Source organism: Staurois parvus, unplaced genomic scaffold (assembly GCF_062004578.1).
Source record: "Staurois parvus isolate SC_StPar_1 unplaced genomic scaffold, SC_StPar_1.0 ptg000402l, whole genome shotgun sequence".
Lineage (NCBI taxonomy): Eukaryota > Metazoa > Chordata > Amphibia > Anura > Ranidae > Staurois > Staurois parvus.
The window spans coordinates 1,290,418-1,362,506 of record NW_028318198.1 but is presented as its reverse complement, the minus strand read 5'-3'; the positions used below and the strand labels follow the sequence as shown (position 1 = coordinate 1,362,506).

The 72,089-nt window shown below is 41.1% G+C and overlaps 1 protein-coding gene across 2 annotated transcripts; it reads right to left on the bottom strand.

Annotated features, from left to right (window-relative positions):
• Positions 1-34,870: 34,870 nt before the first annotated feature.
• On the bottom strand, positions 34,871-53,170 carry VCAM1 (vascular cell adhesion molecule 1). Of its 2 annotated transcripts, XM_089686583.1 has the most exons (13): positions 52,801-53,169; positions 51,744-52,028; positions 50,226-50,543; positions 47,841-48,110; positions 44,700-44,966; positions 43,109-43,363; positions 42,137-42,403; positions 40,057-40,323; positions 39,446-39,712; positions 38,518-38,784; positions 38,001-38,267; positions 37,547-37,639; positions 34,871-35,989 (listed from the first exon to the last, which is right to left on the bottom strand). In XM_089686583.1, the coding sequence occupies exons 1-13, from the start codon at positions 52,877-52,879 to the stop codon at positions 35,829-35,831; spliced, it is 3,063 nt and encodes a 1,020-aa protein (XP_089542709.1). In that variant the 5' UTR covers positions 52,880-53,169; the 3' UTR covers positions 34,871-35,828. The 2 variants fall into 2 exon arrangements, with proteins under 2 accessions (XP_089542709.1, XP_089542710.1); XM_089686584.1 differs by lacking the exon at positions 37,547-37,639 and having other exon boundaries at positions 52,801-53,170.
• Positions 53,171-72,089: the final 18,919 nt, after the last annotated feature.

Sequence of the window (72,089 nt, the reverse complement as noted above, 5' to 3'; positions counted from 1 at the left end):
TAAAGGTACAGTGTTCTGCACTAATATTAAGTCTCTCTGAAGCCTAGAAACACCCTTTTTTAAGTTAAATTCACAGCGAATTTATTCGACTCGAATCGAATATTGTCCACGAATTCGCCGAATCAGTCGAATCGAATTTTTCATTTCTTCGCTCATCTCTAATTATATCCCTCTGCCCCTCCCAAACATTTGTATATCGTGTCCTCACTGCTTCCCTCACCCCTCTATGGCACCCACCACCTCCTCCTATTACTCCGCTCTCCCACTGACCCCAACACCTCCACTAGAAGTTTCTCACGCTCCTGCACATCCCGCTCCCATGCCACCTTTCTCACCCTTCTCCTCCTCCTAGCCGCAGGGGACATCTCCCCCAATCCTGGCCCTCCACCTCCCTCACCCGCTCAACACCCTCCCGCCTCCACATCCTACTGCAACCCCCACAACTTAGTATCTGTCCCCCTGCTCCCTAAAATCTCCCCCCCGTTTTCATGTGCACTCCTGAACGCCCGTTCGGTGTGCAACAAGCTTACCGCCATCCACGACCTCTTTGTTTCCCGCTCCCTCAACCTCCTAGCGATCACGGAAACCTGGATCCAGCCCACTGATTCTACCTCCCCTGCTGCACTCTCCTATGGAGGTCTCACCTGGACCCACTCACCCAGGCCTAACGGTCGTAAAGGTGGTGGGGTTGGTCTGCTCCTGTCACCGCAGAGCACCTTCCGAGTCCTCCCAAACCCCCCCTCCCTATCCTTCTCCTCCTTCGAGGCCCACTGCCTCCGACTATTCTCCCCAACCCCCCTGAAGATTGCTGTGATATACCGGCCTCCTGGATCCATACCACGCTTCCTGGATGACTTCTCCTCCTGGCTACCCTTCTTCCTCTCCTCTGAGCTACCCACCATCATTCTTGGGGATTTCAACATCCCTGTCAACCTCGACAACCCGGACACAGCCCGTCTCCTCCACCTAACCTCCTCCTTTGCACTTGCACAGTGCATACAATCCACCACCCACTCCGACGGAAATATCCTGGACCTTGTCTTCTCCAACCGCTGCGCTCCCCACAACCTCACTAACACCCCCTTCCCTCTCTCTGACCACAACCTGATCACCTTCTCTATCTCCTCGTCCTCCAACGCCTACCCCTCCAAATGTCACACTACTACCAGCCGTAACCTCCGCAACCTTAACCCTGCCTCCCTCCACTCTGCAGCTGATCAACTCCACGACCGCATCCTCCCCCTGTCCTGCCCCGACTTGGCTTTGACCGCCTACAACAATGCGCTCTCAACAGCCCTTGACTCACTAGCGCCTTTAACCACACGCAACATCAGACCCCGACCGCTCCAGCCCTGGCAGACTGATCACACCAAAACCCTCAAACGACACAGTCGTGCCCTGGAGCGACTATGGCGCAAAACCAAATCCCAACAAGCCTTCACCCGCTACAAATCTGCCTTCCGCACCTACACCTCCTCCCTCCATGCTGCCAAACAGGCCTACTTCTTGACCCTCATCAAGGCCCTCTCCTCCAATCCTCGCCGACTCTTCTCTGCCTTCAACTCTCTACTCTCTCCACCCCCACCTCCACCCAGCACCTCACTCACTGCCCTTGAGATTGCCAATCACTTCAAAAACAAAATTGACACAATTCGCAAGGACATTGCCGCAACTCACACGCCCTCTCAACCCGTCCCCTCTCACACAGCTACCCCCCTATCCCCCCTCCCCCTCGACATAGCCCGCAGGGACTTCGTCGCTGCTCAAACTCTCTCCAACCCCCTTCACCCTCACTCAGCTACCCCCTCATCACCCCACTCCCACAGCCCCACCACTGCTCTGACCTCCTCTTCCACCCCACCCTACATTCCTCATACTGAAGCTCCCCCAACACTCCACACCTTTGACCTTACTACCATCGAGGAAGTCTCCAAGATCCTCTCTGATGCCCGCCTCACCACCTGCCCCCTCGACCCTATCCCCTCACAACTCCTACGACCTTCCTCCTCCTCCATCCTACGCTCCCTCACCCACATCTTCAATCTCTCCCTCTCCTCAGGCACTTTCCCCTCCCCTCTGAAACATGCACACATCACCCCCATACTTAAAAAGCCCTCCCTGGACCCCAATAACCCGAACAACCTCAGACCCATCTCCCTGCTCCCATTTACATCTAAACTCCTCGAGCGCCTAGTCTACACCCGCCTATGCTCTCACCTCAACGACAACAACCTCCTCGATCCCCTACAGTCCGGCTTTCGTCCCCTACACTCCACCGAAACTGCCTTACTCAAACTCTCCAACGACCTGCTAACCGCCAAAGCTAATGGCCACTATTCAGTGCTCCTACTCCTTGACCTCTCTGCGGCCTTCGACACAGTCGACCACCCCCTTCTCCTCAAAAAACTACACTCCCTCGGCCTCAGAGATTCTGCTCTCTCCTGGCTCTCATCCTACCTGTCACAACGCTCCTTCAGCGTTACCTATAATGCTACCACCTCCCCCTCACTCCCCCTCTCTGTTGGGGTCCCTCAAGGCTCTGTCCTCGGGCCCCTTCTCTTCTCCATCTATACCTCCTCCCTTGGCCAACTCATACACTCTCACGGCTTCAACTACCACCTCTATGCCGACGACACACAAATCTATATCTCAACCCCCCACCTCACCCCCTTGGTCTCAGTCCGAATCACACACCTACTGAGCGACATATCAGACTGGATGTCGCTCCACTTCCTTAAATTGAACCTCTCCAAAACCGAGTTTCTTGTCTTCCCCCCAGCCCGGACACCACCCCCCATTGATTTCTCCATCACATCCAACAACGCTACCATCAAACCCGCCCTGCAGGCCAGAGTACTGGGTGTCATTCTGGACTCCAACCTATCCTTCCAGCCCCAAGTCCAATCTTTAACAAACTCGTGCAGACTCCACCTCCGCAACATCGCCAAAATCCGCACGTTCCTAACCCCAGAAACCACTAAACAGCTCATCCACTCCCTCATCATATCACGACTCGACTACTGCAACTCCCTCCTCACTGGCCTGCCTCGCCGCTGGCTATCCCCTCTTCAGTCCATCCCGAACACGGCTGCCAGACTCATTCACCTTTCCAACCGCACTGTCTCCGCCACCCCCCTCTGCCAATCCCTCCACTGGCTTCCGATTGCGCAACGGATCAAATTCAAAATCCTAACGTACAAAGCTGTCCACCACACTGCCCCGAACTACATCACTGACCTAATATCCAAGTACCGCCCAGCACGCACACTCCGCTCCTCACAAGACCTCCTTCTCTCTAGTTCCCTGGTCTCCTCCTCCCATGCCCGCCTCCAGGACTTCTCCAGGGTGTCACCCATCCTCTGGAACTCCCTGCCCCAACCCATCAGATTATCACCTACTCTCCTCTCCTTTAGGCGCACCCTGAAAACCCATCTCTTCAGGGAAGCCTACCCCACCCCCTGCTAACTTGCCGACCTCCTCCACTCTTCCTACCACTCCATCCCCCACAGCTATCTCCTCCTGTGCCACCACCCCTTCCCTCCTAGATTGTAAGCTCGAAAGAGCAGGGCCCTTGATCCCCTCATGTCTTGCATTGTATTGGTATTGTTCTGTCACATGTTCTGTCTCCCTTTTGTAATGTACAGCGCTGAGCGAACTATTGGCGCTTTATAAATACTGTATAATAATAATAAAAATAATAATGTCTGGTGGACTTGTCTGGTAGCTCATCGTTTATGGACCAGAGTTTATAATTGAATCCACTCTGTCACACATATCAACCTCAGGAAGCACCCTAGTGAAGCACTGCTTCATAAAACCATCCAAGATGTGCTTTGTAAAACTTGCATACTGATTACCCTTTTTTTCATGGGGATGAAACAAACTATAGCAAACTCTGGGAAATCGCCCACTCTCCAGTTCGAGGAAGTCAAGTCTACAATCCATGGCTTCTTTATCAACGAAAAACTAACAGCGGTGTTGGAAGATAGCCATGACAGGTTTCGTTCTATCTGGCAACCCTGGCTGGACTATCACCCCATTTTCCAGTTTACCATGAGATTAACCAACCTCTAAACTACAATGTGGCGCTCCCCCTAATCCCCCTTGTGGAGTTGACAGGATCTAGCACTTCCCAAAGGTGAACTCCCTTCCTTCTCTTAGTCTACGTTCCCTGCTTTGCTTTCCTCTCCTTTTCTTTTTCATTTCTGTTCTTTTTTAACTTGGGGATATTGATGGGAGACATTCTTGCAGTTGGGTTATATGATCCTTCTGCAAACATTTGTTGTAGACTGCCAGGTTTAGTTATACCTCTATGAGCTCGATTTGTCTTCACAATGTCACTGTAGACAACCAAGCATTATGAATCATTTCTGTTCAGTGGACCCCTGTGTGGGTCAATATCGCTATTATGACACTGTACACTGTTCCTTTTTTAATGCTGTTTATAAAATTAATAAAGAAAATACAAATCTAAATAAATGTATATAGTAAATATACTGTAGATGCAGTTCAGTTTTCCATGTATTCCAATGGCCTTAGTTCACACTACTGCAGTCAGTTCCAGTCAGTTTCTGGTGCAGAAAAAAAAGTAGAACATGCTGAATTTTTTCTGCACAGAAACATACTGGAACATAGCAAACTGCATCAAAACTGCACCAGAACTGTGTGTGGTGTGCACTGTAAGAAAAAACGTATCCGGAATGCATCCGGTGTGCATTTTTGAAGTGTGAACTGGCCTTAAGAGCCACTTCACACTACAGAAACGCAGTCCAGGTGCATTCCAGATGTGTTTTTGCATGCGCATTTTTAGCGTGTTCCGGTGCTTTTTTGATGGGTTTTTGAAGCATTCCAGTGCGTTTTTTATGCATTCCAGTTCATTTTTTCCCCTCTCTTTTTCTTCAACTTAAATAGGGACATGTGCATTCCAGTACATTTTTGGTGCGTTCTGGTGCGTTTTTGATGCGTTTTACCACGTTCCAGTCAAGTTCTACTTTTTTTTCTGTATCTGGAATGCACTGGAACTATGACGTTGACAACCATATAGCCTACTTTCTGTGCATTTTGGATGCAGAAAAAATGCAACTGAAACGCGTGTAGTTTGAACTGGCCCGATAAGAGCTTGAACAGCACACCTTGAAACACCAGCATACTTGACATATGCTTGTCTACAAATATTTAATTGGTAAATACTGGGCTTCTGTTGTAGCAAGGTAAACATTTACATATGCCTAATATTTACACTTTGTGTCAGTTATGTTTCTTTTTCATAATTTACACGTAAGTTATTTACATCCATGATTAATTTACGATTTTTCTTCCTTTCTACTTGCTCATTTATTCTGACCTTTTGGCTTCACAGAATACAAATTAATCTTCTGCAATCCTAAACAATTTACTATGTCTTCTTTATATCAGTATAGTTCACAATCTGGATATTCTCAGAATGGTTTTCATTAGGTTTATGGGCAAATGGCATGGTTTCTATAGATTATAAACAATTCATGCTACGAAATGCTCACGTAAAGCTCATTATTTACAAGCATGAACATGGTATACCTTTTAGTCCTACTCTGTTCAAATGTGAAAACTCTGCATATTTCTGCAACTAATCCTACTTTAGAGGGAGAAACAATGTGAAGAATGTACTTTCTGATTGATTCATTCAACAATCGCCACATAAACACAACTGATTTATTGCACAACCTTCTGTATTTTGATTAGGACACCAATTGCAATGTTTATTTTATTTATTTATTTATGTTAGGTACTTATATAGCGCCGTCAATTTACGCAATGCTTTACATCTATATATTATACATTCACATCAGTCCCTAACCTTCAAGGGGTGTACAATCTAAGGTCCCTAAATTACATTCATACATGCACACACATACTAGGGCCAATCTAGACAGGATTCAATTAACCTACCAGCATGTCTTTTGAGTGTGGGAGGAAACCAGAGTGCCAAGAGGAAACCCATGCAGGCACAGGGAGAACATGCAAACTCCAGGCAGGTGGTGCCGTGGTTGGGATTCAAACCAATGACCCTAGTACTGCCAGACGGATGTTGCCATATTCTCTGCTGAAAAGCTACCCATAAAGCTGTTGTAAAGCTGCAAGCCAAACAAGGGAAATACCAAGATTTCCATATTCCATGCTAACTAGCATTCCAGCATGGATGGAAGCATCTGTAGTGCCAACTATTGTATTTTGACAGCTGGCACCATGGCAGTCAGAATATTGGCATAGCACTTGCATCTGATTGGATGAGGGCACTGGAGGAGAATTCACCTCCCAGCTCTTTCAAAAGTCGATTGATGGCAGATACAATGTAGCACTGAGGTCTGAATTGCAGCTATTGTGAAAATACTGTGTGAAATTAGATCATATAGGTGTTATCAGCAAAATGCAAATATATACATTCAAACCCAAAACCCCACGCTCAGGAGGAACTCAGTAAACTAAAAATGAAACTCAGAGTGAATAAAGGAAAAAACCTTTGCGCAATCACCTACAGTGTATAGAATCAACAATATTAATCCTAAATGGAAACTGGGCACACATATCATATGCTGCTGCTATGTCCAAATATGATCACACCACATATGTATTTCACTGAACAATCCAAAGCCGGGACAGCGCTACATACACAATTGCATAAACCTCATATATAAAAAATAAAACTCAGCCGTGTGCTGCCACCATAACATGCAAATTAAATCATAAACATAAAAGAGTAAAACAAAATTCACACCTTGATAGCTTTTCGCTATCCAAACATTAAACCAGGGGTGGACTGACAACTAATGAGGCCCCCGGCAATAGGGGATCATGGGGCCCCTGTGTCCTTGCCCACACTCAAAGCACACCCAAAAAAGCCTATAAAAGGTACCAGGGCAATTTCATGGGGCCCCCTAGTGACCCAGGGCCCTTGGGCAGTGCCCGAGTGCTCAAATGGTCAGTCCGCCCCTGCATTAAACTTAATCTTCCAGGCACTAGTTGCCCAGTGCTAAATGTGTAAAACAAATGTCTACCACTGTGATATCTACTAAAAGTTCATCAATAATGTCCTGTGCAATAATCCAAAACAAACATAAATAAATCCAAAAGTCTTGGTCTTCAGATCACTTTCACCACTGTGCTCCAAGTGATTTCTGTGACAAACGCAGGTGAGACCACTGCCCTTTTCACTGACTTGTGAAAAATGACTGGTCAACCTCACACCATACTGTCACTGACACTCAACAATGACACGCTCAGCCTCAACCTGCACAAAGATTTCCCAGCTTGCAGGACCACAATCTAGGTGCCAATAGACTGAGAGCGATTGTCGCTGGGTTTAGGTAACTACGCAATTAAGCTTTTAAACTCCAAACTGCCAGAAGATAACTCTGGGTCTATCAACCCTTCACAATAACAGCAATGGCAATTAGGAATCTAAATAAACGTCTGTACACACACTGTCACCCCAGACAGGAATATCCAGAGATTTACCATGTAGTAATCCTCTTCAAGAAACAGGGATCTTTAAGATTTGCGTTAGTACATTAGAGACCATTTTAACACTTTTCAAAATATTGTTTAATAATGAAAAGGTAAAAAAGATAAAAATAAAATATTTACAGGAAAGGGTATTACAAAGAAACACATAGACAACAAGGCAACAGCAAAACAAAAAGGGTTGAAAAAATAAAATACTTATCAAGTCCTGGTTCAGCAGACTTCAATCAATGAGCAAAGTGATATATTGGCTCTCACAACTTGACAGGTTTTCCTTCTTTTGATGGTACATGAGAGCTCCTAACTGGAAGGCTCTTTTCTTGTCCTGGAGGAGGATGTTGAAAGAAATGACTTGGCCAGTCTTTAGGTCTAAGGTGTGGCTGCTGGGTTGTCACTGTGTTTATGATCATGTCCCAGATGCAGATTTCTATAGGTATTAATACCTACATTTTACCATCTGTTAACTTTCATAATATTGTCCAACATTGAATTACCTTTTGAATGCATATAAATATATGGTGGGTCGGATGTCTGTTTGATCTAGTAGGGGTAATGTGTTCTGTTGGCTTTCCATATCGTCTAATATAGGGGTGTTTGGACTTAAAACATTGCTCGTTAACCGATATAAGTAAATGTGTCCTTATTCTGGATGTACTGTTATTATATCATGAGCTATGAAATACTGTACACTGAAGTTATTGATTCTATCAGGGAAGAGAGACACCAATCAATGTGTATTGCTAAAGGAGGGGGGTGGTCTGGTAGGATGTCTGGTTGTTTTTCTGACTGCTCAAGCTTGTAAGTCGGATAGTTTTACGAGGGCCCTGGAACATGTATTGGGTTTAGATTCTGCTAGTCCTATCAGAGTATTGACCAGGGGCGTTTGGCATGCAGTTGATTGTATAATCTGTTGTTGATTGTATAATCTAAAAGAGGAGAGAGGGGGAAAGTCGCTGCAGCTATGTTTCTTCTTATGACAAAATGGCATAGGGGACTTGGGACTCGAACAACATGGCCTCTGCATACAGTTTTTCATGTGCCCAATATGCACGACCATTACAATTTCCACTCTCCATAAGACTCCACACTCACCAACTGCATCAGCCTCTCATTTTACTGTTCGATAAATGCTGTTCGATAAATGCTGTCATCACGTTCCTTCACAGTGGCTCCTCCTTCATTACACTTCCATCACTTTAATTTTTGGATAGTGAAGTGCTAAACAGAGGTTCATTTTGTTTAACTCTTTTATGTTTATGCAAATACATACAACACATTTATACATTTTAGCAATAGATTAAACTGAGTGCCTACTCTTATCACCCATCCATAAAATATTAGTGAAATTAATTCAATGTATGTTAGCTACCCCTTTAACCACTTCAAGTCCAGACACTTTAGCCCCCTTCCAGCCCAGGCCAATTTTCAGCTTTCAGCACTGTCACACTTTAAGTGACAATTACTCAGTAATGCAACACTGTACTCATATGACATTTTTATCCTTTTTTTTTTAGACAGATAAAGCTTTCTTTTTGTGGTAGTTGATCTCCACTGGGTTTTTATTTTTTGCTATATAAATGAAAACATACTGAACATTTTGAAATAAAATAATTCTGCTAAATTTTGGGGGTAAAAATAACCCAAAACAGTTTATATTATTGAGTCTGTGTGAAAGCTAGAGAGTCTACAAACTATGGGATATATATTTGAAATTTGATCAGTTCTGATCCTAAAATGCTGGACACTGGTATGGCATATGGCAGTGATTAGGATGCTGGTATGGGGTATGGCGGTGATCAGGTCATTAGCATGACGTATGGCGGTGATCAGAGTGATGGTATGGCGGTTATCACAATGCTGGTATGGGGTATGGTGGTGATCAGGGTGATGGTATGGCAGTGATCAGAATGCTGGTATGGAGTATGGTGGTAATCAGGGTGATCAGGGTGATGGTATGGGGTATGGGGTATGGCAGCGATCTGGACGTTAGTATGGGGTATGGCAGTGATCATGATACTAATATGATATATGGGGTGATCGGGATGCTGGTATGGGTCATGGCGGTGATCAGGGTGATGGTATGGGGTATGGTGGTGATCCAGATGCTGGTATGGGGAAAATATTTTTGGGTGCTTTTTGATATGTGATTTGGGTCATTGTCCTACTGTAAGATCTCTGACGGAGACCCAACTTTCTGACACTGAGCCCTACATTGCACCCCAGAATTCTTTGGTCGTCTTCAGATTTCATGATGCCATGCACATGGTTAAGACATCCAGTGCCTGAAGCAGCAAAGCAACCCCAAAACATCAGTGAACCTCCACCATGTTTGACTGTAAAGACTGTATTCTTTTCTATAAAGGCCTCATTGCTTTTTTCTGAAAATAGTAGAATGATGGGCTTTACCAAATAGCTGTAAATTTGTTTTGTCTGTCCACAACACATTCTCCCAAAAAGATTTTGCCTTCCTCAGGTACATTTTGGCAAACTCCAGTATGCCTTTTTTATGTTTCTTTGTCAGCAGTGGGGTCCTCCTGGGTCTCCTACCATAGTGTCCCTTTTCATTGAGATGGCAACGTATATTGCGAGCTGACACAGTTGTACCCTGTGCCTGAAGGTCAGCTTGAATTTGTCTGGATGTTGATCAAGGTTCTTTATCCACCATACGAACAATCCTTTGCTGTAATCTTTGATCAATTTTTCTCTTTGTCCACATCCAAGGAGATTAGCTACAGTGCATGGGCTGTAAACTTCTTGACAATGTTGACACAGGAACATTAAGATCTCTGGACATGGGCTTGTAACCTTGAGATTGACCATGCTTTTCCACAATTTTTTCTCCCAAGTCCTCAGACAAATATTTGCTGCTCTTTCTCTTCTCCATGCTCCATGTGGCACACAGAGACACACAAGTGAAAGGTTGAGTATATTTTTTACTATTTTAACTGGTTGCCAGTGTGATTTCTATATTGTCATCCACCCTGTTAATTTATACAATTGAGTTTAAGTATAAATTACAGGAGCATCACAAACTTGGAATGCAATTATTTCTTACAATTTTGAGAAGGTGCAAATCATTTTGTCCATTCCATTTTTGGAGTTTTGCGTGGAATGTGTCAGATTTGGCAATTTGTTTCGCCACTTTTTTGTGTCATACCAATGCAAACAAAAGAAATAAACATGAGAACTTCTAAACATTTGTAATTGCAACAATTTTTGGGGCGAAGTGGTGCATTATCTGACAGAAATGCAGGACTGCCAATATTTGTGGCCATGGCTGAATGTATAACATTAAAAATTCACCTTATATTTAATTTGTGTGAGCAAAACAACATTTTCTGAGCTAAAAAAGTCCAATGATATTTAGTATCCTGTGCTCCAAATTACACTGCATTATTCAAAGTGCATCCAAAAACAAAGTGCCAGCATCTTCACTCACAAAATCTTCAATCCCTGAAAAACACACTGTGCACACCCTGTGACCACCATCTTTCACTCTAGCCACTCACCAGAGAGATTAATAGCAACTGCCTTATAATATCCCCGGAGCTGCTCTCATCCAGCCTACAAAGGATTTCTTCTTTTTTCTCCCCGTCTGCTATCAGCTCCTATATAATGCTTCAGCACAGTTCCCAAATAGGAAAGGTAAGACATGCTTCCAAAGCATAAACAATGTAAGTTTATTAAAATCAAATAAGATAAGTACACTTACAGATGTCTGTGTCAATCCTGACACTACGGTAAAAAAAAAGCGCATTACATATACATTTAAGCTGCACGCTCGGGCACAAATATGTGAAATGATGTCACATTCAATAGGCCCTGCCCTACGTGTTTCATCTGATGTTTTCAGGAAACTAATTCTCACACACATATGAAGTGATGAATTTATTTTTATTTGTACTCATTAATAACGCCCCCCCCTTTTTTTTTTTTTTTTTTTAACATTTGGTGACAATTTCATAGTTACACATAGTAAGTAGCTCTGTCATATTGATATTTATTTAGAAACTTCTAGGGTCTAAGACACAGAGTAGGTAGGCACCTCTGCGTTCCTCTGCCACACCACAGTTTCTGCATGTGAGAATCTGTGTTCCAGGCTGGTTGGACAATGGTTGGAGGATCTCTGCATCACTGCTGCTCTTGTCTTCAGGTCTCCATCACAAAGACAGACACTACATTGCAATCATCCTCAGGGGCCCCTGCAACTGAACTTTCCTGCAACATTCATCTGGAAGTATCTTGATTAATAACTATATATACCCCGTTATATGTGCACAATTACACCAGGACACTTTTAGGGCCCTTTGCTGATAATACAGGCGTACCTTGGTTTACGAACACCTCGGTTAACGTAATTTTCGGTTTACGAATGAAAATCCATTGAAAATAATGCCTCGGTTTACAAATTGTTTTCGCAATACAAAGTAAGTTTACCCAGGATGCATTACACCTGGGAGGTTTATAGTGCCGGGTCCGTGCCTATAAAGTGCACTTTATAAAGAAATTTGAGCAGATAAGACTTTTTTTTACTTTTTTCTGACCTCCGGAATGTATTAATTGGTTTTCAATGCTTTTACAACATTTTTTTTAATCATGTCCCTGTATAGTATTTATGCCTTTAAAGTGTACTTTGTAAAGAGTTTTGAACAGATAAGACTTTTTTGACTTTTTTCTGACCTCCGGAATGGATTAATTGGTTTTCAATGCATTTATGAATTAATTTTTCATCATGTCCCTGTACAGTATTTATGCATTTAAAGTGCACTGTATAAAGAGGTTTGAACAGATAAAAGACTTTTTTTTACTTTTTTCTGACCTCTGGAACGAATTAATTGGTTTTCAATGCATTCCTATGGGAAACCACATTTCGGTTTATGAATTTTTCGTAATACGAAACGTCCCGGAGAACGCATTAAATTCATAAACCGAGGTACGCCTGTACCTGTTTGTACATTGGATGTATATACTATTATCAATCTCTTCTTATATAAAGCTTGCATTATCTCTATACTGGTGTGCATCTAAATACTTATGTTCATGTTATATTCTGGTTGTAGTAGTACCTCTGCTCCCAATGACTTTGATCAGATTACTGGTTAATTCCCCAAGCCCTGTCCTGGGCTTTTTTTTATTATCAAACCAATGCTTTCACTTAACAAAGGTTCAGGTTATCTCATTTACCTATAGGTTTAGTGCAATATCCCGTTAGGTGAGGGCCATTTCACATAACCCCCAAAAGAGTGCTACAATGTATTACTGTTCTTTAACTTGAATAATCCGCACATACGGTTTTCATCTCTTTTTAAAACATAAATACTAGAGCAATCTACATAGCTAATTGTCTGCCTTTACCTGAAACACTTAAAATAATTTTATCTTGCTAAATTCTTATCTGTTGATCTTCATGATCCTTACCTTGTTGCATACCTCCCACATTATTTACATAGCAACAGTCTCTGTTCCTGTTTCATTACTTAGCCTGGGTACTTTTTTAAATTTCTCTTGAGCTACTTGGTTTTTCTAATCCCACATTTGGACTATATGAGATAAAACCACAAGATCTAATAAACCTTGTAGGGTTTACTCACATACTAGAGCAAGTTCTCTTTTTTACGTCATAGTATAACTTGCATACACACCTGCACCCCCTTGGGATCAATTTTGTGGTTTGTTAAATCACACTTTCCTGTATGGTTATTACTTTTAGATGACATTATTCCCACCTAGAAATTAACCTCCAGCCTGCCAAGAACACAAATGTAAGTCTAGTCAAATTCTAGAAAGCTCCATGGGCTCAGTTGCCCATTTTAGCAAGACTAGAGGAAACTAAGTTTGTTAATGGAAACCATGATGTCTGTTCAGTTAAACAGCTCACATCTAATGTACAGTATAGAATGTGGCTAATCAGTTGTAACAAAACAATACCAAAGTTTTGCAGCTGATTTCAAACACAATAGTGCAGGCTTCTGAAGCCTAATAAAGTTATACAGGAAACCTCTAATAATGTAATGACTTGGTAGAATTGAGCAGTAAGTATTCATTAAACTCTGATGGGGAAGAACATACATTAGAGTAATATGCATCACACTCCTAATACATAAATACTATTAAGAGTACAGAGGAATAGAAAAAGTGAAAGAAAAATCTTCTTTGTAGTAGTCCATCCAAAAATAGCAAGATACAAATGAATAACCCAATAAAAAAAAATAAAACCAGCTTTTGCTGAAATATTCACCTTCAGTCCAACGTTTTCTCATGTAGTCCTTTTTTCTGCTGCCTCATGTCCTTAATTTGATGTCCAGAATCATTCCACTCACGTTCTCTGAGCTCATGTGACTGGACAGTAAAAGCGGAAGTGGTTATAAACTCACCTGTCACTCTGCTTTTTATTCCTATCAGTATGTGTCTTGTCAGCACATGATCTGATTGGCATCTTGTATTGCTTCTTCATTGCACACTTTGGCCCTGCTGTACAGTCTGTAGGAGGCTGAAACAGGTAGTGAATTCAGGTTGTTACTTTGCTTGCATTAAAAAATACATGTATTGGGGCAGATATTCTTTAGCTAAACAGCGGCTCTCCATGGAACAATCCATCTACCCTATTTTACTCTCTGCACTCCTTTGGAGTTCACATATCCTGTCTCTGTGCAATTATCCAACTATTGCACCAACCTAGCATGCCTGTAACAGAGCTTTCATCATACACAGAAATTCCCCCCTTCCCCTCACTTGCCCATTCTGGGTCACCCTGACATTACTTTGGATCTACAAGACAAATTATTTAACTCTTTGATTCTCCAAAAAAAAAAAAGCCTTTCACTTTATTAAACAGTGGACATGGTTTTCGGCTGATCATATGTGAAGAGACCAGATTTTTTTTCACCTTTAGAGCCCCTAACAATTTTCCAAATGTCCCATTTCGTTAGATCTCTGCTACTTGCCAGTTGCCTTCTCATTTCATTCAAAAGTGAATGTCAGGCTACTGGTCCGATAGAACACGTTCTTTCGTTTACATACAACCTGTTGCTGTCTGAATTATCACAAATTCCACTTCGTTTCTTAAACCACTGGAGAGCAGATCTACACACAGTCTTATCTTTTTGAGACCAGATCCAAAATTCTTGACTTTTTTTACTGCTCGTCCATAAGCAATAGATATCAAGAATCTGATTACAAAATTGTTACCCCTTGGTACCACATCCATATGGTCTTACACTTCATATACTCTACTGTACCAGATTTTTGTTGGAGGTGTGCTTCACCACATGCAGATATATTGCACATGTTGTGGTCATGTCCCATCTTGCAGAAACTGTGGACTCGTTCATGTCCTAACTCAAAAATTCCACATTCCAAAGTACCTTAGCTTCCCCCTTCTCCACCATAATCATTTCCCTTTTAAGGTTTACAAAAATTCTGTTAAAATTCACTTAGTCAATGCGGCTCGTTACTGTATTCCAGTATAAATCTCCCTTGTCACCTACTAATTAACAATGACTCCACAGAACTGAGGATATTAAACAAATGGAATATCAACCTAGCTCTCTCAAAGGGACTAATTCAAAGTTTCGTACCACTTGGTTCTACTGGATTGATTTCTCTTTTACTGAAGAATACAAGCAATTTCTTACCAGTTCTATGTCCTCTTCACAGAAGCCGTTAAACAAATTTTCTTTCCCTTTCATCTCCTTGTCCTTGCCACAACTCTTGCTTTCACTTCTCTTATTTCTGATGCTTACATTATACCACTTGGGTTTTAATCCACAATATGGCTGGTGTCCTTCACCCTCCCCATTTGGCAGTCTTTTTTCCTCTGTTGTTCTCTCTTCCCTCTCCCTTCCCCATTTCCCTTACTTGGACTATGTTAGGACCTGACCCTTGTTATTGCTTTCTTCCTTCATCCTTTGGAGGATCATAATCATAATTTTTACCCTAATATTTTACTTAGGTGTTGTGAGAACCTATTCTATACCACAGACAGCTAATTGGACCTTGATATTATGTTTCTGTTTTTGACAGATGTCACTGTCTTTCACGCTGTGTAGGTCATGGTGTCTTTACCTGGTAAAAGTTTCTCTTCCTTAAGGCCTGGTTCACACTGGCTCACACTAGCGTGACTTGAGTCGCACAGAATTGCATTACAAGAGATATAATTTTTTTTTTAAGTTAAATATTTATTGATTTTCAAATAAATAAATAATACAATCTTACTCTTTTAAAAACATTAACACAAGTACAGTACAGTTATCATATCGCCTTTTCTACCCCCACCCAACCCCCCCACACCTCCTATCTACCACCCTCAACCCCTCTCCCCCCCCTCCCCGTCCACTCTGCGTTTTCCTAATCCTTTCTGGAGATCCACATCCTCCAAAGAGAAGAGAAAAGTATACTCATATTATTTTGTATTATTCCCCCATACATTCTATATTTTTTTAATTCCTCCCATTTATTCCATCCTATATAATATCTCTCCATCTTATCTTCATTCATATGATAAAGTTCCTCCATCTTACATATTTGATCCACCCTATCAACCCAGTCCTCAATTTTCGGCACCTCCTGTCTCCGCCAGAACTTGGGTATCAAGCCCTTAGCTGCATTCAAATTAAACAATATACCAGATTTCTTATACTTTTGACTGAGAGCTTAGTGTTATGAAAAAGGCAAGTCTCTGGATCTAATATAATGTCAACTTCTGTTATTTTCCGAATCAGGTACACAATTTTCTCCCAGTACTACTGTATTTTAGGACACCCACCATATGTGATACATAGTGCCTCTACCTCCACATCCCCGCCAACACAAAGGTGAATTATCTCCACTCAATCTATGTGCCACACTCGGTGTAATATACCATCTTGCCAAACATTTGTAGTTCATTTCTACCTTCCGCATATTTATATTTTCATAAATTAACCTATACATTTTTTTCTGTTTTTCCTCATCTATTATTACACCTATATCTCTTTCCCATTTTTCTATATATGGTGGGCTTATATCTGTGCTTATTTCAGTGAGAATCTTATATATTTTAGAAATTCCGTGTTTCCCATCTCCTCGTGTATCCAATAATCGTTCAAAAGGGTTCCAATCCTTTCTAGTTCTTAAGGGTTTTGGAAGCTTCCCTACAAAGTGTTTCAATTGATAATAACGCCACTCGTCCATTCTCGTGAAAACTTCTCCCTTTTTCTTTTCCAAATCCTTGAGTGAACCCATTTCCTGCCCCACCATTATATCCCTTAATTGTGCATCTTCCTTCTTAATCCACTTCCTTGTGATACCCTCTTTACCCGGGGGAAAGAACTCTGTAGACCCTAATGGCAATAACAGTGAATTAAATTCCCATCCCTTCTGTCTGTGCAATACATCCCAAACTCTTAAAACATTTAAAGTGAACCAACTTGTGCTATCTGCTAATCCTCGGTGTTGTGTGGGCACCCATATGATCCTCGAACAGAAAAAAACAACAGTGAGCGCTAATCCTGAAAGCGGCTAAGCACTCTAAGCAACCAATATGTACTTAAAATGGAATAACATAAAATAAGTGCAGCGCTAAAAGTAGTGATAATACAGATATAAGTCCACTGAAAGTCTTGGTCATATGTACGTGTCCAGTGACAAATGAGGATTCAGAATTGGTGATCCGTGTGGAAACGGCTGAAAAACGCACTCACCAGAAGTAAGACACATAAACGCAGTGTGCATCTAGAGCTCATGGATCCTCAATCCAGAAGGGGATAAAGCTGGTCCGGTTACAGGAATGGTGGATCCTCCTCTGTGGATGCAGCAACAGATCCTATATTTTTTTCAGTATGTGCTTGCTCCTACTCAGCATGTTGTAGATGAGCAATTCTTAGATGTGGTGGTTGCATTAGTTTCATTTTTAGGCTTTTTTCCATTATTTTCACTTGGTGATCCAGGCAGTAAGTATTTTATTTTTCAACTTCCTTTAACAGACCAAGCTTTTCTCATAAGCAGTTAGAGCAGTCTGATGACTTCTATCAGTGTCCACTGGTTAAAGCTATAACCAGCTTTAACCAGTGGACACTGATAGAAGTCATCAGACTGCTCTAACTGCTTATGAGAAAAGCTTGGTCTGTTAAAGGAAGTTGAAAAATAAAATACTTACTGCCTGGATCACCAAGTGAAAATAATGGAAAAAAGCCTAAAAATGAAACTAATGCAACCACCACATCTAAGAATTGCTCATCTACAACATGCTGAGTAGGAGCAAGCACATACTGAAAAAAATATAGGATCTGTTGCTGCATCCACAGAGGAGGGATCCACCGTTCCTGTAACCGGACCAGCTTTATCCCCTTCTGGATTGAGGATCCATGAGCTCTAGATGCACACTGCGTTTATGTGTCTTACTTCTGGTGAGTGCATTTTTCAGCCGTTTCCACACGGATCACCAATTCTGAATCCTCATTTGTCACTGGACACGTACATATGACCAAGACTTTCAGTGGACTTATATCTGTATTATCACCCATATGATCCTACTTAAATTTGTTTTATTTAGTACATTTTCAATTTTAACCCAGCTTTTTCCTTTTGCATTATGCATCCAATCAAAAGTTATAGTATCTTTTGAAATCTGGAACTCCCAGTCCACCTTTCTCTTTATTTCTACCACAAAATTTCAAAACCTATTCTTGGTTTTTTATTCCTCCAAATATATCTTGTTATCATTTTTTTAATTATTTTAAAATATACTTCTGGAAGTTTAATTGGTATCATTTGAAATTTATATAAGATTTTTGGAACAATTACCATTTTTATCAGATTTATACGACCTATCCATGATGGGGTTCCCCCTCCTAATTTCCTTAGTTCATCCTTAATCTCATTTAACAATGGAATATAGTTTAATTTATATAAGTTCTTATAGGAGGCAGTCAATTTTATTTCCAAATATTTCAATTATTTTTCTCTCCAAACAAAGGGAAATTCCTCTTGTATCTTATTTTTCTCTCTATTTAGAAGGTTTATATTTAAGATCTCTGTTTTTGTTGGATTCATTTTTAAGTTGGATATCTCCCCGTACTCTTTCAGTGACTTCAATAAATTTTGTAATGTTATCCTAGGGTTCCCTACATAAAACAACATATCATCCGCATAAGCTGCCACCTTATGCTCTGTGTCTCCTATCCGTATTCCCTTTATATCTGTATTATTCCTTATTGTAGACAATAGAGATTCTAATGACAAAACATATAATAGTGGAGACAGAGGGCATCCCTGTCTTGTTCCATTTAGCATCCCAAAATACTCTGATAAATCTCCATTAACCATGATTATTGCAGAGGGTACACTGTATACCTTCCTTATCCATTCTCTCATTCTAACTCCCAACCCCAATACTTCCAGTGTATCCATCATGTATCCCCAATCTACCCTATCAAATGCCTTTTCGGCATCGATCGAGAGAACCACCGCAGGGGTTTTCTCTTTTCTATTTTTATGGATGAGGAACAAGGATCTCAAACTGTTATCTCTACCCTCTCTCCCTGGAACAAAGCCCACTTGATCTATATGTATCCATTCAGGCATTAGGTCTTTCAACCTATTTGCTAGGACTTTTGCATATAATTTAGTATCTTTGTTCAGTAAAGAAATCGGTCTGTAGCTTGAACATTGAGTGACATCCTTTCCTTCCTTATGAATGAGAACTACATGTGCTTGTAGGGATTCCCGCCTCATTTCCATTTCTCCCCCCAGTGCGTTCATGTATATCTTTAATTTAGGTACTAATAGTTCTTTATATTTTTTATAATACCTCACCGTATATCCATCTGGCCCTGGGCTTTTCCCAACCATGGTGCTTTTTAATGCTACTTGTATTTCTTCCTGCGTTATTTCTGATTCTAGAGAATTCAATTGTACCTCACTTAATTTCGATAATCCTGCATTTTTTAAATATGTCTGTCTTTTTTCAGTTTTTCCTATTCCGTCATTATTTGTAGAATTATGGGGGGTAATATTATATAAATTACTGTAATATTCTTTAAACACCCTAGTGATGTCTTTGGTTGAATATACTAATTCTTTGGGATCTCTTATTTTTTCTATATAATTCCTAGATTTTTTTTTCCTCTGAGCCTCATTAAATACTTTCCTGGCCTATCTCCCCATCTATACCTCTCACTGATCATTTTATTAAACACTCTTCTCTTTTCTTCTTCCAGGAAATTATTTAGTTCTTCTTTCTTATTTATTACCCTCTGCATTATCTCTTTTGTTACTCTACGTTTATGCAATTGTTCAAGTTCAGAGAGTTCCTTGAGGAGCCCATTAATTTTTTCTCTTCTTTCCCTTTTCTTCTTTGCTCTAATCGCAATAATGATTCCTCTAATATAAGCCTTGTGAGCCTCCCATACTGTTGCTACAGACACATCTTCGGTATCATTTTCCTCAAAAAATTGCTCTATTTCTTTTTTGATTATTTGATTGGTCTCTTGATCCAGGAGAAGTGTCTCATTTAATCTCTATACTGTTCCCCCTTTCAACTCCTTTCCCCATATTCATTTCATTATAACAGGAGCATGATCCGATATTGACATTACTTCTATTTTTACTTTGACCAGAGACTCTATAAATCGATGTTCCAACAATATATAATCCAATCTTGAATACATCTCGTGTGCATGTGAGAAAAACGTATAGTCTCTATCCTTCATGTGCTTAATTCTCCATATATCCACCAATTGACACTGAAATATTATCCTCTTCAAGGATCTCAGAGACCTACTCTCCTCCCTCTGCACAGGAGAGGTCGTATCTATCTGCGATTCATGCAGAGATTAAAATCTCCCGCCACAATCAAACCACCTTTTTTGAAATCCATTAGTTTTTTCAAGATATTTTTTAAGAGTATCTCTGGTTTCTTATTTGGACAATAAATATTTGCTACTGTACAATCTATTTCTTGTAATTTACCCTTTAAAAACAGAAATCTCCCTTAAGGATCTACCAATCTGTCCTCCAACTCAAACCTTTAATTTTTCGCGAATCCTATTGCCACCCCTTTGCTCTTTTAATTGGGGAATCTGCATAGAACCACACTGGATAGTATCTAGAATTTAATTTCACATTTGTTTCTCTCTCCAAATATGTCTCCTGCAAGGAAACCACTGACGATGATCTGTGCTGAAGCTCTTAAATAACCTGAATCTCTTCCTGGGGCTATTTAATCCAATAACATTGTAAGTTACAAACTTTATCTCTTCCATTCTTTCCTTCTTCTCCTCTCCTCTTCTCCATCCCCTCTCTTCTCCTCTCTTACTAATGTGTCTCCCCCCATATCACAGAGTCTTAACCTAACTACCCTCCCCCCATACCCTTCACCCCCCCTCCCTTATCCCTCCCCTAATACCCACCCTACCCTCTTTTAGGCTTAGTCTCTCCCTACGAATCATTTGTGGACCTAATTCCACCTTTGATTCAGCTTCAAGGTGAAGCTCTGCCCATGAACTTCCACCAGATTGCTTACCCCGTCTCCCTTGTCCTGCCTTTCTCTAATCATCAAAGAAGAGAGAGATGAAATGAAGGGGATAAAAAAAAACGCCATCACCCTTCTTCGCCTCTCCACCTCTCAAATCATAATTTCTGCTATTTCTTACCCCTAGGAACTGCCTGCCACCTCTCATTTTCTCTACCCCCATCTCCCTCTCCTCTTCCCCCCACCCAGGAATATCTATTTTCTACAACTCCAGTCTTTCACAAAAGTCTCCCAAATCCTCTGGGAATCTCAGTCTTGCTGAGCGACCATTTTTCCAACCAATTAAACATGCTGGGAATCCCCAGCTGTATCGAAAGTTCTGTTTTCTCATTTGTTCAAGCAATGGTTTCAATGATCTCCTTCTTGTTAATGTGTCCACTGCTAGGTCAGCAAAGATCTGCAAGTTTATTTCCCCATATTTTATTGCTGCCCTTCCTTTTATCTTTTTCCAAAGCTCCTCTTTATCTCGGTAATAATGGAATTGTAGAATCACATCTCTCAAATTTTCTTTTCTCCCATCTTGCTGTAATCTTCCAATTCTATACACTTTATCAATTTTTATAGGCTCTGTTGCAGATCTATCCATTGCTATAACAAGCATTTTCCCAATTATTTCTGTCAAATTTTCTCCTGGGGAGATCTCTGGGAAACCTTGTATCCTTATGTTGCATCTTTTGTCCCTGTTCTCCTGATCTTCCAATTTATATAGCAGATTTCTCTGTTCTTTTCTCATTACCATCAAACATCTCTCTAAGTTTAATATGGCTTGGGCATGTTTATCCAGTTTTTCCTCTGTCTCTTCCAGCCTTGATAATACCTGTCCCAGATCTTTCTGCAGTTTCGCCATCTCCTGTTTTATTGATCTTTTTATTGCCATTTCTGTTTTAGTAGCCCATTAATTTTGTCATTTCTGTTTTAGTAGGCAATTGTGAGTTCTTATTTTGGTCTTCTATGTTCTCTGAATCCGCTATTTTTCCTAAATCAACTTCCTCAATGTCTTGACTTATATTTGTTATTTCCAGGGATAATCTAGAACATTCTCCAGTACTATTTTCAGTCTCAGTTCTACCGCTTATCCCTTGTTGTCTCTCGGGGCTCTGTTTCTCTTATTGTGATATATATTTTTTAATTGAGCTTGTCTGGAGGGCCTTTGGCCCACCTCCTTTTATTGCTTTATTTTTCATACTGTTGTAATTTTTCTACTGTATATTCTCTTTTCTCTCTTTCTCTCCTTCTCTCCCATCCTTAGGACCTCTGTCAGCCTCCAGAACCCTTTGGGGATCCTCTGCCATCCCCCCTCAATTTTACTACACAGTTTACTCAATAAAATTATTTCCATATATTTCATCACATCTGTCTCTCACTCATTCACTCATCCTCTTGACCCCTTCTTCCTCCACACCGAATGTTGCTTGCCTCCAGTTTTCTCTCCTGGGTGAGTGCGGTAACAACTTCAGTGTCCAGTGATGTGAGCCTTCGGGGGGGGGGGCTCCCTCAGTGTATCGACAGACAGATCTGGCTGAGTTCCGATAGTAACAGGAGGAGGGGGACACAGAGAGGGGAGAGAGATCTACCGCTTCCCCTGCTCCTCCGTGCCGGCCGGCTTCTCACTCCTCCCAAGACTCCTTTGCGGCGCGTCACATGACCGCTCAGGGTCCATGCTGCTCCTTAAAGCTGTCAGGGATCTCTGCTCTTGTCCTCCCTTCAGCCACGCTTTCCACCGCCGCTCAGCACGTCACAGCAGGGACCTCGCTCTCCACCCCATGGGACCATACCCACACTTAGGTAGGTCCTGGCGGCAGCTCCCTCTGGGTTTTCTCCTCTAAACTAGCTGGACATTGGAGACGCCTGGTGCTGGAATATCTCACATTGATCTCCCGCTTGGTGCCATGTCCAGGCTCCTCCCTCCGACAAGAGATATAATTAAAAACATTGTTTTTAATGGTGTCCATTCACATCAAGACAACTCAGATAAAAAAAAGATTTTGGAAAGGTTCCTGTACTACTTTGGTGTGATTCCAGTGCAATTTTGGCCCCATAGAATATAACAACCTTATCAAAGTTGCATCCAAGTTGCATTCAAGTAGTACTACATAATCACACTGCAAGTCAGCTCAAAATCGCATTTCAGCAGTGTGAACCTAGCCTAAATATCATATAACATTAACAATGTATAATGGAAATCTTAAAGGATAAGTTCACCTTTGGGAGCATGTTACATATTCCACCCATTTTTAGGGTGGAACATGTTACAGATTCCCAATGCTGCAGCTGCTGCCCGATCACCTCTCCCTGTGACAGTAGTATGGGGAGAAGTTCCCCGTTCAAGCTGTCACTTTTAAAAATAGCAAGGCCATGCGGGGTTTCGGCCAAAGACTCAAACGCCATTCATTCAAAGAGTTCTGTGAACGAATGAACTACATGGTTTTTAGTTCTCAATGAACTACCACAGTGTTGTGGAACGCTGTGGTAGTTCATTGACTCTTCCTACCAGAATATCTGCTTGCCCATACACAGGGCTGGTGTAGGCAAACACCGGAAAACTAGGCAAACTAGGCAGCCGCCTAGAGCGCACTGCCACCTAGGCACAGCACAGGCCGACACTCTCTCTGTGTGGGCTATGGACCTCTTGTATGAATTCTTCACTTCCCTGCAGAGTACCCCTCTCCTCATACACAGGGAATGGTGAGGGAGTGATGGTATCTTTACACCAAACACATGGCCATTTAGTATATATATATATATATATATATATATATAACAGTATTCCTTGTAGCATTGAAGTGTTGGCTCCCCCCTAGGATGGGAAGTGATATTAGCCCAGGACCCTGGGTGGTCAACAGTCTCTGATCAGAGGATTGGTGCGTACATCTCCAGTACACACACTGGCACACACTATCCTCCAGCTGTAACAGGGAGCCAGCTAGTGACAGAATGGGGTGTGTCCAGCGTTAGCTGTGTCTTCTTCTACACAGCTGGAGCCAATCAATAGGTAGGGGTATGCTCTGGTTGCAGGGTTAACCCTATGTGAGTAGGATGATCAGGGCTCGATGTGTATGAGAGGGAAGCTGTGTAGTGCTGGGAGGCCGCCTGTCCTCATTGAGAGCCGCAGCCTGGACTCCACACCCCTGCAGGAGCCATCTAAGGTGAGCCGAGCCAAGGAGGATGGTGGGTCATGGAGATGACAGGAGGAGGGGAGTGGACAATGGTCGAAGTGAGAAGAGCAGATGCTGATTGATTGATTGAGTGGGACACCACTACATCAAGAATGATCCTTCAGCTGAGGGGATGGGTGGCAGAGGGGGAGGAAGAAAGGGCAGAGGAAGATGCCAGGTGTCTGGGGCCAGTGTAGCAGCTGAGCTGCCGCTCCTTCCAGTGTTCCTCTCAGACCCAGTCCCTTACCGCTAGCCGGCTGGTGGCAGCTGATCACTGTGGAGTTTTGTAACCCCCGTCTCTCTTTTTTTTGTTTCTGTCTGATTTCTTAATACAGTTAATCTATATTTGGTTAATATACACTATATTGCCAAATGTACTGAGTCAACCCTCCAAATCATTGGATTTACGTATTCCAATCACCTTCATGGCCATAGGTATATAAAATCAAGCTCCTAGGGATGCAGATTGCTCATCAGACAAGAAATTATTTTTTTTCACAGATTTACTTACTATCACATACCTTTTGCCAAACATTGGGTTGGCTATGTCCAGCAACCACTTGTAGTCACTTTTTGTGGAACATCTGGATTATAGCTATTATGTCTTTTTTATCCGTTTCCAGCAAATAGAGAAAATACTTATACTACCAAGATGTTTTCCTTTTTTATTTGTGATCATTTAGAAATCTATTGTTTTCCCACTTTCCACATTATGGGCTATTTTGAGACAATCAGTGAAAAAAAAAAAAAATAAGGCCTCATGCGCACTGCTATTTATTTTTATTGCATGCATTTGAAATTGATTTTTTCAAATTTTATTTGTATTATGTTATTTATATATATATATATATATATATATATATAATATTTGTTGTACAAAGAAATATTTAAAGCTAAACTTCAGATATGGGCGTGTGGACATGGCTGGATGCTGTGCTGAATGGTACCTGTGTTTAGGGCATTTAGTGTTTACGAGCATATGCTTGGAATATATAAATTCGGTATTCTGTACATGCGTCCCTGATCATATATGGCCTTAAATGTGAGTACCACTCAATACCACTCGGATATAACATATGGTGGAATTTAACATAAATATAATTATTTTTTTTAAAAAAGTAACATAGTAGCAAAGTACGGTAATATTTTTTTCTTATTTAACAGAAAATAATTGTCATGTGAGCAATACTTTTCAGGTAAAAAATAGAAGACAAGATTTGTGCTATAAATAGTGTTGATTTTTGAGAATGAGAGCATTAAATCCTTTAGTTTACAGTTTCCATGTAGCCATTTTACTGCCTGTGATTCAAAGTATATCTGTCATTTAAATGAAGAGAGACATTCAGTAAGCTAACTCTAATGAAAATGACATTGCCAAGGAATAGTTCACAGTAATGCATCCTCCTAAATGTGGGTTAAACTAAGTCAACAGAATATGGGGTTGATTTACTATAACTAGAGAGTGCACAATCTGGTGCAGCTGTGCATAGTAGCCAATCAGCTTCTAATTTCAAATTGTTTGATTAAGCTTTGAAAAAAAACCTGGAAGATGATTGGTTTCTATGAACAGCTGCACCAGATTTTACACTCTCCAGTTTTAGTAATCAACCACTATGTCCTCACAATTGTAGGTGACAAATGCGGCTTAACGGGAACCTGTGCTAAGAGAAACATGAGATCAGCTCTTTGACTTGTTTTTTATGATATATGCTCTGAGGCTGTCATCCTTATCCTTGCTTTACTATCTAGACCAGTCTTTTCAACACAGAAAAGTACTTCAAATACCTTTTTGGTGTCTGGGAACCCCTGCAAAAGTTACTATATCTACAACTCATGATATATTAGTGTGACGATTAGTGGGAAGAATGCTCCCTACATTTGTGGTCATTGGGAAGAATTACCCCCTTACACATAGCCAAAGAGATCAGTGGTGTCAGTGAGCACTTATTGGAGAGGCAGAATTTGCTCAAGGGACCCCTGGCAATCTCTGGAGGAACTTGTAGGGTTCTTTTGAACTCTGTTTGAGAAACCCTGATCTAAAAAGACCCCTGATGTCTCGTTTTTGAGACAGAGAAAAGGACTGAGGAGATAGAGTCCCCATTTCCTTTCTCTGCCACCTCAGCTTCACTGCAGATGAGTGAATAGAAGCACTGTATAGAGACTCCTATTCATTCACAAACTGAAGTATAGCAAACACAGTTTACTATGCTTCAGTGATGAATGGACATAGGAGTGATTGGTACAGGAGGAAAGGAAACCGGCCAGCAGTGCTGCATGAAGGGCGTGCCAGGGAATCCCTTAAATTATGTTATACTTACCTGCTTTGTGCAGAAATATTACACAGAGCAGTCCCTTACCCCCTCTTCTCAATGTCCCCTGCTATGCTGTCTGCTCCTTCTTCCTCTGAGTGCCCACTTAGCAAGCCATGTGCTAAGGGGGCACCTGTGTGGGCACATGCCCTAGCCAGGCTGTGTGCTTCCAAAGACCCACACAGCTATGGCAGGCCACACCCCCTTCTATGGTTCCTGCTGTTATCAGAGTCCCCTGTGAAAGCAAGAGAGTAAGGAGCTGTGCTACAGCCGCTGAATCAGTGATCAGACTAGTAATAGGGTACTTCAGGGAGCTCTGGAGGGGCAGAGCAGAGGGTGGTGACTGAGGCTAGGTTCACACTTGTGCGGTGTGATATATCAAATGTGATTCGCACAGGAACCGCACTGCATTCCTGTGCAAATCACATGCGAATTGTGTGTGATGTGATTGCATTTTGTATTGCTCAAATCACACTGCATAAGCACCAAAAAGGTGAAGGACCCTTTTTTTGGTCCACACTAGATTCTGCACTTCGCACAGCATTTTGCAGACCGATTTCGGGGTGTTGTTAACTTAACATACACACTTGCAGCGATTCGCATGAATGGGGTGCAATTCTGATGCGGTGCGGAATTCACATAGAAAACCCTGTGAATTATGCACCGTTTCAGTGTGAACCCAGGCTTATAGTCTGCTCTGGGAAGACCGAGATATGAGTGATTGGCAGTTATGTGATCACTCAGTTCTTAGGCTTAGAGCCAGCGGGGCACAGCTGCAGCATCAGACCGATGCTACAACAAAGAGTTGAGTGTAGATTTTTTTTTTATTCTCATGCTTCTTCAATAATGCAGAGAATGCATTAAAGGATAAGTTCGCCTTTTTGACAAAAATAATAAATGCACATTTTTTTGCGGGTAAAAAAATGTGCATTTATTATTTTTGTCTGCAGCAGCCTGGGAAGCGTTGCACCAGCAAAGAGTAGATCGCTGATGCCATGCAGGTCTCCTGCAGACCTGTCAGAATAACTGCTTGCTGTACGGGATATATGGTCACTTCTTCTTCCCGTACTATCTGTTAGAGGGAAGGGGGGGGGGGGGTGGCAGGCGCAGCTGCAGCTATGGGAACATGTTACATATTCAACCCTAAAAATGGGTGACACATGTAACATGCTCCTAAAGGTGAATTTATCATTTAAAGTGTTACTAAACCCACAACAGTAAAATCAGTCTGTATATGCAATAAAGCATGCTTGTTATATTCACTGTGGAACCTAAGGGGTAATCCTCTGCCTTGTGTAAAACGGCTGTTTGAGCCTTTCTTCTCTGTTCCTCCCCTTTTTCAAGCGGCCACCACTTGTCACCAGACTGAACCATAGGCATGCTCATGCTCAGTTTGGTGTATATTGCTAGAGAGGTTTTTTTTTCTTGGGAGAATGCATGTGATCAGAACGACGCCAATCAACACTGTCCAGACAGAAGTCAGGGGATTTCCATCCTCCTAGAGCAGAAAGAAAACTCCTCCTACAAGCATTACCCAGTGCTGGGCTGGATATAGATAGAAGCCACAAGACTGCTCTAACTGCTGAGGAGAAAAGGTATTTAGCAGTTTATATTTACTAAAATAATTGCATTTCCATGTTCTGTGTACTGTGGGAGACCAGATATAGTGAATGCAGGGTCCCGAGGATTTACCCCCCTTCTTGACCAGGCCATTTTTTGTGTTACGGCGCTGTGTTACTTTAACTGACAATTGCACGGTCATGCAAAGCTGCACCCAAATGAAATTTACGTCCTTTTTTTCCTACAAATTGAGCGTTCTTTTGGTGGTATTTGATCGCCTGTGCGTTTTTCTTTATTTTATGCACTATAAAAAAAGCCCGACAATTTTGAGAAAAAAACAATATTTTTGACTTTTTGCTATTAAACATGTCCAGTAAAAAAATTTCAAAAATCAAATTTCATCATAAATTTTATGCCAAAATGTATTCTGCTACATGTCTTTGCTGAAAAAAAAAATCCCAATACGTGTAAATTAATTGGTTTACATGAAAGTTACAGCATATACAAATGGTGGTATATATACTGGGATTTTTTTTACCTGTAATGGCGGTGATCAGCGACTTATAGCGGGATTGCAGCGGACATTTTGACACTGGGGGGGAACTGACTTGGTATCACTGACATCCCCAGTGACACCAATACAGTGATCAGTGCTAAAAAAATCACTGACACTGTACTAATGGCACTGTGCAGGAAGGGGTTAACATGAGGGGCAATCAAAGGGTTAACTGTGTGCTGGGAGTGTTTTACTACAGGGCGGTGTCAGTGTGCTTCAGTGCTTCACTGTAATCACAGTGCACAGCCATCCAAAGCAGTGTGCCTGAGTTGACAAGGAGAACTGTTAGTAAACAAACAAAAAATAGTCCTCCTCCCCGTTGGAGATCCTCAGAAATCACTAGGCGGCAGCGAGTAATCACCGGCTGGGACCCGGTGATTGACAGCCACGACCGTGAACAGCAGCGCAGGTAGGGCAGTACGTGCGTGGCTCGTGCTTGCCCCCTACCCGGAAATGCAAAATCACGTATATATACATGATTTTACGCACCCGTGCCGCTCTGTAGCACTATTTCTGCTATAGGGCGGTCGGGAAGCGGTTAAGGTAAAAAAAAACTGTTTGAGTTTAGAACCACTTTAAATACAGTCCATGATGCACATTGGCTAATAATGTGCTTATAAAGAGCATATTATGCAGATTATTCAGGAATGAAAAATCATACTCAGAATGCTTGAGCAATCTTTGGTTTTGACTTCTTTTTGTTTGTTATGTTATATCGTATTGTATATTTTAAAGAAGATTGTATAAGTGTTCGGTATACTTTACAATGCAGCATAATTCTCAGCTATGGACGCCATAATGTATACTTTGTAAGTGAATGCCAGGAAAATGAGGTAAAAACACTGGAACACTGATAATTGCTTTCTTTTGTTACATCTGAGCTGTAAACTATTAAACATAACATAGGTTTAGTCCTATTTCTGATATAGTCATTATATCCTTGTGCTCATAGTTGTTTGATATGTACAGTATTAGAAATTAGGGCAAAAGTAAACACTTACCGTAATCTATGTTTCTCTGTCCTGACAAAGCAAGATTATTCTTTCTACAAGGCCATGTATTATTGGAAAGCCTGTACATTTGCTGAATCAAAAGCTATTTTATGAAAGTCTATGTGGAATTGCATTCCCTTGTAAATATTAGAAGCAGTGAGTTATCTCTTGTTAAAATGCTTTCAAAGCATCATTTTCTTTTCTCAGTTGATATAACATGACACGACAGTAAAATCCACAATTTACAATATTTATCTGTGTGTTGTTCCAGTAGATATGTATAGGCATTTAAAACACATCTATCATAAAAGGTAGCCTCTTCTCAGCTTCAAGAACACTGACTGCCAGTAAATACTGTGCAATGTAATTATACCATGAAGCCAGGTATGGCCTCCAGCACTTTGTGCAATTAGAGGCTGAGCTCTAGAGGGGGTTGTAACATTCTAAACTGGCCATACACTTCTTGAATATCAATTGATTTGTGCTGTGGGGTCCCTGTCATCTCTCCCACCTGCACACTCAACAAAAGTCAAATTTGCAGGTGATGTTTGTTGAAGGATTTGGCCTGAAAATTTTCTGCCAAACAGAATCAGATGCAAGCACTGTTCAGGTATTCAGCAACCGCTGGAGCGGCAACTGCTGAATACAATAGTCAGCCACTGGCATTCCATTATCCATGCTGTTTAGTGTGGATGGGGGAATCAGTGGATTTCTTTTATCCAGTCCACAGGGTTTCAAAGTATGTATTGCCAGGGAATTGACATAATCTCTACTGGCCTGCTACTGGAATTAACAATATGTACATAATGGTCTACAACTGCTCAAGAAGTTTACTTCTGCCCAAAACTTTTTCTTAGCTTTGGATAGGGTAAGAGGTTTCCAAGACCCCTCTCAGGAATTTTTGGATGTCTCTGTTGCAGAGATTCCAATTTACTTATATATGTGTATTAGGTTTCCCATTTTAGACCATTGCCACTTGAAAAAGTTATAAGCAAGCCACAGACAATGAAATTTTATTTCCTGCAAACCTGGGTTGCAGGAAAGAAAATCACTCAATTCCCCCATCAACACAGTTAGTTTTTATAGGGGAATCCCTTCCACAGCTACATTGTGTTTTGCCTGAAGGGATCCTTTCATAATAGGCAAACAAAATAATCACTGCTGGTGGTTATAGCCGTCGGCAGAAATCTCATGCAAAAAAATCAGACAGGTTGGCTATACTAAAGTCGATCGATGGATCGACTTCAGTACAATAAGCCTGTTCACAGATTGATCAAATTTTGGCTGTTCCCTGCTGAGCCAGCTGAAATTTCATCTATCTATAGCCAACTTTACTATTAGAAGATTTCCACTCACATCCTTTTGCAGGGACAGTGCAATTGTCAGATTTTCCTTCACTTTCAATCTCAGCGACAATGGTTACCAAGACAAATAGTATGGATGAATCTCCCCACACACATAATTCACACTTTAGAAGATTAGATATCACACATTCACAGTTTCCCCAAGGCAACCCACAGAACTTTTTCCTTTTGGCACTATGGAATTTTGAACAGATCTACAAACATAATGCTGGTCATGCACCCTACAAATACAAAGGAGATTGTTGGTCAAGCTGTAATGTGTGTGACCAGCTTAACAAATCAGATAATAAATGTTATGGAGACAGTTGGTAATTTCACTGACCCTTGTATCTTATCATTTGCATTATACAGTATATATACTATTCAGTGGATATAAAAAGTCTACACACCCCTGTTAAAATGTCAGGTTTCTGTGATGTAAAAAAATGAGACAAAGATAAATAATTTCAGAACTTTTTCCACCTTTAATGTAACATATAAACTGTACAACTCAGTTGGACAACAAACTGAAATCATTTAGGTGGAGGTAAGTAAAAATATAAAAAAACTAATATAATATGGTTGCATAAGTGTGCACACCCTTAACCACCTCCCACCCACCATATAGTCCAATGACGGGCGCAAGGTAGTTCTCTCGTTCTGATAGGACTTCATATGACGTCCTGCCATTCTCACCACGCATGCGCGGCTCAGGGAGCGCGCAGCCTGGTGATCGGCGGTGCTCTGTGTCCCTCGGACACAGGGGATCACCGATCAAGGAAAGAGCCGAAGATGTCGGCTCGGTCATGTGATCAGCTGTGTCCAATCACAGCTGATCACATGTAAACAGGGAAATGCCAGTTATCGGCATTTCTCTCCTCTCGAGCTGTCACGCTGACAGCTCGTGAGGAGAGGAGAGCCGGTAATCGGCTTTCCGCGGAGGGGACATGAACACTGATCATCAGGGCACTGATGATCAGTGTGCCCTGATGATCAGTGTGGCCCCAGAAGTGCCACCTGTCAGAGTCCAGCAGTGCCAGCTGAACAGTGCCACGTGCCAGTGTCCATCAGTGCCACAATGCCACATATCAGTGCATACCAGTGCACATCAATGCCACAAATCAGTGCCCATCTGAGCTGCCCTTCAGTGTCACCCATCAGTGCCAGTCAGTGCCACCTATCAATGCCAATCAGTGCCACCTATCAGTGCTGCCAATTAGTGCCACCTATCAGTGCCAGTCAGTGCCACTTATCAGTGCCAGTCAGTGATGCCTATCAGTGCGCATCACTGCCGCCTATCAGTGCACATCAGTGCCGCATATCAGTGCCGCCTATCAGTGCCAGTCAGTGCCACCTAATAGTGCCAGTCAGTGCCGCCTAACAATGCCATATATCAGTGCTGCCTTTCAGTGCCCATCAGTGATGCCTGTCAATGCCCATCAGTGCCACCTACCAATGCCTCCTCATCAGTGCCCATCAGTGCCACCTATCAGTGTCCATCAGTGCATCTTATCAGTGCCCATCACTACAGCCTCATTAGCGTACATCAGTGAAGGAGAAAAATCACTTATTTACAAAATTTTATAACAAAAACTAAGAAAAAACTTTTTTTTTCAAAATTTTCAGTGGTTTTTGATTTGTTTAAGAAAAAAAAACCCAGAGGTGAATAAATACCAACAAAATAAAGCTCTATCTGTCACAAAAAAATGATAAAAATTTCATATCGATACAGTGTTGCATGACCGCGCAATTGTCATTCAAAGTGTGACAGCACTGAGAGCTGGAAATTGGCCTGGGCAGGAAGGGGGTATAAGTGCCCTGTAGGCTTGTGGTTAAACTAATACTTTGTTGAAGCACCTTTTGATTTTATTACACCACTCATGACTTGGCAATATTTGCCCACTCTTCCTTTCAAAAACACTCCAAATCTGTCAGATTGCGAAGGCATCTCCTGTGCACAGCCCTCCTCAGATCATCCCACAGATTTTCAATCAGATTCAGGTCTGGGCTCTGGCTGGGCCATTCCAAAACTTTAATCTTTTTCCAGTGAAGCCATTCATTTGTTGATTTGGATGTATGCTTTGGGTCGTTGTCATGCTGAAAGATGATGTTCCTCTTCATATTCAGCTTTCTAGCAGACTCCTGAAGGTTTTGTGCCAATATTGACTGGTATTTGGAATGGTTCATAATTCCCTCTACCTTGACTAAAGCCCCAGTTCCAGCTGAAGAAAAACAGCCCTAAAGCATTGTGGGTATGATGTTCTTTTGGTGATGTGCAGTGTTGTTTTTGCGCCAAACATATCTTTTGGAATTATGGCCAAAAAGTTCAACCTTGGTTTCATCAGACCATAACACATTTTCCCACATGCTTGTGGGAGACTTCAGATGTGTTTTTGCTAAATTTTTTCTTTGTAAGAAAAGGCTTCCATCTTGCCATTCTAGCCTATAGCCCAGACATATGAAGAATACGGATACAGATATTGTTTTCACATGTACCACACAGCCAGTACTTGCCAGATATTCCTGCAGCTCCTTTAATGTTGCTGTAGGCTTCTTAGCAGCCTCCCAGACCAGTTTTCTTCTAATCTTTTCATCAATTTTGGAGGGATGTCCAGTTCTTGGTAATGTCACTGTTGCGCCATATTTTCTCCACTTGATGATGACTGTCTTCATTGTGCTCCATGGTATGTATAATGCCTTGGAAATTATTTTGTACCCTTCTGACTGATACCTTTTAACAATGAGATCCCTCTAATGCTTTGGAAGCTCTCTGTGGACCATGGCTTTTGCTGTAGGATACGACTAAGAAAATGTCAGGAAAGATCTACTAGAACAGCTGAACTTTATTTGGGGTTAATCAGTGGCACTTTAAATGATGGCAGGTGTGTACTGACTCCTATTTAACATGATTTTGAATGTGCTTGCTTAATTATGAACACAGCTACATCCCCAGTTATAAGAGGGTGTGCACACTTATGCAACCACATTATTTTAGTTTTTTATGTTTACTCCCCCCCCCCCTAAAATATTTCAGTTTGTTTTTCTATTGAGCTGTACAGTTTATAGGTCTCTTTAAAGGTGGAAACAGTTCTAAAATTATTTATCTTTGTCTCATTTTTTACATCACAGAAACCTGACATTTTAACAGGAGTGTGTAGACTTTTTATATCCACTGCAGATATGTATATATATGTAGAAGAAGATGAAAGAAAGAGCGCACAAACCTTGCGTATTACCTCAATAAATAGTGACTAATTTTATTATTAAGGAAATATACTCACAAAAGTGATGGTATAACAGCAGTTCAGGCTGTAATACTGACACTCAGTGGCTGAATGTCTCCTTGCCATGGGAACTCTGCCATACTGAAGTCTCTATCTGCTCAACCCAGCTCTGATAAAGAAGGGAGAACCCTTCGAAACGCGTTCGTTTTCACCCCCCCCCCCTTTTTTGGATTTACCTGTAACCCTGTGTGGATTATGGTTACTTATGCTTGTTATACCATCACTTTGTGAGTATATTTCCTTAATAATAAAATTAGTCACTATTTATTGAGGTAATGTGCAAGGTTTGTGCGCTCTTTCTTTCATCTTCTTCTACAGTTTTATCAAGCTTCCCCAGCTTCATGATAGAGCTGCACAACCTCTGATCACCAGCGGATGAACTCGCTGCTTGTTACTAATGCCTGTTTGATCTGAGTCTTTGAGCGCAGGAGATAATGGATCTTTGGTATATGTATATATATATATATATATATATATGTGTGTATTTTTGTCATTATATATGTACACTGTACTTTCATCTTTCCAGTGTTATAAATTATTTGTGCTTTACTGCTCTTAGTTGGCCAACTGATTGAAAACACAATACTGCCTCTGTGTCTGATAGCTTATTTCAGCAGTTGTTAAGAAGGGAACATTACACAAAGTCTCTGAGAGCCCCACATCTTTAAATCTTTATATTTAATACAAAAGATATACAAGAGCAATCTTATAAAAATGTGAGTTATATAAAAATTGACTGTAAGGTAGACATTGCAATAATTACTCAAAATATGTGTTCACTGAAGATACACTATACTTTAGTCTGTAGCCATAATCTTTTGAAAAGCTTTATACATTTTTATGTTGTAATTCAGAATTACCATTCATGAAAATCATACTTCTCAGTGCACTCTCCTAGCCTAATGTTCAGCTTTTTCAAGGCAATTCTATGTACCAAACAAGCACAAAAGATGAATCATCCTTAGTAGTTTCTTCTCTGCTTTGCAATATAACAGTATTGTTTCCTTTTGCACCCCCAGCGACATAACTCCCATTCTATCCATTCTGGGTTTGATCCTTCCATATATTCAGCTCTTTCATTTCAGTGCCAACAAAAGAACGCTGGATCAGCCAGTCCTCTGTAGTTAAAGGGGCAAATTAAGATTCAGCTCACGCAACACATCTCCACCACATATAAAACAAAACACATGAAAATCAAGTGAGGACAAAAATGAAGAAATATTAAATTAAATAAAGCCAGTTTCTAGGAACATAGAATACACATATACAAAAAAAATATATACAAGACAGAGAAAGTAAGTGCAAACAGTGATTTATAACAACTTGGCTCCATTCAGTCTCAGTTGAGAGATACTTTCTCTCTTAAATAATTGTCTTTTATAGTCTTTGTCTTTATTTAAGCATAGATCCACTGAATTATTATGTTGCTGCATCCTTGTCCATTTCATGTACCACAAAGCTTTGGCCAGCACAAGTGCACTTTGAAGTTCACAAAAGAAAAACTCTGTGAGCATTTGGCTGATTTAGCTTTTTTTTCTGCCATGAGTTGTGGTCCTTTTCCAACAGTACAGTATTGTAAAATCACTCTAAAGATGTCATGTAAATCCAGTTTTCTGAAGTCATACTTTGCCCCTTAGTGCTTTTACTAAACTGTAGGATCCTTGTACTCTTGCCTGCTTCAGATGATAAGCAATTAGTCCTATAAAACCAGCTGTTACAAGGACTACAGATCCAATGATTGCTGGTGGCACGTAGTCAAATCTTGGGCTTTGCTGTCGCTCTGCAAAAGAGACAAGATGGGGGATGGTAAGAAAGATTGACAGGAACAAGACCAAAGAGTAATGGACTGCATTCACTGGCACAACAGATGCAGGTTCTATAGACAGAAAGTGTAGGTCGAGTTCATGGGAATCTGCATTATGGGAATCTCTCCAGTTGTCATACACTGTCCCAGAATAGGATGCCTGTCTGTAACTTAAACTTTATTCTATTAAATCATTTTTTAAAAATGAAAGAAAGAAAATGAAATATGTAAAAACAGGTCTATTAAGTAGCAAGCGCAAATACATTATATTTGACAATATTTTTTATATTGTGCTATTAAAGTGGTGGCTACAAAGTCAGAAAGAAGCACATAAATGTTATAGATTAGAAGTAGAAAGAAGTGTGTCTGAATATTATTGTGGTTAGTTGATAGTAAATCAATATGCAATACTTATCCTTCTTGTATTGGAACATGATGATGGTTTAAAATAAGTAATATTTTTATATTAATCATAAGCAAAAATGACACTTAGGCCTAGTTCAAGCAGGCATTGGCATGAGAAGTTCTAGTTTGTTAAGCTGTAGGCTCAGAAATTATTTACAAGCATTGACAAAGCATCTGAAAAGCAGCTTTCTTGAAAACTTAATAATATCCTTCAATTCAGTGTTGAAGTGTTAAATAGAAATTTTAATAGTAATTCTAGCTGTTGCTTTAAACATGTTTGTAGCAAGCTTCAACAGGCATTTAGCAAGTATTCCTTTTTAGTGCAATTTGCTTTCAAGGGGAGCAAGGGGATTTCTAAAAGTACTCACATACATTAGAATTTAGTAACATTTTAAGAAACATTAGGCTTTATGCCAGGCATGCAATAAACAGGTACTCAACTGGACAACCATATATCCAATGCTTACTGGAATAAAAATTATTTCCATTTGATTGCCCTATGACTTAAGCAGGGCCGGACTGACCATTTGGAAACTCGGGCACTGTCCGAGGGCCCGGGGTCAGTAGGGGGCCCCATGAGATGCCCCTGGTACCTTTTTCATAGGCTTTTTTGAGTTTGGGCAAGGGCACAGGGGCCCCATGATCCCCTATTGCCCGGGGGCCCCATGAGTTGTCAGTCCGCCCCTGGACTTAAGTGATGTAACTTGAACCACTTTCCCCTCAATCCACCTCAATATAAATATACTTGAAACCAGTATAGTGGCTCCTCCATTACTTAGAGCTTGTCTAACAATATAACATATAACCATATGTTTTTAGAAAGGTCACAGACCTGGGCATTTATATGACGCAGTGCAGGCTAACTGATGTTTTCTTGTGAAGATCCCCATAGCTGCTTACTGCTTCCCATGTTATAAACCAGATACATGTGTGCCATTAAACAAAGATCTAGCAGATGTTCTCTAAACAGTTTCTCAAATTGAGCTTCTAGAATCAGTCATGGTTCCCTGTGTGTGGGCTCTTCTCTTTCTATTCTATATATAAGCCAGCAAAGAAGTATATTAGAAGCGCTTAGCGTGGATTCTTAGGAAGGAAGCCATGAAAGAAGCTCTTTAGGGCACTTCTCACCTGGAGGTGGGATGATGTCATAAGTGATAGTGACAGTAACACCTGCTGTGATGTTCTGTGATGGAGTCACAACTGTGGTGTTTCGTGGTGGAACTGGAAGAAAATTTTGAGGTTAATTATGCACAAGGTTATATCTTAGAGTGTGGTATACTTTCACCCTACAACCTAAATGGTTCAGTCCATCCATAACTATTGTTTCAAACATGGGTAGATGCCTACCAGCTTTTATACTGCATATATCCAGGGTCTGTACACCTGCATTTCCAGCTATGTACAGCACACCTACTGGATTGGTGGGTGATTCAACCCCCAGCATCCACTCATCATTTAAAATCATTTTAAAGGGTGGAGTTAACCTTTGAAAATACATTTCAAACTGTTTTTGGGTTACTATATAAGTTCTCATAGCATATTAATGAATGTTAGAATGTTTAACCATTTGCATGGTACTCACTTTGTACAGTCAGCATGGCCTCTGCTGTTTGCTGTCCAACCACATTTGTAGATTCACAGATGTATGTTCCCATATTCTTTTCTTCTGCTTTTGTTATATTGTACAGTCCATCTGCAGATTCCAGGTTAATGAGGCCATGTTCTGTCTTCACCATGAGGACAAGCCTTGGCGACGGATATGCTTCAGATATACACTGGATCTGTACATCATCCCCCTCGTTCACCACTGAAGATGGAGTGATTGATATAAAAGTGTTTTGGGGTGGAGCTGGTGAATTATAAAAAAAAATAACGGTTTAAATATAAAATACTGTTAGACAATAAATTAGGAGGAACAAAAACACATTGCTAAGCTAGGCAAGGACAGCTTCTGGAATGATCACTTCCATCCTTTTGTTAGACTAAATTTTGGGGCTGAGTTTTTGTTCAGTGTTATATTTGCATAGCAAATACCAGAACAGGCAAGACACAAGATCTAAACAAACTATGTATATAAATGATAAATGTTAATTTCTCACCTTGTACAGTCATTGTGGTCTCGGCTATCTGCTGTCCAACCTCATTTGTTGATTCACATATATAAGTGCCTGCATGCTCTACTGTAACATGTTCAATACTGTACTCCCCACTTTCCACTTCTAGCTCAATCAGGCCTGCCTCTGTCTCCTTCTTCAACACCAATCTGGGAGCAGGAAAAGCTTCTGATATGCACCTAATATGTCCGCTCTCTCCCTCTTTCAATACTGTCGAAGGGCTGATTGTCAAAACTGTTTTTTTGGGCGGAACTGTAAGGAAAAGAAAATACACTTTAAAAACACAAGACTGAACAGTTTAAAGTGTAGACCCACTGGTTACTGAATATTACATGCTATCTCTAAAAGCTTGCAAAACTTGAGGATTATAGTCCTCACTGTGTAACGGCCCTTTCACACTGGCTTTCCAATCATGTCTACCTTTCAGTTTTTCCGGTGGACCTGATCAGAGGCTTCATGTTGCTCTATGGGCAGGCTGATATAGATTTACACCTGCCTATTTCTGAGTTTGTTCTTTTCTGTTTTTCTGGGCCTGATGTAAACAGGAACATAAATTTAATTTAATTTAAATATGGATATAAACTGAAAGGTCACAGATGTAAGAAAACTGATATCTGCCCTGTTCAGCAAAGATTCATCAGGGAATCTTTTCATGGATCCCCTGCTGAAAGGAGCAGAGAGGCTCCATTTGCAAGAGCACTTGCTTTGTTTCCTGGGCAAATAGACTACAAAGGACAATATACAAAGTGCAATTACCCACAAAAACCTATCATAGGTCATCCGTCCATCATCTGCCATCACTAAAATAAAATCTCATTGGTTGGGTTGCTACACTTGGAACCTTATTTTACTATTATATTTAATATGTATTGATTTGTAATGTGTAATTTTAATGTTTGTTTTTTTTCCTCACCTTGTATGATCAGTGTGGTCTCCACTTGTTGCTGTCCTGCATCATTTGTAGATTCACAGATATATGTCCCACTGTGCTTCACGCCAGCATGAGCAATTTGATACCTTCCGCCCTCAGATACCAGCTCTCTCATTCCATCTTCTGTCCTCACTTTCAGAGCAAGTCTGGGAGAAGGAGAAGCTTCTGAAACACATATGATGTCTATGAAGTCTCCCTCTCTAACTTCTGCTGAGGGTGTGATGGCTATATGTGTATTCTTGGGTGGAACTGTAAGGGAAAAATAATACACGTTACAAACAGAAGACTCTGCATAGTTGATTGTGTAGCTTCACGTGTTAATCATTGATTTGTAGATGTTATATGCTAACTTAGATGAACATTAACCCTAACAACATTTGAGGATATACTCTTTATTATCTAACGCTTCTAGGGCAAAAAAAGACTACAAAAAAATACACAAGTTGCATTTATCCATAAAAGCTATTATATGTCATCCTCTGATATGCCTCCTGTAAAATGAACTGCGATTGGCTGGGATATACCTTTTAACTTTATCTTACTCTAAGGAGTTTATTAAATGCATTATATTGTTTGTTTCCTTTATTTCTCACCTTGAATGGTCAGCGTGGTCTCCACTTGTTGCTGTCCTACAACATTTGTAGATTCACAGATGTATGTCCCACAGTGTGTCATATCAGCATGCTCAATTTGGTAATGTCCACCGTCCAGTACTAGCTCTCTCACACCATCTTCTGTCCTCACCTTCAGAACAAGTCTGGGAGCAGGAGAAGCTTCTGAAACACATTTGATGTCTATGGAGTCTCCCTCTTTAACTTCTGCTGAAGGAGTGATAATTATATGCGTATTCTTGGGCGGAACTGTTGAGAGAAAAAAATTTAATTATTTAAAATAAACCCAGTTTGCACACAAACTTCCCTATATGGAACACTGGGAAAAAGACCTTGGCATTTCTTGGGAACTCCAAGATTGGCATAATAGTATCTATAATCTTTCCAAAATATTTACCAATACAACCCTGGGGGAATCTTACTACAAATACCATTGCAATAGTACTGTATATGGTTCCATCTAGGATTGCCAGAATGAATCCACAAGCCTCCTTTAGATGTTTTAGAAAATGTGGTCAGGAAGGTACTATGGTACATACACTGCTCAACAAAAATTAAAGGAATACTTTTTAATCAGAGTATAGCATCAAGTCAGTTAAACTCCTGGGATATTGATCAGGTCAGTTAAGTGGCAGATGGGGTTGTTAATTAGTTTCAGCTGCTTTGTTGTTAATGAAATTAACAACAGGTGCACTAGATGGGCAACAATGAGAAGACCTCCAAAACAGGAATAGTTTTACAGGTGGAGACCACTAACATTTTTTTCCCTACTCATTTTTTCTGACTGTTTTCACTAGTTTTGCATTTGGCTAGGGTCAGTGTCACTACTGGTAGCATGAGGTGATACCTGGACCCTACAGAGTTTACACAGGCAATCCAACTCCTCCAGGATGGCACATCAATACGTTCCATTGCCAGAAGGTTTGCTGTGTCTCCCAGCACAGTCTGAAGAGCATGGAGGAGAATCCAGGAGACAGATAGTTACTCTAGGAGAGCTGGACAGGGCTGTAAAAGGTCCTTAATCCATCAGAAGGAACAGTATCTTCTCCTTTGTGCAAGGAGGGACAGGATGCTCACTGCCAGAGCCCTACAAAATGACCTCCAGCAGGCCACTGGTGTGAATGTCTCTGACCAAACAATCAGAAACAGACTTCATGAGGGTGGCCTGAGGGCCCGACGTCCTCTAGTGGGCCCTGTGCTCACTGCCTGGCACCATAGAGCTCAATTGGCATTTGTCCTTGAACACCAGAATTGGCACATCGACCTCTGGTGCCCTGTGCTCACCCTGAGCACATGTGACAGACGTGAAAGGGTCTGGGGAAGCCATGTAGAACGTTATGCTGCCTGTAACGTCATTCAGCATGACTGTTTTGGTGGTGGGTCAGTGATGGTCTAAGGAGGCATATCCTTGGAGGGACTCACTGACCTCTGCAGGCTAGACAATGGCACCCTGACTGCCATAAGGTATCGGGATGAAATCCTTGGACCTATTGTCAGACCGTACTCTGGAGCAGTGGGTACTGGGTTCCTCCTGGTGCACGACAATGCCCGGCCTCATGTGACAAGAGTATTCAGGCAGTTCCTGGAGGATGAATCATTAGTGCTGGTTTACATTCCATTTGATTTTCTTTTTTTCAGTTTTTTTTTTCTTTACTTTCAGCTGGTGACCTTACCATTACACACTTTCTGTCCTAGAGTGACAATGTTTTCACAAAGATAGGAAGAGTGCTAGGACTACAGAACACATCCTCTATCCTCATCTACACAACATAAAGGTTGGGAGGCATTTTGTAGTTTTGAGAAGAGAACTGGGCAGGGCTGATAGCAATGAGATTTTGGTGCAACATTTTTAGCTTAACACAGAAAGTTAGTAACTCACTGGATTTCTGGCAGGATCAGTGAGTATTTAAAACTTTTCAAATAGATATAATAAAACACTTTCAATGGTATTTTTAACAGACCCAAAGGGACCAAACAACAGAAGTTCATTGTTAGGGTTTACATAATCTTTAAGTAAGCTATAGTACAGCCACAACAGCAACAGACTGTGTATGGGACTCACCTTGCACGGTTACAGTTGCTTCGGCTTCTTGCTTTCCCACCACATTTGAGGACTCACAAAGATATCTTCCTGCATGCTCTTCTGTCAAATGTGTAATACTATACTGCCCATTCTTAGCTTCCAACTCCATCAGGCCAGTCTCTGTCTTCTTCTTCAACACCATTCTGGGGGCAGGATAAGCTTCCGATGTGCACATGAAGTGTATACTCTCTCCGATTCTTGTTTCCAAAGATGGTGAAATGGTTAGAAACGTGTTTCTAGGCGGAACTGTAAAAAAGAGAAAATGCATGTTGACACAGAAGACTGTTGGGAAGCAATATGTTTGCATAGTCAAACATGGTTTTGTTCTTTACACACAGTACCCATATTAAAAAGATTCTGCTTGCACGTTTGAATGGTATTTAAAAGGCATGATTTTGTATGCCTGAATGTGTAGGCATGTAAAGTTTACTCACAAAACCAATATTGGTTAATACCAACTGTGTCAATGCAAATGAGACAACTGGAAAATGTCCAATTACCTTTTTAAGGTTTGATGCCCCTTTTATGTGAGCAAATATTTCTAAAAATGGGGTTTATTTTCTAAAACTGGAGAGTGTAAAATCAGGCTCACGTCTGCATAGAAACCAATCAGCTTCTAACCTCAGCTTGTTCACTTAAGCTTTGGTAATACAACCTGGAAGCTGATTGGTTTCTATGCAGAAGTGAGCCTGATTTTGCACTCTCCAGGTTCAGTAAATAAACCACAGTAACACAAGCATGATCTCATTAAAGAATGCATGTCACTTGGATTGACACAAAGTGGTAAACTCCACGCAGGTAGTGTCCTGGTTGGCATTTAAACCACTAAGCCACTGTGCCGCCCCATGTAAGGTAGCATATTTATTTATTGTGGAAATCTAATCAGTAGAAGATACTTTAACTTAAGGTTAGTCTGGATGGTTGTTTGGGTTTACCACTACCACTACTCACATCGCACTCTAAGATCCAGTTTCTCTTTCTTGCTGCCCAGCGGGTTTGTGGCTTCACATTGATAAACCCCACTGGTCACAATTGGCAATGTGACTACTGGACCTTCAGAAAGCAGATCTCTCTCCCCTGATGGCAACAGATGATACAGTAAGAAGCGAGGTTCAGGGACTCCCTGTGAAGCACATGTCAAAGTGACTTCACCCCCTTCATTTACTTCTTCAACAGAAGATGCAAAAGTAGTGTCCATTGGAGGATCTGAAAAAATAGATGAATAAACAATGTTTTATATTTCACTAGATAAACATTCAAATGTCATTTATAACAAGACTGTAGAGCATTTTGTAGTTCAAATGAATTACAAAATCAGCTACACACATTGAAGCAGAGGTAGGAGAAAAGAATTCTCCAAAGGACACACAAGACTGGTAGACAGTCATATTACATAATACGTCTGGAGAATAAGTACCCTTGACACAGTCCTCAGTATTGTCTGCATACAATATAGTTATCACATTCATCTCAGCAGGTGGACCTTTGGATTGCAATAGGTTCAATAGCATGGTCTATCACTACTTTAAAGGATTAAAATACTTTATGGTCCTGGTTGTGTAACATGATATTGTATGCGGACAATGCTGAGTGCTGTATTGGGGGGATAAATCATAACATTTATATGTTTAAATTTTATTACACATTTGATTTATTCAAGGGAATGAGCATGAACAATAATTTGTCCTGTAAGAATCATGTCAATAGATGTTCTGTGTGCCTCTGGAGTCTTTTAAAAAATGTGTGCCTATGGAATCTGAAATTCTAATAGTGTGAATGTCTAATATTAGACGAGTCTAAATAGTATGAAATCAAAGATATATATGACTGGATATATGAATTTAACTGATTGATTAAATGGATGTAGCCAGTCAGATAATTCGAATATTACCAGCCAATGCAAATATTTAGAGTCAGCTCATGTATAGGACTACAGCCAAGCATATCACTCTCGTGTTACAATAGTGTATGAACAGTGTAAGGTGTCTCCTACATGTTGCAGTAATACTATGCTGTGAAATGGTCCAAAAGTGGATCCTAAACATAGTCTCAATCAGTCAAACACATATCAATGATTACATGAGATTAAAGGAGAACTACAGCCAAAGCTTGTTTGGCTGTACTTCTCCTGTGGATCATAGGAGTGCAGTTTGTTCTACACTCCTGTGACCCTTTTTCAACCAACAGCGGGCTAAAATCCACTGTCGGTTGACATCACTCAGCTGGTCCAGGCTGGATAAAAATCCCGACATTTAAAGTTGGGATCCACCCAGATGTCTGGGCCAGCACCTGGCTCTGTCTCTCAGCGATCTGCCACAGCCTAGCACTCCAGTGAACACAGACTGACAGTCTCCAGCTCTCTGCTCACGGAGCATTGAGAACTGAGTGATCAGTGGTGTTTGATCGCTCAGTTCTCAGTCTTAGAGCTGGCGGGAGACAGATGCAGCATTGGACCGATAATGCATCCACCCAGGTAAGTATGATTTCTGAAAAAAAAACCCTCATCTTTTAAGTTTTCTGTGTATCAACAAATCATACTTACATTCCACTATGAGTGATTCTGATGCTTCATTAACTCCATAATAATTTTCAGCTGTGCACTTGTATTTGGCAGCGTCTATTGGGTCTGCTTCTTTTATGACTAATTTTCCTTTTGCTTCTAGAAGAGGAGTATCTCCATCTTTTAATACCTTCCACAAGGTAACATTCACATTTTTATTGCCATTAGCTACGCATTCAATTGTGACAGGCTGACCAGCTTGCACTATGGTGGTGGGATATATGGTCAACTTAGGTTTTTCAGGAAGAGCTAGAAAACATAAATATTTATATACTTAATTGGCTTGAAAATAGGTAGACAACATTTCTATACAAGACATAGAATATACAAACAATTCCATAAATTATACATTTACTTTTTTATTGCACATTTCTTTGCATTCCAGCTCTCTTGCATTGTGCAAAACAGAAGACTTGGATTTGCAAGTCGTTATTGTGAGTCGTTAGGGTCAATTTACTAAAGGCAGAAAGGCTGTTCACTTAGCAAGGGCAGTGGCACTTTGCAAGGGGATGTGACCCGGAGCTTCGTGAATGTAGTGAAATAGTGAAGTTTAACTTTCTAAAGAATACTCAAATATGTACAAGAAAAGTAAAAAGAAAACAGCATTTTCACTTGTACATGATTGGACAATAGAAGTCAGCCATGCTTCACCTCATTCACTATGCTCTGGGGCAAATTCCCTTGCAAAAGGAGCTGTCTATGTGCCTTCAGTAAATCAACCCCGTTGCTAAATATCATTTTAACTCAGCAAATATACCAATATGACAATTTTCACTATATGCTGGCTGATTGTTGTCAGTCGCTGTGTTGATGATAGCATGTTACATAGTTAGTCTGTCTGAAAAAAGACAAAAGTCCATCCAGTTCAGCCATTAAAAAAAAACTAAAGTTATAAATCCTACACCCACAGTTGATCCAGAGGAAGGCAAAAAAAATCCCAGCAAAGCATGATCCAATTTGCTCCTGCCCGGGAAAAAATTCCTTCCTGATCCCCTGAGAGGGATATTCCCTGGATAAACTTTACCTATAAATGTTAGTATCCAGTTATATTCTGTGTATCCAAGAAAGCATCCAGGCCTTTTTTAAAGCAATTCACTGAGCTGGCCAGAACCAACTCTTGAGGGAGTCTATTCCACATTTTCACAGCTCTTACTGTGAAGAAACCTTTCCATGTTTGGAGATTAATTTTCTTTTCCTCCAGACGTAAGGTGTGCCCCCTTGTCCTCTGTGATGACCTCAGGGTGAATAACTCTACACCGAGTTCACTATATGAACCACTGATGTATTTATACATGTTGATCATATCCTCCCTTAATCTCCTCTTCTCAAGAGAGAATACATTCAGTTCCTCTAATCTTTCCTCATAGCTGAGCTCCTCTATGCCTCTTATCAGTTTGGTTGCCCTTCTGTGTACTTTCTCCAGTTCCCCAATGTTCTTATTGTGAATTGGCGCCCAAAACTGAACTGCATATTCCAGATGAGGTATTACTAATGATTTGTACAGGGGTAATATGATATCTCTCTCTCTCTGGAGTCTATACCTATTTTAATACAAGAGAGGATTTTGCTCGCTTTAGAAACCGCAGCTTGGCATTGCATGCCATTATTAGGCTTGTGATCTAGCAGAACCCCCAGATCCTTCTCCACCATTGATTCCCCCAGTTGTACCCCCCCTAGTATGTATGATGCATGCATATTCTTAGCCCCCAAATGCATAACATTACATTTATCAACATTAAACCTCATTTGCCACATAGTTGCCCAATTAAACAGTGCATTGAGGTCGGCTTGTAAGCATATGGCATAGTGAAAGCTGCTAAGTGTTATAGAATCAAATAACTGTGAAAAACACCCTTTTGCTTTCAGATGCCAGTACTTACAAAGCATTGTGGTCTAACAAGACTGCTTTAAAACTGATTGAAGCCCAAAACATTTTATTGTGATTATTGTATGGAATGATCAGAACCACTGTCTGGTTTCTTTCTGCCATTTGTGTCCCATCGAAGAGATTTACATTCACTTCCTATTTTGTACACACAGCCGGAAGTGACAGAAAAGTCACTCTAAAGTCAGGGAAATCCTCTTTTAGACCGTTCTCACCAGAAAAAATGTCTATATTAGAAGAATGTCATCCAATTAAAACAAAAACTAAACATTTAGGATTTTTCTGCACCTCCTGTCCCCGTGATGTTGGCAAACAGGTCAAATAGTAGAGTGAAACTCCCTAGTGGGGACATAGACAGCAAAAAAAAAAAGCTTCATATAGGTGTTAAACCTTCACTTTATCCAGAATGGAAAAAAACATTTTGGCTTTAGATTCCTATTAAGGCTTTGAGATCAATTTTTTTCAGGTAACTTTTTGATTGAGAATTAAAGGTTGCGCACACAAATGTATGCATCTCACCATAGCATGTTCCACTTACCAATAACAATGAGCAAGTGTGCCTATAGAGAAGAATAACAAGAGAGTGTACTCGGCGGTATAGAACATATACAGTACAGCATAAAACCATAACCATAATAGGAGTGAAAATATTGAGAAACCTAAATCGGACAGTCTTGAGTTAAAATAGAAGACAAACAAAATTAGCTATGGAATCTATGTATTACACAGCCCTGTAGAGAAAATGATAGGCACTACACTTACTAAGTGGCACATAGGACATAAGAAGGGTTTTGACTTGCAGCAGTCTGTAGAGAGTAAGTTGCAAAGGGGGCTAAACCTGGTGTATCTAACCATCAGAGATCTATTATGAAACAACACTATGGGGGAATATTTATCAAAGACAAATTTGCTTTTCTTTTCTCCAGCTTCCATCCTACTGTACTGGTTAATTTTTTTGCCATTTTCAATTTTCATTGTTATTTGCTGCTTTTTGAATGTTACCTTCAACTCTCTTTAGTTCTCTTCTCTGGAAATCAGTCTTTATGATCTATAACGAGTGTTATAGCTTAGTGAATTCTTAGTGAATTGAATCTTACAACTGTTAGTTGTGTGGAAAAGCCATCTCTGTGCTACTGGTAGGCTCTGGTCTATTGAGCCCATGCAAAATCCAACCTGTCACAAAGCAGTAGGAACATTAGCTGAGTTACAAGCAGATGTTTTCCCGGTTCCTGTCTTACCTTGTACAGTGATCACCACTTGGGAAGATGTTTTTCCTACATTGTTTAGTACATGGCAGATGTACAGCCCGCTGTCTTCTGGCTTTGCATTTGGAATTGTCAGAGTTCCCTGATCATCAGAGCTCATCACCAGTTCCTTCCCTTTATCCAGCTTCACCCACTTCACACTAGCAGGGGATCTACTTTCAAAGGTACAAGACAGGGAGATGCTTTCTGCTGCGTTTACATTTGTGTCAGGGAAAACTGCGATAGTTGGTTTTCCTGGAGGATCTGAAAAAAAGAAACAAAATGTAGCATAGTGATATAAGATCATGAAATACAGTTAGAACCTTTAAAATGGCAACTTTACTTTCAGTTACACACAGATAAGGTAACTGGAGCATGTAAACTAAATGTCTTTATCCACAGTTCCCACTGGAGCTTATTTTTGTATGTTTTCTTGCCTTTTGTCATCATCTCCTCAGTGTCAAGTCAACTCCCAACATCCAAAGAAGACTCAGAAGGTGGAAGTAGATTACACTGGGCTTGGTATGAAACCTGGTTATAGGGAACCTAAAGGTCAGTCATTTTACACTCTGCACTCATCTTCACCAATTCCCAGATCTTTGTAAGTACAGGTATAGTGTCCTTTTAAAGAGTAACTTATTTAAAAAAAAACAAAGAAATATGCTTCTAGTTTCAATTGTTTCATCCTGTTGCTTTAAAACTCTGTGAACATGAAGTCACCCCAAAATCATTCAAGGGATCCCTATCTGCATTCATTTCTTTTATGTCTGTTTCTAAAATTAATTCTGTTCTCTCCATATCTCTCTTTCTAGCTACCCATTCAGATGCACTCAGAGCAAGTGATGACAAGGGGTGAGCCCTAGAGAAAGAACATATCCCCGGCATCCTTTTAGATGAGCATGTTCTTCCATGCCGGCCACTGCATGTTGCAGAATTTGCCTGTGCTTATCAGTTGCTGGATTACTGTTTCATAAGCAGGTCTGAGAATGTAGTCAAACAACTGATGGGCAGACTGCATAGCTAAAGCCTGCAACATCCAGTAGCCAGCACTTTTCATAGAACGTGCCCATGTTTGCAATGAGCAGAAAGCTGATATATTACCTCCCTATAGCTCCGATAAAGAATTGGAAATAGTAAAAAACAGTAGCTGCAGCCACAGGGATAGGATAGAGATACTGTATATGCACACTATTTTAAAGTAAGAAACATATTTTACCAATACTAACACAGCAATTTGAGTCAGTGATTTGTGTTCTTTGTTTATATCTAATGTAATTAATGTGAGCACTCCTTTAAGTGTTCTTAACTAAGCAGCTGACTGTGTTACATAGTATCAATACTGCCCGATAATTTAAATTGCTTAGAGTGGTTCTAAAGGCAAGATATTTTACTTAATGCAGTCCATGCATCAAGGTAAAAAATTTCCCAGTAGTTGTATCGCCCTCCACCCACTGCCACAAATACTTACCTGAGTACTTTCTCAATCCAAAACTATGTAGTGATAATCTCTCCTCTCCCTGCTCTCACAGGACACAAAAGCAGCAGCAGGAGCCATTGGCTCATGCTGCTGTCAATCAAATCATGTGAGGAGGGAGCGGGGGTAGGGGCGAGCCGTGCTGAGTGTGTAAATGGATACACACAGCCTGACTCGAGAACATGCTCACATGAGTGTAACTATAGGAGCAGGCTTGCTACAGGGGCACTTAAAGAAGTGGAGGAGTGAACAGTGCTGGCAGAGGACCCAAGAAGAGGAGATAAGGGGCCACTCTCTGCAATATGCAATGTTGCACATAGGAGGAAAGTATAAAGCTCTTTTTCATTTTAGAAAACAAATGTTTGCCTTTTCAACAACCTTAAAGCCCAGCTCTCGGAAAATGTATAAATATTCCTTGCAATGGGGCTGCATCTGCACTGCAAGAGTTTATTGCTTGCTTTGTCTTGGGGAAAGGAGAAACCCATTTACCCGCGATCCTCTGGCAGATGGTGCTCCCCATGTACCAGCAGTGGACTGTCCCTCAGCATCAACACATCTAATTTAGGGCTATGGACCCTACATTGGTCTTGATGACGTCAGGACCCTAAACCGCTGGAGCGTGCAGGAGAAAACACTGCTGGGAATTGGTCTAGCAGTGAGGAGGAGTCGAGGATCGGGTAAGTAATTCTTCTTTTATTGTTCCCATAGACCTAAACAAACAAACAACTCTGGCAGTGCAGGTCCAGCCCCATTGCAAGGAATAATTTTTTTAGTTGACTGGCACTGGGCTTTAAAATAAAGGACATATTGACGCAATGCAATTTAATCAATATATAGATCACCAATAATATTTATATACACTCCTTATACATGTTCTTTGAAAATGATGCCCCTGGCTTACTCACATAGAAGGTTGAGTTGCATAGATGTATTCCAATATATAGGATCAATTCCATTTTCCAGAAATTGTAGTTTAGCTTCACATTTTATCTCTTGTGCCTCATATTTATCAGTCAGCTTTAAATCATGAGACAGGCTGATATTTTTCACTATGTACATTTCAAAATCTTCATCTGGGACCTCATGCTGAGCCACAGTCATCCCAGCAATTGAGATCTGAGCATCAACCATGTAATAGGGATAGGCATCAGGAATGGTACAGGTGATATGTGACTCTTCTCCAGCCACAAGAGATGATATGGTCAGGATGGGTTTAGGAAGTGCTGTAATAAGACATTTAATGCATTAGTTAGACAATCTGTCAGTATCCCGTTATACTCAAGTAAGCGTAGAACATCAGTCAGATGTAGCTACACGCCACACGCTAAAAGCCTTATCCATAAAAACTTGAGCAAAAAAAGTGAAACTGTGCTTATAGCATTCAAAAATGACAATTTTCCAGTGTGGGTTAGGAAAAACTGACAACTGATTGGTGCTGTAAGTTACAGTACTACCTTCCTCCAGTTTAACATACCTTTGTGCTGAGGGAATTGTAAAAACCCCCAAGACGAAGTATGTAGTTTTAATATGAGAATCATTTTACCTTGAGTTTGGTTTTAAAATATTATACAGACACATGATATACTGTCAGGACTAAAGAGACTGAGCTCATGTCACTCCTAGGCAAGGTATGGGCTTCATTGGTTTAGGTTTTACAAAGGAGACGTTACACAATACGATGACTGGTATAACCACACCCTATACCGTTACTGGCGGTTAATTCAAGTATTGCACCAGTACCTATAATTGAACATACATTGTGCAGGAAGAGCATTGACCGTTAAAGACAGATGTTTCCACATGAATACTTCTGTTTTAACAAGATCTCCAGCTTCACGTTTAAGTCTGCTGTTCGTCTTGTATGAGGATGACTGATATACAGAATGGTTGCTGACAACTAAAGGCTTTTAGAGGTTTTGCAACAGGTGCCACTGATTCCATATAGTCTTGTATATTTTCATAATTGTGGAATATTTTAAAAGGCTCTTCCATCTTTCAGTCAACCAGACATAAGTTTTTATGCACTTGCAATGACTGCATTAAAGTGACACTAAAAAATATACTATTCTCCAAAACTAATCAATTTCATATACTGTAAATCCACTGCTTAATGGCCCTGCAAGTTATTTTTCATGAACTTGTTCCCTGTTGTGTTTTTCTTCCTCCGTGATCTCCTGAACCTTTGCTTTTCCCCCTCACTTCTGTTTATTTGTATCAAGCAGTACATGTTAGCTGCAGTCATGTGCCCTGCTCTATGCATTCTACAAATCCCTCAGCCTACAGTCCCTAGTCCATCTTGGTAGTAAGAAAGATGGGGTGGCTACAATTCCTACATACCACAAAGAATGAATGCTGGTACCCCCTAATAAGATGTTGGATCACTTTATGTTTAGTATCACTTTAAGTTTGGATGCAATACTTACAGTAAACTAGGACTTTGAAGCCCTTTTCCGCAGGAGGATTATCACAATGCACAGTACACCGATAGGAATCATACAAGTCAAGGTTCTCATTGCTGATCTTCATGGTCAGGACTGATATTTGTCCAGCATTGTTAATTGTACCACTTAATGGAGTGTCAGCCAGGGAAGCCCAGATGAAGTCCGGATTCTGACATTTGGTGCCTAGACACGTGATATGAAGCTCTTCCCCTATTTCAGCTTTGATTATAGAATTAGGCTCTATAAGGGTGATGTCTTTGGCATGGGCTGTCGAAGACACAATGAGCTAGTTAGGTACACAAGCCACATCGTCTGTCACACACAAGGAACATGGCAACAATCTGACATTCTGACAATGGAGCACAAAAGGTTAGGATTGCATCTTAGTTCTTCAATTACTCAAAAAAAAAAAGACATTGCATTCTACACAAATCATTAATACAACAAACTGTGTGTTCTCTCACCTTAACATATTCATACATCTTAAATGAGTATGTTCAGAAACAAGGCAATATGGACAATGGAGGTCTGCCACTATTGTATTCTCTTATCAAATAATATTGATCTCATGTTTTTGTACAATATGATCAATGAACAGCATAGATAGACATTTAGCACAATTTCGCCAATCCACTAAATACAATATATTAAAATTTGTATATAAAAATGGAATATACTGCATAAAGACAATAGAGGTATGCCTCCAATGTAGTGCTCTTTTATCAAATAATATTGGAATTCTGATTTGAAGAACATCAACAATGAATAGTGCAGATAGACATTTAACACAGTTTAGCGAGAGCATTATCTTACTATAAGATATTCAAATTTAGAAATAAAAATTGAATTTATAAAGACAATAGAGGCATGCCACCAATTTAGTGTTCTCTTAACAAATAATATTGAAATCATGACCTCTATATCTAATAAAATATCTGTTTGTCTCAGCAGAAAGACTACAGCTGTGAATAACAAAGAGCATTTAAACAAAAAAACAAAAGAAAAATTAATATTTCCCATTAAAATACAAATAATTTACCATATGTGGACAGGATCTGCAAATAAATGATATAAGCTATGACTTTTGTCACAGTGGGTGTTCCCGGACCTCCAGACATAATTAGGGTCCTGCTTTAACAGAGAGTATAAGGGTTAAGACTGTATAAGATCTTTATGTCCAAGGCCCTGTGATGGCGCTTCAAATAGCAAGTCCTTTGAATTCGCTTATTAATATTCCAGTAGGACTGCAAATCCCAGGATTTCTTTCGCAGCTCTAAATTCCAGCTTGTGATAATGGAGAATGCACTTGTCTCAGACTCTTATGTTTCCTGAAGACTCAGCAGTAGATGCTTCATGCCCCAAACTGAGTAACAGACATCTCAGCATCTGTTTTATATGTAGCAGAAGGAGGGGATTCCTGTCTAGGGGAATTCAGTCAAAAAAAAAAAAAGTGGTCCTCAAAAGCCACAACGCTGCCACCTGCTGTACATGAGGAGATAAAGCATGACATCATGCTGAAAGATAAACTGCTTAGGCAAAGATTTTTATTAAGTAAAATAAATGAATAATGTTTCACAGCAATGAAAACTTACAATGTGAAGATCCTGTACAATTTTAAAGAGGTTTGTGAACTTTTTATGAAAATCTGCTAAGTAAGCATTGATATATAAACAACATAATGTAGCAGCGAAACACTAAAATTAGCAGAGGTTGGAATTCTGACCTAAGTGTGCAGATTAGCCTCACAAACTGTGCTTCTATATTTTAACAAATATATTTTTTTCATTGATGAGTATCCTCTGCTGGTTGCTGTGCAATCCTTATTTATTTTATTTATTAATTTCAGCACTACCCCTGTAGGAGTCGCTGGGTTTTGGTCCCCCTAAGATAAGCACAGCCAGGCAACACACATTTTCTTCATTTTTCCACATACGCAGAGTAAGTAAACAGTTCTTGAGCTGGTTTTTAGTTGTTTTTATTAAGGGGTTAACAACTTGGATGGGGTCTAGGGGTATATGGGATGTCCAAGGAACTGTAGAACATGAGGATGAACTTCTTAGGAACGATGTACAAAAAAATGTGGATTACCAAAAATGTAGCACTGTCCCTCCTCAGACCCGGATGAACCCTCCTCTTTACCCAGCTTTGAGGAGGGTATCCCTGAGCAAGGGGGTCCCAAGAGCTTGCAGTTAAGCAGTCCCAGATGAAGACAAGTTGGGTATTACACCTGATCGCCCTCTCCCCTTATTTGGCCCAGGGTTTGTAGGAGTACTCACTGTCCTGTCCTGTCAGCATGATGGGCCTTTTGCTGGACTGGCTCCTTCCCTGCTGCCCAGGATGTCCTCCCTAGGAGGCTTTGGGCAGTGGAGATCCTCCTGTCCAGCAACCAGCCTGTAAGTAGGCTCTCCTCCCTGGGGCCCCCTTCCCAGGCTTTACACTCCAGCCTTCTCTCAATCCATCTTCTACCCAACTCCTTTTGCTCCCAAGGCTCTGTCATATTTGAGGGTTGCCCTAGTCACCATGCACAGCCTCCTGACGGGATTGGCCAAGGTCCTTTAAACATTCAGATCTGGGCCTTCTTTCCTCCTCCTCCTTCCCTGTTCCAGAAAGTTCTCTAGTTTCTGGAAAGGTGAGAGGGCTCCAGAAGCCCTGACCTGTAAAACCTCCCAGCCTGTCCTGAGGTGAACTCCTGCCTCACTCCTACGCTAACTAATCCTAGGCTGTTACTCAGCCTCTATCTAACAAAAAAATCCTATCTAAGTAACCTGGAGGGGGTTACACTTGTATAGTGCCATTAGTGCCTTCAATTTACGCAGCACTTTATATATGTATTATACATTCACATCAGTCCCTGCCCTCAAGCAGCTTACAATTTAAGGTTCCTAATTCATATTCATACATAGACATACTAGGGCCAATTTAGACAATTAACCTATCAGCATGACTTTGGAGTGTGGGTTTATTTAATTGAAACTGGTTACTGCACACAACAGTGATCTTCTAGTACTGCGATGATTGAGAACAATAGCTGTGACAACGAAGGATCCCATCATTTGCCTTCCCTTTTCTCTTCTGTTCTCCAGTTCAAAAATCTTGTATTCTTTTCACAGAATGGGGGGGGGGGAGTAATGATGGGATCTCACCTTGTCTGTTCACATTCTGAAAAAAGAATACATGGAGGTTTGTGAATTGACAAGAGGAGAGGAAGGAGAGGTTTAATGACAGAATATCTTCACTGTTGGAGCTGGAGCTCTTCATTCTCGCAGCACGGAGAGATCACAGCAAGGGAGGATTTGTAAAGTAACCAGCAGGCAGCATCTGAGTGGGGCTTGTGTTTTACTATTGTGCACAGGGATCAGACAATAGTTTTCTTCAATTTTATGTTTTAGTCTGTGGTATAGTTGGCAGTGGAAAATGATAATTACAATAAATGTTCAAACGGGTTTTAAAGACAAAGCATTTAAAGTAGCCAAGTGTAAAACATATACACTTATATTGGTCCAAGCTGGACCAATGTAACTATGCATAAATATTCATACCTGGCATCTACCTTTTAAATTATGTTATGGTAAACTATTTAAGAAGTTATTAAACCCAAAAACAAAAATGTATTAGTTAGTTTTTTATTTTAGGCGTTTTTCCTTTATTTTCACCTAGTGATCCAGCCAGAAAGTCTGTTATTTTTCAACTTCCTTTAACAGACTAAGCTGTCCCGACAAAGTATCAGTTAAAGGGTTGAGACAAACCATGTAACACTAACAGGGGTGCTTATAATGATCACCGTTATTCATGTATGTAAAACCTTTATCCCACAAGGAAAAATACTGTTTGCTATAACTGCTTATAAATTGTTAGCTGGAGTTCAGCTTCAGCATGTTAGTCAAGTCCATCTATATCTGCTAGTCTAACACTACCCTTTCCCCAGATTGACAATGCCGCTGTCCAAAGTTATTTGCATTACTACTTCATCCAGAATGCACCAGATAACATAAAGGGGAAAAAAAGCTAATACACCTACCCAGGGCCAGTGCTTCCACTAGGCAAACTAGGCAGTCGCCTAGGGCACACTGCCACCTAGGGGCACCTGGGCACAGAACAAGCCGGCACTCTATCTGTGTGGGACGCCGCCACATGAATGATCCCTTAGCTGAGACGAGGGGCATCAGAGTGGAGGAAGAAAGGACAGAGGAAGATGTCGGGTGTTTGTGGCCAGTTTAGCAGCTGAGCTGCCACTTCTTCCAGTGTTCTTCTCAGACTCAGTCCCCTAATGCAAGCCGGCTGGCAGCTGCTAATCATTGTGGAGTTCCAGCCCTTCTCTTCCCATTCTTCAGCGGAGGCAGAACTGCGCCTGCGGAGGAAGGTAATGTATGACTCTGATGTCTCGTGTCTGTGTGAGTGTGATCCAGCCGGCCGGACATCCATCACATGTGCAATGTGTCAGTGAGTGATGACATCATACAACCTCACAGCCTGCTATTCTAGTGCCTGCTGGGCCTGCTGATCTGTATCAGTGTTGGTGGTGGTGTGTTGTGTCGGATCTGTCACTGTGTGGGATTGCTCAGTTCAACTGCCTGCTGTCCCCCTATTGCCTGGGGCATTCCAGCTTGGGATCTGTCAGAGTATGGATCCATCATCCTCCACTCACTGCAACTGTCAGCCTGCCACTGCCAGCCACAGATACAGTCCATCCGTGACACTGATTTTGTCTTTAATATTGGTGTTGGTGGCATCTTATGACACTTATTTTTGCAAATTAAAAGAAATTTAGCAGTTTCATGTTTTGCTGATTTAATATTTTCTATTCTTTTAAAACATTTTTAATTTTTTTACATTTTTTTTTTTTGGGGGGGGGGGAGGGAAAGAAGCTGGCCTTGCCTAGGGCACAAAATATTTTAGCACAGGCCTTGCACCTACCATATTTAAGGATTGGAGAGCTGCAATATATTAGTTTTTTGAAGGGTTTAATACCGCTTTAATGGTACAGGGACAAAATATCTGTGAGATGGGGAAACAGCTCTCATTGTTTGAACACTGTTTGTGTGGAAGTAAATTAATGTTTTGACGGACATTCTGCGGTTTAGCCACAAGATGTCACTGTTTTTCTAACACAGCCTCAGACTGCATAGATATTTGTATATTCATGAAGAGGTGGGGTTTTGCACACAGAGTTTTTAGAGAACAGGAAGGAGAGAGAGAAACCATGTTTTGGAGCATGGTGAATAAGGGGCCGTGTGAGCTGAGAATCTGATGACATCCAGGTGTGAAGGTGTCCGTCAGTAACCAGAGCTGCAGCTGAGGGAAGCTGGTGAGATTGCTGCCAGGAAGCTAATGAGATTGCTGCCAGGAATGCTGATGAGATTGCTGCCAGGAAGCTGATGAGATTGCTGCCAGGAATGCTGATGAGATTGCTGCCAGGAAGGCGGATGAGAGCAGAGGAACTAAGCAACATATACGGTGAGACCGCATGCTTGTTGGAGAGACATTTGTTCTGTTCAGAGTCACTAGCGGATGCACAGCAGACCCGGGTCAGTAAGATCGTGCACGCACCTCATTTCCATGTTGGCGCCTTGAGACTGAGTCCAGGCCTATAGTTAGTTAGTTAGGGTCTCTGTTTCTGTCACGCCACAAGTGTTGTTACTGATTATTGGAAGGACTCCACAACTTAAAGTGACATTTCACATTGGAGAGCTGATAAAATCCTACAAACTCAAGTCAGACTGGCGTTTTGCTCAGAAGGAATACTCAGGCACGTGCTACAGGACCAGTTATGGGAGAGGGAATACTGTAGATTTGTGTAAGTTTGTAAGCTGTTGTGCTGCACCGCAGGCTAGCCCATACCGTACACCCATACACTGATTCCTGCATTTTTAGGGTAATAACAGGTAAGGTGTGGCAGCTTAGTTGTGCCCGCCAGTTGGTAAATTACTACACTTTCTACCTTCATCCATCTGAAGGCGCCGTGCTGTGCAGCACAAGGGTCTCAGCCTTTGGGCTGGGTGTATGTAAATTTATTGTATGTTTCCAGCATTTGTGTTTGTGTTTATTTGCCACATCTAAGTAAAATTCTGTTGTGGCAAAATCTGGTGTTGGGGTTGCTTTCCTCGTTCGTGACTTCACTGTATCCTGGGGAGCCCACCCCGGTATACGGCTTACATATCTGCAGCAATACAGAATATCACAACTAAACAGTGTTTTTATGGGCTTGTGTCCTTAAAGCGAAACTACACTGTATCTGGGCACCACAAACCAAAAGGGCTACTTAATTTAATTTTAATATTCAAAGCAAACTCACCCATCCACCCATGTCTCCATGCTTTTTTTGCTGAGAATTCACTTTGAAAAACAACCTCCTAGCAGCTGGCCCATGGCCATCTTGAGTAGGAACAGATGATTCATGTAGCATTTACTTTCTGGAATCCATCTACCCTTAGCTCATGCATGCAGAAAGGAGGGTGTGCTTAGCTGAGAAAACTCTCTTGAAGACTCCTGGGATATACAGTGAGGAACAGAAGTATTTGAACACCCTGCGATTTTGCAAGTTCTCCCACTTAGAAATCATGGAGGGTGCCTTTAAAAAGTCCACCTCTACTCCACTCATTAATCTAACTTAGTAGCACCTGTCTGAGCTCTTTAAAGACATCTGTCCACCCCACAGTCAGTCAGACGCCAACTACTACCATGGGCAAGACTAAAGAGCTGTCAAAAGACACCAGAGACAACCACAAGGCTGGAAAGGGCACCAGGGCAATTGCCAAGCAGCTTGGTGAAAATAGATCAACTGTTGGAGCAATTGTTAGAAAATGGAAGAGGCTAAAGACGACTGTCAGTCTCCCTCCGACTGATGCTCCATGCAAGATCTCACCTCGTGGGGTATCACTGATGATAAGAAAGGTGAGGAATCAGCCTAGAACTACAAGGGAGGAGCTGGTCAATGACATGAAGAGAGCTGGGACCACAGTTTCAAAGGTCACTGTTGGTAGAACACTATGCCGTCATGGTTTTAAATCATGCATTGCACGGAAGGTTCCCCTGCTCAAGTCATCACATGTCCAGGCCCGTCTGAAGATTGCCAATGACCATCTGGATGATCCAGAGGAGGCATGGGAGAAAGTCATGTGGTCAGATGAGACCAAAGTAGAAGTTTTTGGTCTAAACTTCACTCATCGTTTTTGGAGGAAAAGGAAGGATGAGTTGCATCCCAAGAACACCATCCCTACTGTGAAGCATGGGGTGGTAACATCATGCTTTGGGGGTGCTTTTTTGCGAAGGGGACAGGACGACTGCACTGTATTAAGGAGAGGATGAATGGGGCCATTTATTGGGAGATTTTGAGCAACAACCTCCTTCCCTCAGTCAGAGCATTGAAGATGGGTCGTGGCTGGGTCTTCCAACATGACAACGACCCGAAGCACACACCCAGGATAACCAAGGAGTGGCTCGGTAAGAAGCATATCAAGGTTCTGGAGTGGCCTAGCCAGTCTCCAGACCTAAATCCAATAGAACATCTTTGAAGGGAGCTGAAACTCCGTGTTGCTCAGCGACAGCCCTGAAACCTGACAGATCTAGAGGAGATCTGTGTGGAGGAGTGGGTCAAAATCCCTGTTGCAGTGTGTGCAAACCTGGTCAAGAACTACAGGAAACGTTTGACCTCTGTAATTGCAAACAAAGGCTTCTGTACCAAATATTAACACTGATTTTCTCAGGTGTTCAAATACTTATGTTCAGCAGTGCAAGACAAATACATTCTTTAAAAATCATACAATGTGATTTCCTGAATTTTTTTTTTAATTCTGTCTCTCAGAGTGGGAATGCACATACAATGTGAATTTCAGACCACTCCATGATTTATAAGTGGGAGAACTTGCAAAATCGTAGGGTGTTCAAATACTTCTGTTCCTCACTGTATGACCTCTTTTGTCTAGACATGGAAACTAGGAAGTAATTGAAGACATGTAAAAATTTTTTTAAAACAAGTAAATATATGTAGCACCCTGCTAGATAGCTAGGGGGAGCTAGATTCTTAATTGTTAGTCAGAGGCTGAGTAGCAGCCAGTGGTAATAGTCAGAGGGAGGTCAAATTCGGGTCAGAGCTGAGAGACTCTGCAGACCAGCTCTCTGGGACCTCCCCCTGCTCTAAGGTTTTGGAGAAAATTCTAGAAGCAGTGGGAGGTTGTGGGGAGTGGCTGGTCTGCACTCTGGAGGAATCCTGACCAATCCCCAACAGGAGCCTTGGCATGGTGTCAGGACAGTCCTTAAGAGTGACATGATCCTGCTCAGCAGCAGGAGAAGTTTGGGTGAAAGATGGAGAAGTAAGAGGCTGGAGAGCTGGAGCATAAAAGGGTGCACAGATGGGAAGGGGCTCACCTACAGGCAGAGGAGCTGCAAAGGAAGAAAGCTCAGGACCTCATCAGCCTCCAGAGTGAGGACCACCTATGCAACAGGGAAGGAGCGGCCCAGCAGAAGGCCTGAAAGCAGCCACCAACCTAAAGCTCATAGGAGGAGGACTGAGTGAGTAGATCTGCACCCTTTAGGCCAGTAAGGGGAAGGAGCACTGGAAACTGGATTAGCTGCTACCCGGGACTGTCTTACCCTTAAAGTGGAAGGCACTGGATCCCCTGCCCAGGGATTCACCCAGAATAGCTGGATAGAGGAATATCTAGGGTCTGGGGTGGTACAACAGGAGATGCTGGCTAGTGGATTTTTTTGAAGTTTTATTAGGAGAATTGAACTTGGATGGGGTAGGGAGTATGCGGGATTCCCAAGGAACAGTAACTGAAGACAACCTTCCTGAACTATGTACAAGTCTCTTTAACAGAAAACAGTCTCTCCTGGAGAGCTAGCCAGGTTCTCCTGTAGTACCACCCCAGATCTTCTCCTCATCCAGCTGTACTGGGAGTTTCCATGGATGGGGGATCCATGCCTGCCACTGCAGTGTGAACAGTCCTGGGTAAAAAGCGAAACCAGTTTCCCACCAGAGTGCCTCTTTCCCCTTACTGGCCCAAGCGATGCAGGTCTACTCACTCAGTCCTTCTCCTGTGCTGCTGGTGGATCGCCTACTACCAGGCCTTCTATCTGGTCTACTCCTTTTCTCATCAGTGTCCAACTTACAGCAGGGTCCCCATCAAAGTCCCCCCCACATCAGAGTCCTTACCAGAATGCCCTCTAACTCTATCACAGTCCTCCTATGTCAGAGGCTGCAGTAGAATCCCCTCCATCATCAGGGTCCTCATTAGAGTCTCCCTCCCCACCTATCAGAGTCCCTCAATCAGAGTCTGTGCACATCAGCTGTGGGCTGAATAAAATCTTGTAGAAGGCCGCATTTTGCCTGCGGCCTGTAGTTTGGAGACCCTGCTATAGATGAAAGACTTTGATTTACCTGACACTGGAAAGTATTAGCTAACTGCTGTCTTGACATATAGCTTTACCCAGAATAATCAGAACGGTGTGATTTTTTTTTTATTTTACCATTTAATCAGACTTTCTCCTCAGGAAGAAATGTTTCTGTGACATCGGTCATGCTGTATACTTGCTTTTCACCTTGAATCTGTGAAACATTGATCCATGCAACTATATCACTTTTGCTTTGGCTTCTAATTAAAATTCACACTTCACATAAATCAGAAGAACTTGCATCAGTATTACCAAACCACATCATTGTATTGTGTATAAAACTACCACTTTTCTGCAATGAATAAAAAAACCCCTCTCTCATCTGATCTACGGCCTAGGCAACATTAATTGCCTAGACCACTAAGTCTCTGACTATCGATGAGTATTGAGGGTGTTTAACCTTGCCTACCGGGCACCTATACCCCCTTTGTGCCCAGGCCTGTTTTTCAGCTTTCAGCACTATCGCACTTTGAATGACAATTGCGCAGTCATGCAACACTGTACCCATATGAAATATGTACATTTTTTTTTCACACAAATAGAGCTTTTTTTGGTGGTATTTAATCACCATTGGGTTTTTTATTTTTTGCACTATAAACAAAAAAAGTAAAAACTATTTTTAAAGAAAAGTTTTTCTTTGTTTCTGTTATAAAATTTTGCAAACAGTTAAATTTTCTCCTTCACTGATGTGTGTTGATGAGGCTGCACTGATAGGCAGCACTGATGGGCACTGATTAGGCGGCACTGATAGGCATCACTGATGGGCACTTATAGGCTGCACTGAGAGGCGGTACTCATGGGAATTGATGAGGAGGCACTGATGCTGCTGCACTGATATGCAGCACTGATGGGCACTGATAGGTGGCACTGACTGGTGGCACTGATTGGCAGCACTGACTGGTGGCACTGACTGGGCGGCAGTGCTGGGTACTGATGGGCGGCTCTGATGGGTGGCTTTTTGTATTTTCTCCAGACCTATGCAGTAATCCAGTGTAAAACGTTGCCTCTGTGCAGAAACTTCCTGTAATAAAGACCGGTCACTGCTGTTCTCTCCTCTTGTGCAGAGTGACTGGTCATGTATCCGCCCCCTCTTGTAGATTTCTGCAGACAGACTGTAGTGGGTGGAGCCTGCTGGATCCTTCCCTCAGCTCTGCTCTCTACACAGGCTATGTACAGCACAGTGATGATATCATCGGTACCTTTACAAGGTAACATTAGGGTTTGAAAAGACATTTGGTGCACACAAAGTGGATTTGTATCATTGTGGCTGTTAAGGAATAGATTTAAATGAAAGTTTTTGTACCTGGAGTTCATGGTAAAGTTTTTAAGTGGAAAGGACTTTGTGTGCCAAAAAAACTTTCCTCTTTCACCTAGTAATTCTTTTTCTAGTGTACACTGCCTGTGACACATGAGCAGTGTGGTGAACACTTGCCCATCATCTAGCAAGGTGCCAGGACTATGTAACTCCAGCATGCATGTCACCCAATGGCCCGAGAAGGAAGAACTCCAAACAACCCACAAAAAAGTGCTGAGAAAAAAGCAATGGCCAAAGAGGGAATATCAAAGGGACAATTCTGAACTGTAAGTGCTGGAGATGAAAGTATGCCTGTAGAGGAGATTAGACCCCTTTATTGTGGCTCCCATCCAGATGGTTGCTGGACTGTGTTCCGTCACTTTTATTTGTCTGCTTGGGGATCTGTAAAGAATACTTTACAAACTTGGGCAGTGAGCTTACATTTGGAAGTGTAGCATGTTGTACTTTGTTAAAACACACAAGAAAGCACCCCAGTAGTATAAACCAGGCTAACAGAATGCATTAACATGAATTTATATTGCTCATGCATTTATACTGCATTAAGTTGCAGGTATACTTATATATATAAAATTTGTGTCCAAATACAAAAAGTGATGAAACGAAAAACAAAGAAAGTCCCCTTTAAACATGCAAATAGTGCTCCAAACTTTTTTTAGGATAAGTGTAATACTGAGAAAAGACTGCACGGATCCACACCTTCCTGTGAAAAATGATGTATTCTGCACTCACCAGAGATAAGAATAAATTGCACTTTATGGATACAATATTATCCTCTAATTCCCAGGGAAGATTTCCTCTTCATAGCCTCCTCCATATACAAGAGCTTCCTTACATCCAACTTCAAAAGGGATTTGCCCTTATAATGATGTGTTATATAGGTGGTTTTGGACATTTATTTTATAACCATAGAATTTATTATGATTTGTGCATAATTATTTTTGATTGATTTCATGTTTTGCGCTGTTTTATTGTTTCACTGATTTTTTTATTTTTATCAATCTTTTTGATTCTTATCAAGGCACAGCAGTATTCACTTTCAAATTTTTTACATAGTTCTTGTGGCGCAGGTTGTTTTTGTTTCAGTTTATACTTATATATAAACTATCACTACACCCCTCCCCCCCTGCTCCCCAAAACTGCTTACTGAGCTCAGTCCAGAAGTGCTGCCCCCTGTTTTACATATCCCATCCAACAGAAATCTGTTGAGAACTGGAGTTCCTCTAGGATTGAAAAGACTGTAGTATCCAGACTCTGTTTATGGCTATATTTCAGCCTATGGGGCCTCACTATGCAGGCACAATCAGCACCTAAAACAACTGTTTGTTGGATGGGATGTGAACAAAGGAAGGTACCATGGCACTGAAAGGCACTGTAAATGAGCAAAAACTGCATTAGCTTAGTTTGTATACATTTAGAGCTGTCCTTTAACCTAATAAGTTTTTTTCTAGAATAATCAGTTCTTTTTTTATATGTACTGAATTTCTTAAAATATAAAAAAAATACTATAATTCCACTAATTTCCCATCCATGACCTATATTCTGATTTTTATTAGGCTTTTACTATTATTTTAGACACTTGGAAACAAGTTTATTAAGATTGTCCTGAGGTTGTGCAAAACTATAATGGAATCAAGTATTTTTGAATAGTGCGTGTTCAGTTTGTATGTTATATCTGGTGGGAGTACCATTGTTCAGAGGCAAGAGCAGAGCTCTGCTAAAAGGAATGACTGGACTCTTGCCAAAGTAAACCATATACAAGTATGCATCGAACAGCGTTCAGTTCAGTAGAAATAAGTAAGGGTAGCACAAAGCTAAAAAAAGAAGTGAGAGGTAGAGAAAGTTACCCAGAAAATTCCCACTCATAAGGTCATAATGGTCATAAGGCAGTACATCAGCTGATTAAATAGAAAGAAGTAGCCTGTATAATGTATTGTCTACTCTATTTGGCAATGTTCCTAGTCACCGGGTAAGGAAATCCCCTTTGCTTTCTACAGTCTAAGGGTGTCTGTAGCTGTAATAGAAAGGGGATGTATGATGTATGAAGAACCTAAAGTATTCACTAAAAATACTTCCGGGCAGACCTATAAGATATGAATTATTGTAGCTCTGTATACATTACTGCATCACTACATTTTGTCTTAAAACAAGCAGTGTAAGTAACTAAATGTGGCCTTTTGCAATCCCTGTACAGCAGCACTCACACTGGGAGATGGAGGGGCAACACTGGGACAGAATCAGTTTGACTGTAGTAATAAAGTGCTAACCAGGATAATGCTGAGGAGTGAGCAGACAGATCAAGAAATAAGCTTGTAGGCAGTTACCTTCTTTAAACTGTTTTTTGGGTAACATTGTGTTATGTTTGCTTAAATATGGCTGTGCATGCAGGGGGTTAATGTATTCTATGACATGGTTTAACCTGTACATGTGTCCCTTCCCATTCATCAGGACATGTACTGTATGTAGCACTCTCCTAGTTAGCTAGGGCGAGCTAGCTAATAGAAGGCTGAGTAGCAGCCTAGGTGGTAGTCAGAGGGTTCAAATTCAGGTCAGGGCTGAGAGGCTCTGCAGATCAGCTCTCTGATAACTTTCCCTAACCTAAAGACTTGTAGAAGTCTCTGGAACTCAGTGAGTGGGTCGTGGAGGTGAGGAGGAGCTGGTCTGCACTCTTTAGGGATTCTGGCCAATCCCCAGGAAGGAGGCTTGGCATGGGGTCAGGACAGGACTTAAGAGTGACTGAGACTGCTCAGCAGCAGGAGATTTTGGGTGGAAGATGTAGAGAAGGCTGAGATGCAGGAGCCTGGGAGGGGGCCCAGTGAGAAGGGGCTTAACTACAGGCTGGGACCTAGACAGGAGGATTGCTCAGCCTCACCAAGTTCCTGGAGGGAGGACTACCTGTGGAGCCAGACAAGGAGCCAGCCCAGCCGATGGCATGAAGGCAGCTACCTGCTTAAACCAGCTCACAGGAAAGAGACTGAGTGAGTAGTCCTACACCCCCTGAGCCAGCAAAGGGGAAAAGGGCACTTTGATGGGAAACCTGATTAGCTCCTTACCTGGGACTGTTCATCTTAAAGTAGTAGGCATTGGATCCCCTTGCCCAGAAATTTCCTCCAGACAGTTGGGTAAGAAGGAAGGATTTATCTGAGGTTTAGGGGGGTATACCAGGAGATATTGGAGAGCTCTCCCAGAAGAGAAGTTCTGTCTTTGAACTTGTATGTAGTTGCCAGGAAGTTGTCCTCAGTTTGCACTTCTTTTGGGCATGCCATACACCCCTGACCCCATCCAAGTTCGTCACCCCTTATAAAACTTAAAAAACCAAGCTCAAGGAAAGTTTACTGTCTCTGGAATACAACTGAGAAAATGCATATTGCCTGGCTATGCAGGACTATAGGGAGACCCAAATCTGCATCAACTCCAAAGGGGGTAGTGCTACATGCCTGCATCAACTCCTAAGGGGGTAGTGCTACATTTATATAAGGGGACCCTTCTGAGTTGGGGAAGTCCAGAGTGGAGCTTCAGTGTACGGGCCAGAGCCGCATGTGATCATTTCCTTTTCAGCACACCATTCAATGGGACCCATTATTTAGGGTCTCCACTTATGTGGACTTGATGCAAAGACTTCTTTATGTTTAATGTATAGGTCACACCATTAGTGACATTTGAGCCAGTCTATGTACCATTGAACTGTAATGTTTAACAACCATGTGTGAAAGGATGAATAATGTACATATTTGTCCTACCTCAACTCAAATTTTTTAATGATTCAGTAAATGGAAAAATCATTCAAAAGAGAAGCTGTCTGTGTCATTTAATGGGTAAAGAGAAAATTCACATGTCTAACAGTGTGCCGTTATGGTGTATCATGAAGAGTTAAAGTAACCCTCACCTTGTAAAACAACCCATTCAGTTTATAATAGATATGAAAGGCAAAACATTTGTATATACATATAAAAAATGTTACTTTTTTTTTCTTTTTTTATAAGTGATCACATAACCTCTGTTCTCAGCTACATAAGAAGCTAGCTGGGGGAGAAGAAACAGCAATAGACTGAACTTCCCAGTGAATAGCTGTGCAAGGGGGTTGGGGGGTGTCAGCACAAGGCTGATCATTGGAAGAGAGCAGGCTGAGTTCTCAGCACAGCTACAGAATTGACCATGCTGCACTCTCATGCCTAGTGCGGTCAGTTTTAATAGGAAAGCAGATGGACTGGCAGGAACACCAGGGATTTCACACACAAGAAATTAAAAGAAAACAGGATACTTTTTCACACAAGTACATGGTACAGCAAGCACATTTTAGGAATATGAAATGCTAGCTTTATATATTCTTAAAAATTTGGGAGTAGAAGGTACTTAATTTTCCAGGTTAGGAGAAAGGTGTGGTGGACATTAACTGTCAGGAAATGCAAAATGTGCCCAGGCACATACTTATCTTCAGACAGAGAATTCCTACTAGCCGAACCTGTGCTGATACACATGCGTTTGTGCCCACACATGTGTGCTTGGCGATGTGCATTCAAGCCATTAGATTGACGCTAAGGACTTTGCCATAAGTTTTACAGTGTTCTGTTACTTGCTAGTGTTTCTATGCCTGATCTCCTGTTGCCATCATGATCCATCTGACCACACTTGAACTCTGCCTTATCCGAACCCTGGCTTGCTGTTTGACCACGTCTCTGCCTGATCCTTCTGTCTGTTTGCTTACCATTGCCAGCTCCAGCCTGAACCTAACTACTTGGCCGCCCACTGCTCTGTTCCTGATGTTCCTGCTAGTTTCTGACCTGGCTTGCCTGATCCTTCTCTGTGTAAAGCCTGTAGTGGCCATTCTTACTTCTGCAGCCTGCCAAGTGCCTGCTGTCTGTGACCAGCCTGCCAAGTGCCTGCTGTCTGTGACCAGCCTGCCAGCCTGCTGTCTGTGACCAGCCTGCCTGTCTGCTGCCTGTGACCTGCCTGCCTGTCAGGTACCTGCTGGCTGTGACCGGCCAGCCTGCCAAGTGCCTACTGCCTGTGACCTGCCAGGCTGTCAAGTGCCTGCTGATTGTCTACCAGCCTGCTGTGCCTACTGCCCTGCGTCACGATTTATACTGCATCCAAATGCACACAGACTTCTCATCTGCAACTGTCATCGTCAGAACTGCCAGGCACTTATGCCACTCCAGGCTCTTGTGCCTCCTATCGCTTTACCAGGGGTACCAACCCAGAGGTGTAAGAGATTTCCTTTCTCTCCATGTCAGGCTCCATCACCAGGTACGTGACAGTAACAACTGTTATATGGTCAACTGATAATTCATATATTTTTTCAGAGAAAAGAAATCAGAAGGCGAAGCAGCCAGCTGGCAAAGGGAGCAGAGATGATGGCAGGTGACGTGGACCTTGGTGGTGAGGGGACAGCTTAGTACTTCTTGTCTTCCTGCCTTGGGACCAAGCTTGGAAACACAATGTAGAAGGCATTGTGAATACAAGTATGGTGGGTGGAACCAGATAAGTGCAATGTGAATTGGGCTTTTGAAAATGGCTACTTACTCAGTAATACCATCCCAAAATGATTCTGAGTCATTTGTCGGGACAAGTTAGGATCAAACTGTGTCACTGGTTGGAAGGATGAAGAAGAAGATGCAGTCCTTTTGTAATGGTGTGCTACTATAACTGTATTAGGGCTACTGGCCTGCAAGTATGAATGCCACTTGAAGTGTTTAATTGTGAACTGTCATTTCATAAGCGTCATTCAGGTTCCCTCTCGGGAAACGTGTTCTGAAATCCCAGTTACCTTCCTTCAAACTCATTAGTCTGCTGCTTTTCCTTTCACTGTCCAGTTATAGGCTGGGGAGGGACAAGACCTGTAAGTGTTACTTAATTGCAGCAGAAAAAAATAAGGTCTCCTGACCTCCATGACAGGGCTCTGCTTACACTACTATCTCACTATCTTTTTACCAAAACCCTTTCGTATTATGACCCATGTTGTTAGGCCACGCCATATGCCCAAAATGCATTGGCTAATGAATTTGAGTATATTTTGATGAAACATGGTCATCCTCTCAAGAGATCTGGGTGGAATTTAATATGACCTTCATATGCGACCTTAACATTTTGAAGAATATGCTCTAAATGATAATACTTAGTCTGTGGTGAAACCTCAACTGGAATCCTAATTGTCAGTTTACCTTTACAAAAAAGCTATCCCTAGACAATCCAACAAAATACTATGTCTAAAGCTGGGTACACACTATAAGAAAATTGAAAGAAAAATTCTGTACGAGGAAAGATCGATAAAATATCTTATCGTTAGTATAGTGCTTTCGACAGCCGATTTGGACTCCTCAGATGAGAAGAAAATGAAGGTGCAAGCTAGAACATTTTTATTGTATGTGAATACGTTCGATTTTCACTCAATGTGTACAGTAATCATACTGAGAGAAAACTATGCATGGTCAGAAGCAAAGAGCGACCCAGAAGAAAGTGACAACAAACATAGAAATCATACACAAGAAAGAATGTTTGCCTATGTCGATCGAGAATATTCGTACCATTCATACGATTGTTACATCATGATACACACCTTTGTGGAAAATCAGACATCCTTCATCCAATTTTCTCATAGCATGTACGGTCTTAGATTCCTTAATCATGTTTACAGAAACAAGTTACAGTATGCATCCTGACCCATTTGTGTGATATGTAACAGGTTCCAAATTCTGTCCTTACTTTTCTGCCGTATGCTCCTTTGTAAGTAGACATGCTAAAATGATTCCTTTCTTGCAGGCTTAACAAAAATGCTCTTTGAAATAAAAACTTTGTCTTCACTGTTTACAGTAAAATCCTATCATAGCATGAAGAGATATGCTACGCTTTTCCTTGGCATTGCGCATTCATATGCCTCATTTGGTTCATATGATTCATTTAATTTCTAAAGAACCATTATTCCTTTCAAGATGCTCTGTTCTTTGAACCTTTAACACAAATTTCACGTAGATTAATTGGGAGGACAAGGAGTGGGTGGGATGTAGAACAGGCAATGGAGAATTAACCAATGCAGAGAGATATCTATAAACTCCTAAAGCACATGCAGAAAAATTATCAAACATTACCCAGTGCCCTCTGTTTTTATATAATATGTCAGTCATGCAAATGAGTTTCATAGACCCAGAATACATATGAGGACAGAATTACAAGATTCAGTTTTTGTTTGGTCTTGATTATAATTATTTGTTTTTAAAAATGAAATGATATGTAGGACTAGATCAAAAATCCTGCAGATACAATTCTCTGCACTGCATCTGAATTGAAAAATCAAGCCTTAAATCTGCCTTCTACACCTCCAATCATGCAGATCAAATTTAGGTCTGCCAAATGAATCCCTAAAAATGTATTATTTTGGACTCTTTATATGTACAGTTTGAAACCAAAAATGCCAGTTTTGTGATTACACGCTATTTTATATATACAGACTTTGTGGTTTGCTTCTGACATTAGTATGTGAAACATTTCTGACAGATGATAAATACAGTTTTGAATTTGGATCTTATGGAACAGCATGCACTCAATCTCAATCTAAACTGTTCTCATATGTATGTGCAACCCTACAATTGAAAGACCAGCTGTGCACGTGCTGAATGATGAGTGTTCCCATTCCTGTGGGACCTCGGTCAGCTTGGTCCCCCACATATCACTAATATTTTGAGTTTTAATAATATGCAAAATTTTAAGAAAAAAATTATCGTGTTTGATCTCTTAACATTAGTGATTTTTTAAAATTTGTTTTAAATATCTACTTCATTTGTAATCTACATATGGTTTTGAATACTTTATGGAAATTGTGGTTAGAATATATGAATGGCTTCTCTCTCTAAACCTTTTCACATATCATTGTACACAGGCAATACTGTTTTTGTTTTATCAGTTAATAATCGTAGTCGTCTACTGGTTTACTTAATCAGCAGAAATTAGGATCATGAAGATAGCATATCTTTTCAGATATTGAGCTCTGACCAGCTTATGACTAGTGCCATCAGATACTTTCATGTTTTTTTTTAAGAACTTGTCTTGATGATACATCTGTAATTCTTACCCTCTTTTACATTTATCACTGTTTCATTAGTGTTCTTCATATTGTTGAATGTAGACAACAGATAAAGATAAAGATTTTGTCACAGGCCATCAGCATGGAATGCAGTCTGATTGTCTGCTAATTATTACTGTACATTTTTTTTCTGCCTTGCTCATTAAATTTGCATGTCTTACAGTGATCAAGGGCCTATTAACACTTTTGTGATGCGTTAATGCAAGTGTGTTAAAGTGCATTAATGTGCATTGTGTTAAAGCAAACCTTTGAAAAGAATGGGCTTCCAACACATTAAAACATCCCAAAATTTGTAATGCAATGCATATTGGTGTGGTGCCATGCATTGCAACCTGCTGCAGCACATCTGCATTGCCTTAGTGCATGGGTGTCAAACTTGCGGCCCTCCAGCTGTTGCCAAACTACAAGTCCCATGAGGCATTGCAAGATTGACAGTTACAAGCATGATTCCCAAAGGCAGAGGCACGATGGGACTTGTAGTTTTGCAACAGCTGGAGGGCCGCAAGTTTGACACCCCTGCCTTAGTGCATTGGGTTATCTTTCAAAATGAATGATTCCACAACACAGCAATGCTTACAACATGAGAACAATAATGTGTGAGAAGAGATCTCTATGAGCAGAAGAGAAATCCCCACTTAGATGTTATCAGTTGTTTACTTTGGAAGACTTCCCCTCACCTCCTGTTAGCTTTTAGATTTCCGATCATTCTCTATTCCAGTGATAGTGGTCACCAAGATAAAATAAAGAGGGGAATTTCCCCAACACTGATACAGGCAGCAATTGATACCTGATAAAAGTTGTAATCCTGACTTCTATTAAAAAAGAAAAAAAAATGATTTTACAGAATATGTACTCAACCCCTTCCTGACCACCTAATGCATAATGTATGTGGGACAGCAATGCTGGTGCAGGTGGCCCTTAAAGTTCAAATGTGGCACACATGCATCCATGGTACACAGTTGTTATCTGCTAAAAACACACTCACTGTGTACTCTTTGTGCACTGTCTGAGCTGTCACAGGCAGCTCTCAGTCCCTGTTAACAATCAAGAACCAGTGGGAGGGACTCTCGATCATGTGACATCGGCAAGCGGTTAAAGAAGAACTTCACTCCCTCTGTGTTTTTCCCTGTCCTTTGTCACATTGTTCTCTGGTTTATCCTCAAAAATATATTACCCTATATGGTCCTGAATGTATTGCCCTGCAAGTCCACTGTCACATGCCTGTACCTGTGTCAGCATCTTGTTTGCTTACATTACTGGGAGCTGGCTGTCTTTCAGAGCCAGCCCTGGTTGACACACCATGGCACATGTCTATCTGCAATAGCCTGCTGGAATGCATGATGTGAGTATCCCAGGAGGGTAGCAAATGGAAGCCCTAGCCAATTACAAAAAAGATTTAAAAAAAACTATTGTGTGAAAAAACACAGAAAGTTTTTGTACTAAAGTCATGTCAATGAACTGTGCAGAGACAGGATATTTGCAATTATAAGAGTTAGGTAGGAAATGTAGACAGGGTACATAAATGAGATAATAAGATCATTAGTTTTGT

Excerpts from the sequence above, each read along its gene's own strand:
- VCAM1 (XM_089686583.1), bottom strand. The coding sequence starts at position 52,879 with ATGTCTGGAGGTCCGGGAACACCCACTGTGACAAAAGTCATAGCTTAT. Across the intron at positions 42,404-43,108 it reads ACTGGATCTTAGAGTGCGAT|TTCCGCCTAGAAACACGTTT; the intron begins GTGAGTAGTGGT and ends TCTTTTTTACAG. Across the intron at positions 38,268-38,517 it reads GACCACAATGACTGTACAAG|CTCCACCCCAAAACACTTTT; the intron begins GTGAGAAATTAA and ends ATAATTCACCAG.